The sequence below is a fragment of the Larimichthys crocea genome, chromosome XIV (assembly GCF_000972845.2).
Source record: "Larimichthys crocea isolate SSNF chromosome XIV, L_crocea_2.0, whole genome shotgun sequence".
Taxonomy (NCBI): domain Eukaryota; kingdom Metazoa; phylum Chordata; class Actinopteri; family Sciaenidae; genus Larimichthys; species Larimichthys crocea.
In genome coordinates, this window is record NC_040024.1 from 2926447 (window position 1) to 2998261 (window position 71815).

Consider the following 71815-nt stretch of genomic DNA (forward strand, 5'->3'; position numbering starts at 1 on the left):
ACGCAGTTCATGTAGCTTTTCACAACTTCACACCAACGTTACGTCATGACCGTGGCACCAGGTGATCAAAGATCAATCAAAGGTCTCAACATGAACGACGAGAGACTAATTGTTGAAAGTGGAACAACACAAATAATTTATAACAACACAGATGCTTTTTATAATCTCCTCCACATCAGAGAAGCCAAGCAGCTGTGTTGTTGTTGTTTCTTTATACACAGTTATCGCGGGGTCTCGCGTACGTCCAGGATTTTGCGTGATCTACGTGTGAATACGGCCAGCCGCTCCGCAACGCGGCTGACACGCATCCGGTGTGAGTTGAACACCAGGGCAAAGTACGCAGCTAAAACAGGCGCAGCCGTCCAGCTGCGGTAGCCCTCCTGTGTGAGTTCTGTGTTAGAGTGAGTTCAGAAAAACTGTTACAAGATATACAACATATAAGTATTAAGTCAGCAATTTTACTTCTTGCTTTTAATTTTTTTTTTTTTTGGTTTGTTTTGAGGTGTTATTTTTTGGATCTTTTTTTTTTCTTTTTTGTATTATGTTCTGTAAAACACAGAGGGACACAATCTTTTTTTTATTTTTATTTTTTTTTATTGATTGTTTTTTGTTGTTTTTTGTATATTTGTATGTACTGCAGGGGGAAAACCGAAGCACTCGGTGGAAACCCCTACAGACATGTTAAGGGACAAACTGTGAAAAACTGAACTTGAAGATGTAGAAAGAACACAGTTGCCATCCTGCGCAACCTTTTACAGTCACTCAAAATGGAGAAGTCCAGTCAGGTGTTAGTTTTAGTTGTGGACTCCTGTTGCCTGTGCTTCCCAAGCCAAGGATTGGAATGTTTCTGGTCAAACACAGAATGACCTTTTTTTTTTTTTTATAGCATTTTCTCTGACTGTGTGGAGAAACCGAAGCACTCGGAGAAAAAACAACAGACAGGGGGAGGGGCAATTAAAGTGTGGTAGCGTTGGATGTGAGCCCGTGCCCTTCCAGAAAGAATGGTGTTTTTTTTCTTTACAGCCTCTCCTCACCGACTTCAGCCGTCACTTCTTGGTCTTGTAAAACACAGGGGGACTCCATTTGCTGGTGCACATTTTGTACATTCTTTTTCCTTCTCAAGCCGAGTAAGTGGCGGGTCCTTTTCCAGAAAGAAGGCTTCTTGGTTGTTACGACAGCAGTTCTCTCCCTCAGACGCCATTACCTGTGGGCATTCTGATTTGTGTCCCGAGAAGCAAGGGAGAATCGTCATCCACCAGTTCTGGGTTTTGTGAAGTACACCGGTCTCTTCTCCACGTTTTTGAGTCCTGTGGAACTAAATTGGACTCTTCAGCCACTTGCTCAGGGTTCTGTGAAACACTGAGGAGGACTCTTCCAGAGGCTCGGGTCCTGTTTTCTCCTCTCTCTAACATCCTGTTGGCATTGTCCTTTTGCATCATCTTGAGTTTTTCCTCAAGGATGGCATTCCTTTCTTTTTTCTAGTCAATCCATGTAGATATTTTGCTGGAGTTTCATCGATGCACGTAGAGGCTGTTGTATTTTCGTGAGGTTCTCAGTTGTCTTTTTGCTCAGTGTTCTTTCTTCTACTTGTTGGAAAACCCTCATCTTGCATTCTTTCTTGACTGAAGTTTACGGGTTAAAATCTTTAATCTGGTCAGAGAGAGTCTTGTTTTTGCAGTCTCTGATTCCAGGTTTTCTTCTGAACCTTCAAGCTGGGTTTTCAACTCTTTGAACCGGCTGGCATATCCTCCTTCTTTACCCATCCTAAGTTTTTCTCAACCCTGGGCAGTCATTTGTTGTTCTGCACAGACATCCATTTCATATTTTTCTGGAAATCACTGTGTTCCTGACAGAGTTCATTGTATGAGACTGAGGAGCTGTTGTAATCTTCTGGTGATGTTCTTAAGTTGTCCTGGCTCGTTCTTAATTTCTTCACTTGTTGGGTAAATCTTCATATGGCATTCTCTCTCTGGCTGATTTGAATGGTTAAATTTCCAACACTGCAGAGAGAGTCTTGTTTTTAGCAATCTCTAGGTCTAGGTTTTCGTAGACTTCATCATATACGACTGAGGAGGTCATTTGTATTCTTCGTTGAGGGATTCAAGTTCTTTTGTGTTGTATTTGCATGAGAGAGCATGCACCTGTGTTGGTTCTGCATTTCTGTCCACTTGTTGGAGAAGCTGCGTCTTCATAGTGTTCAGTCCTGGGTCTTCAGAATTCTTGTCGGTAACATATCCTGGTGTCTTTTTCTGCATTCCCTCTCTTGACCAAGTTGATTGGGTTTAGAATTCAATGTTGGTCCCAGAGAGCCTGTTCTGCAGTGCTCTCCTGTTCCCAATTTATAGAGAAGTTATTACCCGCCCTCCTGTAAGGACCCTGTCCTCCTTTGCTCTTTGGAGTTCGGTTTCCTTGTCTTTCAACTGTCTGGCAGGTCCTCCATTTCGTTTGGAACCACTTTCCTGCCGAGAACGCTGGAAATTGCAGACCTACTCCAGTTGTAGGGGGCTGCAGAGCTGCATGAAGAAAGTTTTGAAAGCAATGTATCACTGTATTGTCTGTTTCTCACGATGATAATCCCCTGTAAAGAAGACTTTAGTGAAATAATGAGATGAGTTTAGACACTTAGAGTATTGTTCTATAGTCCCGTCTCACAATAATATATCACGTGCAAGAAGTGGAATAATAATGAGAAGAGTGTAAACACTTTACTCTAACCGGCAGGTACTAACTGATTGACAGCAAGGAATTCCGTGCCCTTGATGTTCAAAGGGCAGTCCTAGTTTTACTGTTGCTATGTGATGTCATGTGATGTCATGACCTTATGGCTGTTGTTTTTTTAATATGGCTACTGTACTGGCATGGTGTCATAAGAAATGAAGAGCTAGATAGAACTTTTAATTTTTCACACATTTCAGGGCCACTCAGTTGCCCGACCAACCCCTGATAGTTTTAAGTGATTAGATTCATTAAGAAAAATATAGTGTATATTATAAGTAAATAATCATAAAAAAAACAAAAATAAATAAAAAAAAGGTAGCAACAATAATAAAAGTATAAACAGTTATCAAGTGGTGAAATACACATTATGCAACTCCCATAATCAATTTGGGGAGGCCTGAAATATGTATTAATTACCCGAAAAAAACAACTTCTTACATCGTTTTGAATGAAATGTTTGAATTTCTTTTAAACATTTTTAATTCGGTTAGAGGAACACAATTTCTGGAACAATATTTGAGATTAAGCTCAGGCAGATTTAACAATACTAAACCGTCAAAAAAATACAAATCAAAAATATTTTTCAGTAGTTTACTACGAAAAGGTTTAATTTAGGGCAACCAAAAAGCAAATAAACAGAACTGAAGAGATGTAGAAACAGGGCTAATCTCACACCGAAGAAAGAGACCGAGCTATACATAGGGCTGTGTGTTGTGTGTGGGTGTGTGTGGTGTGTGTGTGTGTGTGTGTGTGGTGTGGTGTGGCACTTTCTGCCACGAGCCACATGCCCGCACGCACACACACACACACACACATAAACACATACATACAAAGAGAGAGAGAGGCAGGACAACAGGGAGAATAGAGGAGAGGTTTGTACAGCAATAATGAAGGAACAGAGATGTGACAAAGACCAATTCTACACCGAAGTTCAACCAAAACGCACACAAACACACCAAAACAAACACACACACACACACACACAACAGTGGCCTGTCATTGTATACCTCCTGGGTTTTAGTTGATTATATTCATTAAAGACAAATATAGTGAATTAAATAATCATAAAAAAACAAAAACAAAATTTTAAAAAAAGGTAGCAACAATAATAAAGTATAACAGTTATCACAGTGGTGAAATTAAGGAAGAGGTTGTACAGCATAATGAAGGAACAGAGATGTGACAAAGACCAATTCTGCACAATTTCAACCAAACAACAACACACACACACACACACAGTGGGCCTGTCATTGTACACCTCTGGGTTTTTTTTAAAACTACAAAACTAAAATAGTAAAGTTGGTTTTAAGGTCTTTTACAATTATATTACTTAAAATGTCATCTACCTATCAAAGAGGTGAACCCCATATACTACAGTGTAAAACATCACAAAAGAGGAAACTCGATGCCCATGAGTGATGATTATGTTCATTTGTCCAATTATATTTTATTTATAACCTTTATTTAACCAGATAAAAAACCTATTGAGATCAAGACCTCTTTCACAAGGGTGACCTGGCCAAGAAAGGCAGCAGCACACGTCATAGTGGTAAAAAAACAGACAAACAACAGTAACACACAGTTAATACATTTTTTTGTTTTGTTTTGAGGTGTTAGTTTTGGATGTTTTTTTTCTTTTTTGTATTATTTGTTCTCTGAGTTCTGTAAAACACAGAGGGACACTTCTTTTTTTTAAATTTGGTTTGTTTGTTTTTTTTTTAATTGTATGAACTCCGAGTTCTGTAAACACAAAGGGACACACTTTTTTTTTTTTTTTTTTTTAATTGAATTATTATTATTTTTTTTTGTATTATTTGTATGTACTGCAGGGGGAAAACCGAAGCACTCGGTGGAAACCCCTACAGACATGTTAAGGGACAAACTGTGAAAAACTGAACTTGAAGATGTAGAAAGAACACAGTTGCCATCCTGCGCAACCTTTACAGTCACTCAAAATGGAGATGTCCATCAGGTGTTAGTTAGTGTGGACTCCTGTTGCCTGTGCTTCCTCAAGCCAAGGATTGATGTTTCTGTCAAACACAGAATGACTCTTTTTTTTTTTTATAGCATTTTCTCTGACTGTGTGGAGAAACCGAAGCACTCGGAGAAAACCACACAGACAGGGGGAGGGGCAATTAAAGTGTGGTAGCGTTGGATGTGGAGCCCTCTTGCCCTTTCCAGAAAGAATGGTGTTTTTTCTTTACAGCCTTCTCCTCACGGACTTCAGCCGTCACTTCTTGGTCTTGTGAAACACAGGGGGACTCCATTTGCTGGTGCACATTTTGTACATTCTTTTTCCTTCTCAAGCCGAGTAATCGTTGTTTTTGGTCCTTCCAGAAAGAAGGCTTCTTGGTTGTTACTACAGCATTCTCCTCACAGCCATTACCCTGAGCATTCTGATTTGTGTCCCGAGAAGCAGAGGGAGAATCTTCATCCACCAGTTCTGGGTTTTGTGAAGTACAGCCGGTCTCTTCATCCACTTGTTTTGAGTCCTGTGGAACATAATTGGACTCTTCAGCCACTTGCTCAGGGTTCTGTGAAACACTGAAGGAGGACTCTTCCAGAGGTTCGGGCTCCTGTTTCTCCTTCTCTAACATCCTGTTGGCATTGTCCTTTTGCATCATCTTGAGTTTTTCCTCAAGGATGGCATTCCTTTCTTTTTCTCTAGTCAAATCCATGTCATATTTTTGCTGGAGTTCATCGTATGCACTGTAGAGGCTGTTGTAATTTTCGGTGAGGTTCTCAAGTTGTCTTTGCTTGTTCTCAGTTTCTTCTACTTGTTGGAAAACCCTCATCTTGCATTCTCTTTCTTGACTGAGTTTACTGGTTAAATCTTTAATCTGGTCATAGAGAGTCTTGTTTTTAGCAGTCTCTGATCCAGGTTTTCTTCTGCACTTCAAGCTGGGTTTTCAACTCTTTGAACCTGCTGGCATACCTCCTTCTTACCATCCTAAGTTTTTTCTCAACCCTGGCAGTCGTTTGTTGTTCTGCACAGATATCCATTTCATATTTTTTCTGGAAATCACTGTGTTCCTGACAGAGTTCATTGTATGAACTCAGGAGGCTGTTGTAATTCTCTGGTGATGTTCTTAAGTTGTCCTTGCTCGTTCTTAATTTCTTCTACTTGTTGGGTAATCTTCATATTGCATTCTCTCTCTTGGCTGATTTGAATGGTTAAATTTCCAACACGGTCAGAGAGAGTCTTGTTTTTAGCAATCTCTGAGTCTAGGTTTTCGTAGATTTCATCATACGAACTGAGGAGGTCATTGTATTCTTCGTTGAGGGATTCAAGTTCTCTTTGTGTTGTATTTGCATGAGAGAGCATGCACCTGTGTTGGTTCTGCATTTCTTCCACTTGTTGGAGAAGCTGCATCTTCATAGTGTTCAGTTCCTGGTTCTTCAGAATTTCTTGTCGGTACATATCCTGGTGTCTTTTTCTGCATTCCCTCTCTTGACCAAGTTGATTGGTTAGATATTCAATTTGGTCCCAGAGAGCTCTGTTCTCAGTGCTCTCCTGTTCCAAATTTATAGAGAGTTCATTTACCCTTGCCTCCTGTAAGGACCCGTCCTCCTTTGCTCTTTGGAGTTCGGTTTCCTTGTCTTTCAACTGTCTGGCAAGGGCCTCCATTTCTGTTGAACCACTTTCCCTGCCGAGAACGCTGGAAATTGCAGACCTACTCCAGTTGTAGGGGGCTGCAGCTGCATAAGACAGTTTTGAAAGCATATTGTATCACTGTATTGTCTGTTTCACGATGATAAATCACCTGTAAGAAGACTTTAGTGAAATAATGAGATGAGTTTAGACACTTAGAGTATTGTTCTATAGTCCGTCTCACAATAATATATCACGTGCAAGAAGTGAAATAATAATGAGAAGAGTGTAAACACTTACTCTAACCTGCAGGTACTAACTGATGACATCATAAGGAATTCCGTGCCCTTGATGTTCAAAGGGCAGTCCCTAGTTACTGTTGCTATGTAAAGTCATGTGATGTCATGACCCTTATATGGCTTGTTGTTTTTTGAATATGGCTACTGTATCTGGCATGGTTTCATAAGAATGAAGAGCTAGATAGAACTTTTAACTTTTAACTTTTTTCACACATTTCAGGGCCACTCAGTTCCCGGCCAACCCCTTATAGTTTAAGTTGATTATATTCATTAAAGACAAATATAGTGAATTAAATAATCATAAAAAAACAAAAACAAAATTTAAAAAAAAGGTAGCAACAATAATAAAGTATAACAGTTATCACAGTGGTGAAATTACACATTTATGCAACTTCCATAATCTAATTTAGGCCTGTAATATGTATTTAATTACCCTAATAAAACAACTTCTTACATCTTTTTTGAATGAAATGTTTTGAATGTCATTTTTAAACATTTTATAATTCTGTATAGGACACAATTTCTGGAACAATATTTGAGATCTAAAGCTTCAGGGCAGTATCTTAACAATACTAAACCTGAAAATACAAATTCAAAAATATTTTTCAGTATTTACTACTAAAATGTTTAATTTAGGGCAACCAAAAAGCAAATAAACAGAACTGAAGAGATGTAGAAACAGGCTAATCTTCACACCTAAGAAAGAGACCGAGCTTATACAGAGGGCTGTGTGTGTGTGTGTGTCTTGAAAGCTCAGTATGGGATCCTGCCTTTCTTTATTACCCCTCCAACACAGAGCTCAATCTCTGCCTCTATCTCTGTGACATCGACAGTCAAGCAGTCGGTAAAGAGAGCATTTTTATGTTGATCACATCCAGACTTTTGAAGGTCAAGGGCTCCCTCCTGCAGGTAGTATGTACATCACACACTAACGTGCACACACACACTCACATTCACACAGAGATGCAGCGGATACAGCAAACTAATGACAACCGCAACAGAAAAAGTGCTTATGTGAAGAACAGCAGGGGAAACACTCAGCATGAGGAGTACGTACTTAGCCAGAAACTCTGTGTTGTTTTGTTTTTTTCCTCTCTCCTGAGTCTTGAGATGAGAAAACTTGAGGCTGGAGGCTTTTCTTTTTTTCTGGCCAAGCCACAAAGTCAACAGTATCGACTGTAGTGTCAAAAATCAATGAGCACAAAAATCATTTTGGCATCCCTGCTTCAGGTTAGAGCCAAACATATGGTGCCTCATTTGTATAAGGCATTGATACCTTACACAATGGAGGAGATTAGTTTTAGCTTAACACACACGTACTAGGTGAAACTGTGACCCAGTGATATTTAAGAGCGTTAAATCAGAGCTGCATGCTCCGATGTGGCACAACATTGGCTGACGCCCCAGGTGTCCGAAAGAATTTAAACCAGAGCTGACCTTTGATAGGAGCTGTAGCTTCCTGGCTGTGATTCCTGTCCAAATGTTGTTGATCGTCTGTATTAGCTGTGCCCTTCGTCCACACTGTAAGCAACAGAAAAAGCCATTCACAGGTATTGCAATTATTGCAACTCTGAATAAGGTCACACTTTTATCATCCAAATAAATGTAAAGAGGTTAAGGCTAGAATATCATACTAAGATTTAGACATGGATTTGGATAGGGTGTAGTGGGAGCTCACAGACATACATTTCAAAAGGAATTTAGAATTGTTCTTTTATGATTATATGTGTAGCCAGGTGAACATAGCATAGATTTTTTTGCCCTGTTTAGATAGTTATGTGTGTTAGTCAGTGACAGTATAAAGAGCCTGAGTGACGTCAGCTGTAAGTTTCTGAAGCGCTGTTTTGAAACTGAAAATATGTGATACTGGACAGCGCCATGTTGGCTGTCCTGTTTCTTGACTCTGAAAGATAAATGCACAGGGTGTTGCCACCCTGCTGCTCTGTGTACTTTGTTAGCAAGTAAGTAACTTGTAGATATGACAGTGCTGCCATGTTCAGTGGAACAGATTTCGAAGTAGGTTATTGTTCAGATAAACTACAGAGACAATGGACCTGGATGTAAAACACCTTTAAGGTGGAGATTCAGCATTTTTTGTCATGTCCTACAAATTTGGACCTTTGGAACTTTTTAGCTCAGATTCAAGCTGGAAGTAGGTTAACAATCACTTGGACCCAAACTCTTTTTCTAAGTTATGATGCAGAAATTAGTTTGAAGGCTTTCTTGTGCATCAAATGATCATTGTAGCTCTGAACTATCAGACCTGTTTCATCTCTGCTGCTTCACCCCCGTCATCACCATAATGCCAGCAGTGTAAGTCTCTTTTTTTAAATGTGTCTTCATGGATTTATATTTCTAGCAAAACTTGCAGATCTGGGGGGACAACATTTTCCACAAGTACAGCAATTAAGGTGAAGTTTACTTAAGCAAGCTATGTTTTAGGGTGATTTTAGAACAGCTGTGCCATTGCAAACCTAAAAACGTGCTGGAGAATACATAGTAGATACAAAACACTAGCTACACAAGCGGTTACATGGTCGAAAGAGTGCGTTAATCAGGAATTTTACAACAGCTTTAATGTGCGTCAGTCGATGTGAACTGCGAACTATCAGCTTAATGATGTGGGATTTACAGTCAGCTATGACGGGCGCCGTTATAAGGACGTGTGGTTTTGCAGCTCAGGGCCAGCTGAAGCCGGACAAGGGTAAAAAGGTGGGGAGACACCCGCAATGTGTGATCTGCATGCTGAGATAGATGCATAGCTCTCTCCTGGTTGTCCTCCCTTTTCTCTCCCCCTCCAAACTCTTAATACACGTGATTCCGTAATGGAGATTAATGCACACTGGCACGGGAACAAGTTTAACACACACACACACACAGGGTAGGATGGCGAGAGAGGCAGAGTGAATATAAAACAATAGAGTGTGTGTTGAGGTGTGTCCTAGACGGGAAGAAACGAGGACAGAGATGAACGACAGATTGGATTCAGATACAGGAAGTGCTGCATTGACCAGCCACCAGAAACTAACAGGGATTACACCACTGTGCCTCACATGCACACACACACACACCTACAGATTGTGTGTGAACTCCATCAGGTAAGTGAGGCGGTAAGGAGGTTGCCTGGCTTGCCTGCTTAAACGCTTCTAGGTCGAGGTTATGGGTTTATGATAGCTCCGCTGAGCATTGTTTTGGGATTCTTTTTTTTTTTTTTTCCCTGACTCGGGGCACGAACACACACACACACACACGATGGCAGAGAGACACACACCTCTTCATTTATGCAGGATGTAACTAGGATGACAGGATGAGCTTACAATGGCCCACTGGCACTGACTACTGTTACGGCTGTGTGTGTCAGGTGAACACATGTCCCCGTTAAGCCCCAGTTTCTCGGTGACAGACAGCGCAGCGCTATAGCGTTACAGCCTGGCCTCATTCACACAACTTCATACCAACAAACACACACAAAGTGGCAAGGCTGCCTGAGGGCTGAGGTTACGATGGCCTATTTATGAGGGAGAATTGGTCACAATTACTAGAGAGAAAGAGAGAGAGAGATACACTGATGAGGACACATGCAGGTAGGATGAGGACACGTGAATGCAATGGAGAAAGCAGTACAGATACATTTTTCTGGAGGTTGAATTTGATATATAAATGTAAAAACATATGTAGTATGTAGTTCCATTTCTAACTTTAGTTATAGGTTGCAGTTCTTAAGAAGTCCACCTCGTGTATTACTACTGTGATGTCACCTCATGGTTGGTGGACAACCGTTTTGAAAGCTTGAGTTTGGTGTCAGATTCTTGTTTCATACTTGTTTCATTTTTAGTTTGACAGTCTGATCTGAGTTCCGTGAGCCTGGCGCTGGACGGACTCGATCAAGGTAGCCACACCGTAACGCATACCCTGTTCTATCACATATTGTACAATACAAACTGCCCCCTACTCGCCATTAAGAGGTTTCAGACACTTGCATGTTGGCTTCCCTTGATTGTCACGGAAGCTGATTGCGTAGGTCCTCTTTTTGCAGATCACTTTTCCAAAACAGCTCTGACCCGTCGAGCTCCACTAGACCTCGGAAGGTGTGCTGTGGTATCTGTGACCAAGGTGTTCGCAACAGACCCTTTAAGTCCTGCAAGTTGCGAGGTGGAGCCTTCATGAACTCAGACTGCAGCTGCTCAATTGGATTGAGATTTTCTAACCCCAATCCTTCTTTGGACCACATTTGATAGGTGATGACCACTGCAGAACATAAAAACTCCACAAGAGCTGCAGTTTTGGAGATGCTCTTATCCAGTCGGCTAGACATCCGAAATTTGGCCTTTGTCAGAGTTGGTCAAATCCTTAAGCCTAAATGCTAACACAGGCTAACATGCTCAAAATGATAACATTGGTGTAGTTTGGCATTAAGTTTACCACGTCCACCATCCTAAATTAAGCCGTAAACAAAAAGGAAAGTCAACGGTATTGCAAGGATTTGGTAAATAAATCAGATAATGGCACAAAATAAAAGAGTTAAACCTGCAATCGTTTCTTTTTTGGCCTCATTGGTGCAGTTGACACATCATAATTTGGCAAACTTATTAGGAAAAAGCTCATTTGCACAGTTTAGAAGTTATTGAATATCTGGCTTTTTAGCTGTTAAATGCTCCCCTAAGTTCAACAGCCAGCTGCTAACTGTGTGTATTTCTGCTGCTTGGTGCTGAGCAGGTTGTGCACAGTGTCTTTTTACTTATTTTTCGCAGCCTGTCCAGTCACTAAAGAGACTCATTTACATCAGTATTTAGCATAAAATGTTCAGGAAATGGATAGTATTTAAAAAAAAAACACTCGCGGAGAGTTTGAGAAGAAAAATACAGGCAGGTTCAAGTTTAAACCGGGGTTAATATGAGGGCTGTGAGACGGTACATATTTAATCTTCTCGCTCACTCGCGAGGTCACATCTGTAACTCACACAATCCAGTGAATTCCTCGCTTCATAATCCGCTTAATAGACAGCAACAGATTGCAGCTGTCAGTGCGTGCATGTGGTTCTGGGGTATTAATAAAAAATGATATGATGTGTGTTTGTGCCAAAAACATCTGTGCCATCATCACATAACTGATGACAGACAATGGCTGAATATTTCTAAATGTCAGGGATCGTCTGGGGACACACAGAAATATGATGTTATGTCCTGAGCATATGCACAGGTTTTGATTACTAGTTAATGAAAGATTAAACTTAGAAAGGACTTTAATTGTTGCAACGTGTAGATTTGTCCAAGGTTCTTGAAAGAACTTTCAGAATGACACTTTTAGTAGTTCATCTTTGTAAACGGCTGTCTGTGTGGACATGGTAAATGTATTATTTAGTATTTTAACCTCTTGAATTACTATGCAAAAAGCAGAAACAACATGCCTGTTTTATAGAATATGAAGAAGCAATGAACGTGGCTCATCCCAAAGGACAGGCAGGTTCAGGTACAAAGATACACACCACAACATTACGACCTCGACCCGTCAAGTATGGATTCTACTCGACCTCTGAAGGTGTGCTGTGGTTTCTGTTACCAAGGCGTTAGCAGCAGATCCTTTAAGTCCTATAAGGTGCGAGGTGGAGCCTCCATGGATTGGACTTGTTGGTCCGGCATATCCCACAGATGCTCGATTGGATTGAGATCTGCTTCTCCTTTCTTAGACGACTTTTAACAGACACTGACCACTGCAGACCGAGAACACCCCACAAAGAGTTGCAGTTCTGTTGAGATACTGTGACCCAGTCTGTCAAAGACGCTCAAATCCTTACATGTGTAAACGTTTGCTGCTTCTAACACACGTATTCTCAAACTGTGGTATGTGTACCACTGCTGTTTTTCATTTCATGTCCTAGTGAGTGTGAATGATTATCTATGTGCCCTGGCGACTTGAACTGGAGACTTGTCCAGGTCGTACCCCACCTCTCGCCCTAAGTCAGCTGGGATTGGCTCCAGCCCCCCCTGTGACTCTGATGGGGATAAGCGGTTACATAAAACGCAGATCAACCTGCTACGTAGTCACAATCATTCAGGTTGCGCCCAGGTTAGCTCACATGAAGGCTTTTTGCAGCTGAATCAATAACACTTTTTAAGTAATAGATGCAGCTTTGCATCTTTTAGAGTGCCACAGTGTACGGAGTCCTGTAATATACTAGAAGTGAAAGAAACCGTTATGTAATATTTTATCAGGGGAGAGTGTCCATGTAGCTCATCAGCAAGAATCTGTGCTGCTTAAGCATAAAATGTAAATTCTGACCATGATCTTTGGTCTGCCCACGAACAATGGAAGAGAGAATTCACTGACTCATACCAATAACGCGTTACATTATGATTATTCTGTTTTGTGCTGCATACTGACCCTATGAGCGGGATAAATGAGATTTATCTGAGTGGTGGTGTAGAGATAAAAGTTTGGTCCCCAAAATAACCGAGAATACAGAATTTCCTGTATAATCTTTCATTCTGCTCGACTGTCTTAGTGGCAGTAAAAGCAAGTCGTGCACTAACATTCGCTGAGTCTGTGCTTTGGTAATGACAGCATGTGTGTGTGTGTGTGTGTGTGTGTTCTGTCGGGCCTGGAGCATCCCTCTCACTCTCCTAACACAGTGTGACAGAGCAGAACCAGACTCACAGGTGAAGCGGCCCTGAGCGCAAACACTGTGTTAGAGCGCTCTCTGTTGGACTGAGCAGGTGTTGCAGCTCAGATGAAATCCTGAAGGTGAAACCGTACAGGCAACAAAAAAAATAAACATACAGCACGCATCGTCAATGTGATTTGAAATGTAGAGATTTATTTCATGCTAAAGCTTGATCCATATAAACTGCCAGAAATTAACAGTAATAAATACAGCAAATCAGTCGTGATATCATCATACAGAGAAAATAATTTGCACTTGTTTATTTTTTTTTAAAAAAAGAAAAGAAAAAAGAAGTAGTCATAAAACAGATATGAAATTCAATTTCTCAAACTGTGGAGTGGTTCGGTACAGATTTTTATCTCGGCGCTCGAGCACGGAGCAGACAGAGTACATCTGTTCAGATAAGGGTGAGAAATTAGATTTGATGTGTTCGCGAGTAGGGGACAGATTCCAGAGATATGCTGGATACATTCATTGTTTTTGGTCAGACGTTTATCCACGGGAGTCGTATGAATCTTTCAGAAGTTTCAGCACAAACAAAACAAGCAAACAACAAAAAGAAAAAAAATAAACAGCAGTGAGGAGCACAGAGCGGAGATTTGGGATCTGTGTTCGCCGTGCAATCCCACCGGACAGCAGACTGCGATTTCCTCCGCCCACTACAGTAAATCTACACTGGAGTACAATTAGAGCAAGCGTGGTAAACCTTTCCACACGGGGCTGGATTGCATATCTAGAAACTGACACTATTGTAAAAACACAGGTTTGTTTTTCTCCACAAAGATTTCGTGTGTACAATTCAGGACAAACATTGATTGTTTCCAGTGTCTAGTAATCTCTAACTAGGCCCGTTAAGGTACAAAGTGACACGCTTTACACTTCCAACACTCTCAGCGAGCAGTGAGAGAGTACCTTTACATTAAACTACATTTCCCAATAAATAAACGCTGCGTTTTCTTTGTGACTGTTCGGAACTTTCTGAGCTCGTCTTGGATAAAAAAGTGCTGAAAACACACACCGACGCAGCTGAATATGCACCTTTCACTTAGACATTCTGTACCACCCCGACAACGCGCTTTGGTTTCCTCAGCTCACACACACACACACACACACACACACCATCATCAGTACAGACGGATGCTGTAAAACATTCATTCAGTAGTAAGCACGACATTTGTAGTCTTATAGAACAGATATACATACGCCAGTGTGAAGCGAAAAACAATCCACGAGCAGCTTAAATCTCACCGCGATGATGATCATGATATTTACGTAAACTTGTAACCGATCGTGTGCTTGTAGCCTTTTGTACCCTGCCTGTCCACTAACATTGAAAGCAGCATTTTAGTGCTTCAGCTTATCCGTCACACTTCGAAGTGTTCAGTCTCAAATTCATGAAAACAAACTAACATGGAAGGTGGAGTGTTAATGCTTGTCAGGTTAAACTTCCGCTGCACCGTTTTCTACCTGTGCTGTGCGGCTCGTGATCAAATTAGTGTCAATAAGTTTGGACTTTTACCAAGTTTTAGGAGGTTTGGACCTTCAGGTACTAAAAGAAAAGAAAGATGCCAACCCGATGTGAGGAAATCTAGATGAAAGGAGGGTGGAAGATGGAATAAAAGGAACGTTAGAGCCGTAAGAGAGAGAAAAAAACAAAAAGACTGAAACCAGCAGAGGAAAAAAAACAACAAATTAGGCAGAGAAAGACGGCGACAGTTCCAGAGAGAGGCGGCTGTCCACGCCTCACAAGACCCATCTTCCCTCTTCTAAAAACACCAGAGGCAGGACAGTCCTCCCTCCCTTTACCATCCATCCTCTATTGATCCCTCGCCCCCCCTCGGGCGGACGGACTCCCCGTCTGGTGAGAAACGATAGGGCCCGGTGACTAACACGCACCCACTGAGGGTGTAATTCAATGGGCAGCATCTGGGTGTCTGTCTGTGTCCTGCTGCGTGGTTCGTCTCTTGATGAACACACCACATACACACACACACACACAAAGCTCATTAAAAAAGACCAACCAAGCAGAGGAGACGGGGGACAATTATCAGAATCAGTCAAGTCAGAACCGGCCTCCAAAAAAAAAGAAGAAATCGAATGAGAGACACGCACAACTGTAAGTTTCTTCAAGGAAAAGTTAATAGACGAGCTTACATGATGCAACAGGACGTGCTGGGCCCGTGGTGAAGTACCTCGATGTAGTCGGTGGTAGATAAATAACCTAAGTCCTGACATCACCTGTCTTTTTCTTACTTGATCAATACGGTGAATCCTCACATCTCCACACACTGGGTTATATTTTCTAAATCCCTTATAAAGGGTCTATCTTAACACTCCAAACAGCAGGGACAAAATGTCTGCTCAGACAGGAAACCTCATGAAGTTTCAAGGACTTATGAGCTGCAACAAAGACTATATCTTACATTAAGAGAACCACAGTATTACAAAGTAATGAACCACTTCATTTCACATCCTCGTCAGTCTAGACAAAAGTTCTGGTCACATCACAAAGTGCAACAGGGAAATGAGCCTACGTCTGTGTGTAAAATATGTTCATCTAGAAGCTTGGCGACGCAGTGAAACTGAAAATGTTCAAGAACCCAAAGTGACTAACAGCCTAAACCTCAAATATATTCAATTTATGATCATATATGGCAAGAAAAGCATCAAATTATCTGAATTTGGGAGGTAAAATAAATAAATAAATTGAATTTATTCTAAATAAAGGTTTGAAACGAGGGTGGTTGGTAGCTCTGGTAGTGATAACTCACAGGACACGTTGATAAACTGTGACTGCCGAGCTAACCGCTAAAATGCTAGCCAACTGGGACATGCTAGCACTAGTCATTCAGCTTAATTCCATGTTTTCTGTACGTGGCTGTTTACTCCCCCTCACATGTTGTTCTCCAGATATTTCCATTCAATGAACAGAAGAGGGAGAAATAAACTAAACAAAAAAACACATAGCTAACTCATTAGCCTGGGTGCTAACTGGAAAATAAGTTCACTCAGTACTTTGAAGCCATTTTTGTACCGTCAACTGCCATCTCATAACTTCACAACCCAGAGCTTGTGAAGCAGTTTAAACTCCCTCAGAGGTTCTATAAACTTTGACGGTGCAACGCCACTAGATATCTAATAGCTTCCTCCATTTTGGACTTCTCTTTTTACGTGCCGCGACGATTCCATTGGAATTCATTGACTCTGACGCAAATGCTTTAACTTCTGGTGCGACCAGACCTTCAGGAGGAGAAACGGTGACTTGACATTCTGACCACGACTCATCAAGTTGGACCATAATTTGATGTTTAGGGATATGTAAGACTGATGCAATATTTCTCTCCGCTAAACCGCTCAACTGCAGTTCTTTGGTACACCCCGTTACCACTCTTAATGAAATGTACGCGTCCGCTGATAAATAGCTGAAGACCTTAAAAGTGAATCATATATATATAAAAAAGGAGAAGTGTTATGAATACCTGAGAGATTTTTTTTTTTTTTAAACGAAAAACGTGACATAGATGGAGGCGTTGGGATCAGAAAAAAAAGAAGAAAAAGAAGAGGGCTAAAAAAACGTAATTGACAGAGAAAAGAGATTCTCGGTTCTCCTCACAACATTACATTCAGTTACATCAGCCACACCTTGTTTTTCTTTTCTAATTCCGCCATCGCGCTCTCATCTGAAATAAAAAGCGGAGAAATGCAGCAATCACGGAGCTTTTCTCCCTCTGTCTTTAGAAGTGTAAGTAACATGTGAAAACCCTTAGGCGTACACACACACACGCACACACACTGTTGATTTCCACTGGACTTATTTCACACATCTAAAGCCGTCTTTGTAGCCCTGGCTGATAAGTCTCGTTAAGGCCAGCTCATTAGGAGAGGGGCGGTCTCCGTGGAAACAGTTCTGTGACATCAGGTCTGTTGTGCGACGGTCCGCCAAATTGGACGTCATTTGTCAGTAGTAGGACATTGTGTGTTTTTTGGTTTAAAGAGTCGGTGGAGCAGCAAGGCTTTGTTGCATTGTTCAGCCTCAGGATGGTGAACAGGACAGGAGGAGTGTGTTCAGTTCCAGGCCTCCGGTGTTACGAAGAAAAACACCAGCCTGATTTTCAGTCCCCGTTCCCTCTGATGTGACGTCTCAGAGCATTTTTTCAGAGTGTGTTTGTGAGCCTGACACACACACTTTCCACGCGTCTTCTCTGCAGCATGTCTGCATCAGTAGAACTTGTCGTCGATGCGGAAGTGCGGCCTGGTGACATCGTCTGGGTTGAGGAAGACGGATATGGATTTCCCAGGGTTCTCAGTGACCAGCTGCTGCAGCCGCTGCGCCAACTTGTCATCCGAAGGCGAGATGATGCCGTTGGCCGGGTGGTGCCCGGGGGAGCCGTGGCCGTTGGTGCTACCGGTTAGCTCCTTCTTCAGCTGGCCCGCCTGCTGGGCTTGGTCCAGAGCCGCACGGAGGTGCTCGCTGGGATCAGAGCGCACGTGGGCGAGTTTCCTCGCGACGAGCAGTGCCTGGCTGTCTGTCAGGTGCTCCAACATGTTGCACTGTGGCAGGAAGTAATTTGGGCAGTTTTTACCCAGGATGCAATGCGCCAGATCATCTAGGAGACCCAGGAGGAGGCGACCGGGGGTGTCGGCGTCAGTGCTGGACAGGTAGGCGCCAGGGAGTCGGTCACAGGCCCAGAAAAGAAGGGTGCGCAGGTGATAGAGGCTGAGGCCTGCACGTGGACGGGCCAGGATACGGGACAGCACGGCTTTGGCTGCTTGGAAAGCCTGAGCCATCGGGTACGGGATGCACTTCTTCAACTGAACCTGTTTAGAAGAGAAACAAACTTAACACGAATATTCAGTAGCCAGAAAACTGGCACAGAAACAAAACCAGATGGAAACGTTGTTTAAGGCTAACACAAGGTGTCACCAAGCATGACACCGAAACAAAAGTTCCATTAACAATCCCCCTCACCTCGCTGCGTGAGAATGCCAGCCTCCACTCCCTGTCGGGCCGACCACCCAGCGGAGAGCAGCAGGGCAGCAGATAGAAGCCAGATATGGCCTCCTCCTCTGTGATTTTACCGTCCCAGAAGTGGTTGGCGGTCAGCCAGCCTTGGGCCACAGCAGGCCAACCCCGAAACGACACCACAGGCAGCAGGTCGTACAACACCCGGCTGGAGCCCGCCTGCATGGAGGACAGTGCCGGAATGTTAGAACAGCATCTGTCCTGAATTTTTATTCCTCTTACAAACATTGTTTAATGTTTGGTTACAATCTGTGTCACTCCACGAAAACAAGCATTTATAGAGTCTGACTCAATAGATAGAGGCACCCTGTGGATATTTTGACCTCTAGTTGCACTATGTTGCTACACAGATGTAAACAATGCTCCATTTAAAAATCCAATATGTACCTGGAGGATGATAGTGGTAAGAGGTCCATTCCTCTCCAGTCTATCCGGGGTCGGAATGCCTCTCTGGGGGCTGCGCCTCAGCTCCTCCACAGCCTCGCTCACCACCCCCCAGAACCAGTCTATCACCAGGCTGGGAGAGAAGTAACACCCATCCAGAGACTGAGGAGAGCCCAGAGAGGGGATAGAGCCTTTACCTGAGCAAGGAGAGAGAGGGGGGAGATGAATGCTGGCTTTCTGCATAAAGACCAGATTTACCAAACTCACCAGGCAATGAAAATAACAGCAGGGAGATTGTTATTTTGTAAACCAGAGAGCACACATTCACGGCTGACGTCCAGCAGGTGGAGCCTGATGGGACCTGAGAGGGTTGCTGTTCCATTCCTGACGCACTTGTTTATTTTTACTCGAGCTGCTTCACTCTCTCGCCTGGTACAATACAATAGTTTTACACACAATCCAGAATTCCAAAACAAAACAAAAAAAATCAATAACATCTATTTATTGCACCAGTGTTTTAATGAAAACAGATCCACACAGCACGAAGCACCTCAGACATCAAATTATAAAAATATGCCATTGATTTTTTCAAAGCTGGATTTGAGCCTTTTTTTTATGTTTTGGTTCAAACTTGAACAAAAATCTGTCAGTGTTGGTATTTGTTTGATAATTTAGCCCTGTGTGCAACGTTCGATCAATAATTCTAAAACTCCCGAAGGAACAATCATTTTGAAATGTCTGTGATTTCCAGTTTACTTTTCCATAATCGTTAAATGTGAGAGAGCTGATCCCTTCAAACTTTTTGTGACTGTCTTAGGGCCTGTTGCAGTCCCAAATCAAACCTTTGGGTACCTTATGCAGAATTCAAATCTGATCTGAACTCATGTCACGTTACTGGTGCGATACTGTCAACGCTATCACTCCATCCTGCCTCCAGTAAATCCAGCAACCAAAGATTCTGCTGGAAATGTTATGATACGTCCACGAAATAAACCGAATGCGTTTCCCAAATAGCTGAAAATTAAAGAGATCCATATCAATAAACGTCATTACTTTTTCTCATCTTGGCAGTTTCACACTCGCCAGCACTGCGACAGATTGATGTCGCGGTGCAATCTGGAAGCCGCTGTGTAATCTTGAACTTTTTTTTCCCCCCCCTTTTCGATTGTGGAGTTATACTCATAAATGTTTCAGCGTGTATTTTCCCGGGGAAGGCATTTTCTCGTTTCACCTATCTGAGGAAGTCATAAGAGCGGAGGCCCTCTGCCACAGCTTTGGGCGGGCAAAATTGCATCACAACATCATGCATCAAATCATCTCAGTGAAACATGAACAAAATTCAATCAGCTCCCATTCCTTCCACTCTGCACCGCTACAGTATCTTCATTGTTGTCTATTCCACTCCTGCTCTCTCTCTTCACTTAGCTCTTCATCTTTCTCTTACACTTGTTTACCCATCCTCCCTCCTCTGCAGCCTTTTCTTACATTCCATCCACGTTCCCTTCTTTCCTGTGCAGTTCTTCCTCTGCCTTTGCAGTGATTATCACACTTTTCCTACTCACCCATCTCCCCTTCCTCCTCCTCATCCTCAGCGGGAAGTCCATTCTCCTCCTGGCAGCAGATATTCCAGCGGGACAGGATGTTGGAGTCGCAGAGGCGTAGGCTGAGCCACGAGTGGCATGGCGGGGAGTGCCTCATGTCCAGGGTGACGGGTTGGTTGCGGTCATGGAGCTTGAGGGCAGGCACCAGCAGGGTGAAGTCCAGGTCAAAGTCCGCCCCTTTGGCGTAGTCACCCAGGTCTTCAGGGTTTAGGTCCAAGACTCCTTCCCGGGCTCCACCTGACAGCAGCAGGTACTCATTGGCCACCGGGAGGCGCTGGTCTACCTTCTGGACTAAGCCTGGAAAACATGTTGAGAAAGATGCACACACATTAAAGTGCGTTTCATATTCAGACACACGGAGAAAAAACTAAAAACAGACAGAAAACGGCAGTCAGTGGGTGAAATTTTTGGCTCGGTTTGTTTTGAGAAGGTGTTGCATATATTTATGAGTCGATATTGACACAGGAAGGAGTGTGAAACGAGCAGCCTCAGCTGACCACTAAACACTATTCCATGTGTGCTCAGCCAAGCCCTTCATTTTGTCTTGCATAAACGATGTACTCTCTACACTTTGCTCCTGTTAGAGATCAGCAGGAAACGACTTAAAGGATAATTCTGGTTTGGTTAGTTAATTGCCGAGGTCTGGGAACACGGCAATATCACTAAAAGGAAGTCTAGTGGGGCCAGAAATATGAGCAATCGGACGATCATCTTATTATGTTCTTGTTAGATTTTAGGCCCGACTGCACCATCATTTTCCTGAGTGCTAAAAAGCATTCCTCACTCCCCTTTCTGGACAGTTTAGGAGAGAAACTCGAGCCTCCAAATCCCTTTATGGCTACTTAGCTCTGTAGTAAACTTCCCAGGCTTTGGGCCCACGGGAGTCGCAGTACTGGAGTCAAATAAATTACGTTTTTTACCAGCTTCAAAGAGCGACCGAGAAAGGTTTGATCATACAGACAAACCTGCGCTGACTGTTACTGTACTTATGACAGGTCAAAGGTAAAGCATGAACACTTGCAAAGCCTCCGCAGCAAGAGATTGTGAGAGCTTGAGCCAAAGTGTTGATCCCCTGCAGGGCAGTTAAGTGGCTGCAGAAAGCTGAAACGGGGGCATCAGACCAAGCCGGCAGGCCATGGCTGGGGGCACAAAGCTCCTAACATGATTCCTGTGATCCAATTACATGGACACACAAGCATAGTGACATGTTTTCATGTCGAGGCATGTGAAAAAATAAGAATGCCCGATCAAGAAAGTGTTTGGGAACTAAAAGTAATAAAACTATGGTCTGACTGAGGAGAGCATCACACCCACAGAATCCCACGTGCTACAGTTCATCAAAAAGTGTGAAACAGTTTAATGGAATATAAAAAATAGGTGGGAAATAGGAGGAAAAACATCCAGAGAGTGCAAATGAAAGAGCGCTTAAAGTGGGAGTCAAAGTCAAATGTGCTGACGAGCCTCTCTCCGGTGCTTTGCTCTGAAACAAAATGAAAGTGGCTCGTTTGACGCCAGCACCGGGGGAGCAAAAAGAGTATGTGACGGCTCATCTTCGGATGTTCATATTTCTCCACAGAATCAGATCATCTCCCTCCCTGAGCTCCATTCATCTCATGCAGCTCGGTCTTTAACCAGACCGCTAAAGTTCCTCGGGATCCTCAGCCTCTGAACTCTTTCATGACATCTGCACGAGTTCCCTCAAGGCATGAAACATTCAAATGTGTTCCACTTGGTGCAAGTGTTACTAATTTTGAGCACATACCTCAGTTGAGATCAGAATTGGTATGTAGAAGATTAGTTTGTGTGCTGTTAATCATGATGGGGTGTAACAGAGGATGGAGTGGCAACTTGTGATGATAGGCTCTATGTTTTTTTGAAATATTCGGAACATAGAGGCTTGTTCGGACTGTACACAGCTCAGCAGGAAGCTCAGCAGATTTTACATCTCAAGAGACTTCCCACTCTTCTCTGAATGTTTTTCACAGAGAAAAATCACTAAATCATGTTATGTTTGGAGGTATGACCACAGCATTGTTCACATCTTTTTCAGTTCTCCATTAATGAACCTATATATAGTTTTCAGTGTTTTGCGGGTTAGGTTTATTGATTATCGCGTTGACTCTCCCTGTGCTGTTGGACGACTCACACGGTAAAGAGCCAAAGGTAATGCACAGGTCATCAAAATCAACACACCGAGTGCACCAGTCACCACATTCCCCTCACTGTGAAGAGAAAGAGTGGGGAAGAGAAGAAGAGAAGAGGGGGAAAATACGGTGTATTAAATCCTTGGCGTTGTTGTACAAAACATGGTTGTTAAGTATTCTTAGTAGAGATTTGCTTTGGGAGGTTCAGGTTGAACCGTTGGGTGTTTGGGTCCAGGTGGTAAAGATGGTTTTGGAACCACAGAGGTAAACATGGGGTAGGAAGTTGTAGAAATCGTTGCAGAAGATCTAAACGGTTATGGTAAGACAAGGGGTTCAAGTGGTTAGGGACGGGGAAGACGCATGTCTGAAGTAAGGCATTGGATCAGAGATGAGGGTTCAAGTGGTTAGGGTTAGGCAATGGCTCGGGATGGTTGGGGTTAGGGTTGATAACAGAGAAAGTTACGTTTTTGTTTGGTGAAAGAACCCCTACATCCCCAAGATATTTTTGGCCTTTTTCAAGCTTTTTATGTATAGATACAGCTGAAGAGTGACAGGAATGTGGGGAGAGAGATGGGGGGAATAATGTGCAGCAAAGGGCTGCAGGTCGGATTCCAACCCTGGGCCGCTGCAGAAAGGACTGAGCCTTTGTACGTGGGGTGGCTGCTCTACCAACTGAGCTAAACAACCCCCCCGACAAATCTACAGTCTTTAACAGCCAAGTTTACAGCAGGCTTAGAACGTTTCATTGTAATGTGATTACAGACAGCCTACCTCGATTGCTCCAAGTCAAGATTTCTTCTTCAAGTCAGCCATGTCTACACCAGATCTAAAATTCAGCCGACATGCTCTGATATTGTCTGGGAAAGCGTTTCACTTCCTTGCTGTCTTTACTAAATAAAGATGTCTGAATAAACTTTGCAGACCAAACTTTCATGTCATGGTCTCTTCAGCACATTCCAAGCTTGAGGCTTACTTATCTAATCTCTCCTCTGTTCTGAGGTGAGTGTTTGGTCATGCCACTTGCGAATCAAATTATGACTAATCAATGATCAGAATTTGAAAAGAGGAGGAGAAAGAGAAGAGCAAGACTGGACATGCGGATCAAAGAGAACAGTGTCAGAGGCAGGAACAGATCAGACGGCAGCTAAAGGGCATCGAGTTTGAAGCTGCAACTCCTCTGATTTGTTTGGTTTTTATCTGCCACTGATAAATTGGGTCAAATGGGCGAGGAGGAGGAGGAAAGGGGTGATGAAAAAAGAGAATAAAGAGCATCTTATCTCTCCGGCAGGGGCCTCGGTTCGAGATGGGAGCACTGAAGAAAAACTGTATCAATTAGCGAGGCTTCTTCAGTCTCCACGCTGGCTGCGGGAAGTTTGACGTTGTTCCAAGGGACACAATCTACTTTTTAATCCAAACTCTCAAATCGACAGTCGCACGCCGCTTTACTGGGCGTCCGCCAGCAATGAGGCGCACGCGCAGGGACGATGCCTGTAGACACACACAGGCTGAGAATAGAGCTGGAATGGAGACAGTCTGGGCTGGTTTCACAGCCACGGATTAAAACTAATCCTCAAAGAAATGTCTTTGAATGTAGATTTCCATTAGAGGGAAGTTTCCTGATAAGAGCTATTTTCAGATGAGACCCAAATCCATGTGCGTGAATTGACTATTGGATGGTTATGGGTTACTCCATCAGTCGCAGAGTATGGTGGATTAATTCCACTCACCTACACCTTCCTACCCGAAATCAGAGAAGGTTTTAAACTTCCATCCAGCTACAGCAAAGTCACAAGTCAAACTTTAAAGGTTACAATTCATGTCTGTGCTGAAATCAGGGAGTCTTTGAAATGACCCCCCTCTGGAGATGGAAAAAAAAAAAATGTAATATCTGATTTTAACATCAATAAGTCATCACAACTTTAATCCGGAGAGATAACTATGATTGCTGTAAACAAACAGCAGGAGGATCTGCTGCCTTTACTGCAAGAAATGTACAGGACTTTCACAGGTCATGAAAAATAAACAGTAATTCTGTTTCTGTTTTCATACTTCTTACTGCTATCATGCATTTTCAGTGTGGACAAAGGATGCTGCAAGCTATTTGGTAGATAAGGCAAGGGAGGATAGGTTAAAAACTGGCTTTTTGACAAAGAAGTCTGTGCCCAGTCTCAAAGTATGAAAACATATAGAATGAAAAGATTATTTAAAAACTAATTTACCAGGATTTCAAAATCAATACATCATTTGTCTGCACAAGAGTTCCATTCGGTCACCTGTCTTGGGAGTTTAACAATGCTGTCTCTGTGCATCACTGTGCCGTTCCACACTGATGTATTGAACTGCATCAATACAGCGTGGCGCCGTGTATCAAACAAGCTGTCTGACTGCGATTTGCTTCGTTTTTATCACAACGCTTTTAAGGTTTAACAAAGGTATAGATATTGCACGCCTAAACTGCATACAAACTATATGATACCCTCATGGGGGCATTCACGCATGCCGGCTTTCAAAATGAAGCTACAGTGACACTGCTGAGAAATCCCCCTGGAGCGGAGCAGCGGCATCATGGGAAAGACGTCCTTTCTCATCACAGTGGGAGCAGAGAGAAAATATTCTGCCATACACCTCCAGTTTGATAGAGTCCCAAAATAGCTCTGTAAATCTCTCTGGAAAATGGGATTCCTCTAAATAAGCCAATACCTTCTATATACTGCTGCTGGAGAGACCGGGTGAGGAGGGGGGGTGGTGGTGGTGGTGGTCTGAAACTGGGGCTGTGTTCAAACAACTAGGCTACACTAACAACTAAGATGTAAGCAAAGCTAGAGGTCACGTTGTTTTGCATTTATTTTTTACATTTATGTGTCTGCAGACAGTTGATCGTACCCTTGACACTTGCTGCTAAATGTGCATGAGACTTTTATGAAGCAGATGAGCTGTGCCTTCATTCATAATGTGTCTTTATCCACTTGTAACAGCTACAGTGCTGAAAGAGTGAAGGTTGTAGAACAGAGGAAAAGAAACACACACGTGGCGACGGCTGACATTTAACCTTTTACCACCCACTGCTCGGCCTCCAGGACACTACCAGTACAACTCTGACTGGCTGCTAGAGGTGAGACTTGTTGTAAAACAGTCATAAAGAGTTAAATGAATGATTTAACACTGGAGAAGTACATTTGTTCGCTTACTTACTGGGAGTTACATGAAAACATCAATCCCACTCTCATATCTCTGTGTTACATATGAAGCTACAATCGGCAGTCAGTTAGCTTAGCTCAGTATGAAGACTGGGAACATGGGGAAGTAGCTCGCCTGACTCAATGTAGAAAGCAAAAAAAGAAAATCTGATTACCAGCTCCTCAAAAGTGCACACATTAAGCTATTAATAAGTTATATTTCATTTGTTTAATATGTACAAAAAAATAGTTTAAATATATATGATATCCAGAATCTCATCTAACTTTCGCTCGACAGAAAATAAAGTGTTGAACAACGGTTTATTTCAAGGGTCGAACAATTCAAGTTGTCCAATTTTTATTTTAGACGAACCACCCTGAAAAGACTGTATCCCTGGTGCATCATCTAGCTAAATGTTGTCTTGGTGGTCCCTCAATGCCTTCTTATGAACTGTGTTTACAAAAGTCTGAACATGTTTCAATTAAATTCCTGCGACAAAAGTCACCCGAACATGGTTCAAGAGAAGAAAGAACTTTCATTTTAAACGTACATGAACGATGTTGAGAGCTTATCTACCGAGTAGCTCAGGACAAAGGTTCGTCTCACACATCTTCTACCTCTGTGTGACCTCTCTGTCGTTTTAGACAATAAAACTGGAAAACAGCCGCAGAGCACTCCATAACAATAATCTTAAAAAGCAGCCTCATCCCCAAAAGGAGCAATTCAGTCCATTACAGACGTCTCCTGCCTGCTATAGTCTCAACCGGATGTTATCAGTGCTGTTCAACTGACACTTCTCGCAGCCTCACCTCGCACGCTAATAGCAGGATTAATCCCAGAAACCCTGTGCTGCTGAAAGGTGAGCCATTCCGCCTGCTCGCTGTTTATGAATTCATATCGAGGCAGGAGATTACCTCAAAAATAGGCCTTTTTGGAGAGGGGGGAAGGAGAAGCTCCAATTTAATCTGATCGGGGAAAGGGCACTGAGCTAGGTGTGTGTTAAATACAACAAACAGAGCTCAGAGTGATGGCAGGCGTAGTGTGTCTAAACCTCCTGCAGAGAGAGACAGATAGACAGACAGAAGGCAGGAAGCCGTCAAGAGTCTTCCAGCTCTTCGCTGCTGCTTTGATGCCGGCTACGCCGCGATACCACGTCCCGTTAAATGACAGGCAATTATCACTGAAAGAGGAAGGTGTCACTGCAGGTTTACTTTTACATTTTAGGGCAGCCTGGTCGTCTGAGAAACCATGTGAAACTGATCCCGACCTTTAAGAGTCCCATTAGGAGATGAATCACGTCTCAAATTGGGGTGCTCACCTGGAAGAGTGTGAGTCCTATGCACCACGGCGGCTCGGGTGCTGCATGTCGCCCCGTCTATTAGTAAAAATGTTGCTATTTGAAGAAAGAATTCAGAGATGAAATGATTAGAAAGGAAGTCTGCGCCCTTCAACATACATCATGTAAGAAGGTTTTTATGAGCTGAAACATGTCGGTGTGAGAATGGCGAGGTGTGTGCGGCAAACATTCAGTCTTTATGTAAGGCAGCTAAAGTCTGTACGGAAGATACTGTTATCAGCTGACAGCTGCAACCCAAACAATTCTTCCCTCCCTCCCTCCTCGCCCCAGGAATACTTGAAGTGTGATTATGAAAGAGCGAAAATCAGAATGTCAGCCTCGGTTATTAAATTGAGCAGCGTGGCAGAAAATGTCATGCAATGTCAAAACACTTCATAGCGAACATGCCGCGTTCCTTAAGTCCTATTTAATTAGACACCATGAAATAGACTTAATGGAAGGCGTGACGTGTGTCTGTGGCCACTGTTTAAATCACACAGTTTGTTGGTTGATCTGTCACAGAGCCAGGTTGTCAATTAGCATGGGCTAAATGGTGTTTTGCGTTGCTTTCCACTGATGCGCCAGTTTTCAAACAATTAAGATTTAACGCTGCTAAAGTGCTGAAACAAAAGTTGTCAGCGAGCGACAACAAGCGTCATTTATTCCAGGCGTCTCATCTGTGCTGCTTGGCACTGGTGTGTCTACACCGATGAAAACCGAACAAAGCCTCCGCTAATCAAATGCAAATATTTCATTCGTTTACTGTTGCTGGTGCCACCGATCGGGCTGCGGCTGCCACATGAAGACAGGCCGTCAAATCCGAGATGGCATTAAGAAAGAATTAGTCAGCCAGAGCGGCCTCCAATGACGCAGCAGAGGCGGCAACCAGCTGCGAGTCAGTCACACGAGTCGACCGGCGTTAATGGGCTGCAGTGCGAGGTCGGCCAGCCACCGTGCCTATTACAGCAGGCCGGCAGCTAGCCTGGCTAAGTGAGCTGCTCTCCCCAAGGGGGGTTGTAAAGTCAGTCACCACTCTGATGGTTATGGAGGGATTTCTGTTTGTCCGCCCCCAAAATAAAATATATGAAAGTGTGTGCAGCCTGAGAGAAGTTAGAACGTGTGGGAGGAGAAATTTAGTGCCATATAAACACATATTTATATATTAAAGCCTGCAGCGCACAGAGAAAACTCTGCCCCGCTCTGACTTCAGACTTTTTTTTTTCTTTTGAAGGATTACAACGAAACAAAGCTCTGCAGGAAGTTTGTGTGTGTTTGCCTAATGAAATATACATAAACACCACAACATGTCGAAGCAGCTGTAGCTTTAAAAAGACCTCTGCACCGCTGCACTGTTTCATATCAGTCTATTTTTACATTAATGTGATGAAGAGCATTGCTTTTCCAGCTGTTTGTTCAATATGTATTGTGTGATGCAAGATTGTATCCATACAGCTGAGACCTTTTAGGCAGGCAGACGTTTTTCTATGGCAAATTTGACCTCTAATGGCACTGTGATGATTTTTGTTGGAGGTCTTGTAGTTTGTAATTATCACAAAGACAGCAGAAAGTTTGGAATCTCTCTTCAAATTTAGTCCTTTTGAGCCACAACAATTGCAGAATGATCTCTGGTGACACTGATAAATACGCAGGCCCTCGTGCAACATCACTCATACCCACACACACACGCGCACACACACGTGAACACACACAGGTGTTCGGTCTGGTTTTGTTTTTCATTTTTCATCACAGCTCAAGGTGAACTTCGGACTCCTGCCTCTCCCCAGACTTGGAGGAGACACTCTCAGGTGCTGATCACCATCTAAACGCCTCCACTTATCACCGTTCGAACCCAAATGCGCATCGGGCTAAGTGGACTAAGTGTGAAGAATAGCGGAAAACAAACAGGTTGATAGAAAGAAGTCCTAAACAAGAAGGCGAGGAGTGGAGGTCTCTGTGCGCTCTTTACAGAACAACCAGAGCTCTTTATAAACTTGAATGAAAAGAATCTTGCAGACATCACGACTGAGAAACTTTCAGATCTGAAAAGATGGGTTTCGGTCTGGGCCTTAGCACCAGATCCACTCCTTCACCGGCAGCTTTTGGATTTATGCCTTCATCACACTTTTGGTTTTTCAAAAGGATATATACAGTAGCCCCCACCACCCTTGCCTGAAGGCAAACCACTGTGTTTACTCAAACGGAGGGTAAATAAGAGCCTCTTCTTGGATCTGTCAGGCGGTGGGAGCGCTTGTGCGAGTGTGCCAGTTTAATCTCTTTTCTTTTTTCACTTTTTTTTCCTGACAGTCTGCAAAAGGCCCAGTGGGGTTCCCTCTGCAGCTCGAACTTTAGAAAAGCCTTGCAAAAAAAAAGCTAATCGCATTCAGCATCCATCCACACACGCACGTGGCGCACACCTATGCAGCTAAGACGAGGCTCCTTCCACCGGGCCGGCATGCAGGAACAAGGGCCCCCCTCCATCAAAAGGATATTTGCTTTTCAGTGCTTCCTTTTTTCCGCTGCAGGGCCCGGCTCCTAATGCAGCTACCGCCACGTACTTAGCTTTATATTGCTCGGATCCAAACGCAAACCCGTCTGTTCCGTCTGTTGAAAGTGCCAAACTTTTCTTTTTCTTTCTATTTTTCGCCTTCCTTTTCACAGTCAGAGCTGTCACAGCGGGCGGTGAGGCACAGTGTATAAAAAAAAATAAAAAAAACATACCAGCAAACCATTGGTGATTATGCCGGAGAGAGCAGCCTAAAAATTGAAAAAAGGTACAGGGAGATTTTCAACCAAGAGTGAGAAAGAAAGAGAGAGAGAGAGAGAGAGAGAGAGAGAGAGAGAGAGGGTGTGGGAGCAGAGGAAGAGGAAAGACTTTAGAAAAATCTAATCCGAACACTGGAAAAGACAGAGGATCTGAAAAAGAAAGTTGAAAGTTTACGCAGAAAAAGGGAATTTGTATCACAATGAAATGAGGAAAAAACAGGCCTGGGTGCCATTGTGAGTTGGGTTATTTCTTCCTGGGTGCAGTGGCCTGTTTGATGAAGCTATTTTGAAATCTCCAGGAGCTGTCTGTCAGCCGGCATAACGCGACTAATTTGACAGGAACGGTAAAAACTGTGTGTAATGATTTTCCCTGTGCTGAGCGGAGCGCAGACCTCGTGTCAGACTCACAGAGGTGAGGGCGAGCGAGGCGCTCAAAAAGACACAGGCTGGACTCTGAAGACGACGACCAGACATGCTGCGTTTCCAAAGAACATGGACAGGGTGATGGTTACGCGAGAGGATGGCAGGGGGACAGCAGGGAGGGGGGAGAGTGCCACCTATTGGACAAACAAACAAACTTCACTCTTTACCTACAGCTGACAATAAACAAAACATTTGAGACAGCTTAGCAAACTCTCAGCAGTTCAGGTAGGTTACGAGCTTGAATAACGCACAGTGAATACTTTATTCATATACTAGGTATATGTTGTTTAGAACCACATTTGCATGTGTAAGATGCCAAACGTGGAAGTTTCAAGTCATTACATCTCCTCTCATGTCGTGTAGAAAACCAGCTGTGTGGTAATGTATCTGTCAGGGGATTAAATTGAAGATATTTTACCTGGTCCATCATTTCAAAGCAGGCTGCAAGTCTATAGCGGTGATCACGTTCGTCACGCGCGCTTCCTCGCAACCTGAGTCATAGAACGGGTCTGCAAAAGAGAGCCGTGTCTCAATCCTGTCTGAAAGGATCACACGGCCTTTGTGCTCTTCGCCTAAATTGAATTTGGCGTCACATTTTCTGCAGACGCCGCTGCAGAGAAAAATGAAAAGTATCGCTTTAAGAATGAGATGCAAAGCGGCACGTGAGGCCGTCTCCAGAGAAGTCAACACAGGACCGTTAGCATTTAAGTAAAGACTTAGGGCACTGAGTGAAGTTCCTCTCAAACTGCAACCACATTTGATCTCACAGAGAGGAGGATATTCACTGAAAAACAGCATCAGTCCTGCTTTAAATGTACCGTGAGTGCAGGCACAGCTCCCCTGCATGTTAAGGCATGTTCAGTATCAAAACTGCTCAGGCTGTGATTGTTCTTTGCAGCTTCTACGATTAGGTGAGAATGTGTCTGAGAGTGTGTGAGCGCTTGAGTGTAGAGCAGGGCGTTCCTGCTTTAAGTGACTCGGCCTTGGGTAAATAAAGGGGGGGAAAGAATAAAGGGGGTAAAGGATAAGCAGTAGTTTCATCTGTGTTGAGAAAAAACATGTTGCAGAGTCATACGGCAGCCGGCACACTCGCAGAAACACACACGCAAGACGGCGTCATCCGTGCATGCAGTGATACGCTCATATCTTCCGCCAAGTATATTAATAGTTAATTTAACTCCAGGCAATAAATAATTGCTCCCCCAGAGGCTTCTACTTACATTAAAATTACATTTCTATTAAAATTATGATGAAAAAATATTACATAGCCTAACCTACTGTTACCATCCAATATCTAAAATACACCGTAACATATTCCTGCACATCTGCCACGGCTGGTGATTTTGATTCTAACCCCACACGTACCTAGCATGTTGAAGATAAAGTCCTTGGCAGTGTGGACCTCTAAGGCGGTCTGGTCTCCGAACTCTCCCTGTTCCAGCACCACCAGCTCGGACACCTGGGACGACAGCTGGTCCAGGGTGGCCCCCGACCGGAAGTCCACCTCTGACAGTTTCTTGGCGGGGGCTGGGGAGCGCGGCGCCACCGCACTCATCAGGGACTCCATCTCTACAAACCACCACACGGCACACGGGGGGGGGGGAGAAAGAGGACAGAAAAATCATTGTGGGGAGTCTCCGGATCACAACATCACAACCGTTTTCACAAATAACACGTAATGAGGGATGGATTATGCCGCCGCGGTTCCAATTATAAGCAGCGCACAACAACAAAAAGCACAGGGTTACATTTGACCTGTTTACAGAGCTGTGATAATGCTCGCCTTGTTTGCAGCGGCCTCGTGCGAATCAGGGGACTTGTTGCGGGCTAATTCTGGAGGGAACATATGATATCAGGGAGCGAGGAACATGAAAATTTAATAGCAGAAAACGTGACGCCGATGTGGTAGCAATTACAGCTCTGAGCATTCAACCTGAAGCTATGAAATACTTATAAGACTGAAAGACCAAAAATGAAATACATGGTGAAGGGCATGCGTTATGTTGTTATAAGACATATAACATCCATAAAAACTGTGTACAGCTAAACACCTGACTTCTAATTTACATATTAATCAAAAATTATTATTTATAAATGTGCAGCTTAGCAGCCCAGTTTGTCTCATTTAGTCAGTGTTATTTTGACACTTTAAATCAGCTTTTCATCTAAAATAAACCTGCAAACCTTACAGGTTGTTAAATAAAACTTAAGTACCCGTCTTTATAGACATCTCATCTATCCTGTCGTGTCCTAGAGGTTACGTGTCTTTTAAAAAAACGAGTTTAAAATGTGTTTTAGGGAATATTTTTTGCACTCCAGCTCCGGAGTCTCTGAGGATTTAGCTTTAAGTCCGTTAGTGCTGCCGTATAATGTTAAATACATAAAAAAAAGACGTGTGACTTATGTGTTTTCATGCCTAAACAGTTCGTGTTAAACAGTGTCTCCTCGGAGGAACTCGCCCATAAACTCGCCATGTAAACAAAGTTCAGTGGACGGGAGGACAACATGGCCTCTGCCCCTTCAACCCGGGTCAATTAGCTGCTAAAGCTAACAGCCGAGCTAATTAGCCAGCCTTGCCACTTCACATTAATTAAGTTAATTTGTAATAGATAAACAAATGAGCCGCCCCGGCTGCTTTTGGTAGACTCGTGTGCCCGCTGTGGCGCCGTGTTAGCGGACTATTTTAGAGAGTTGCGGTGACGGGGGGGTCGGCGTCGTGCCTCCGACAAGTCAGCTAATTTATTTTATTAGCTCAAATACTAGCTTTAAGAAATTAGCATGCTAGCTAACACGACAGGTGTGGACAGCGGAGACCAAAGACACACACACACACAGACACACACAGACACACACACATATTCACACCATTAAAAAAAATCTATAGATACACACACACACACACACACACACACACACATGCATGCACTCGGTCCCGTTAGCTTTCGAGTCGCGGACCCAGCAGTGAGATCATTAGCTTCATCAGGCTAAAGCAGCCGCGTACAAACACACACACCCTTTTCACACAGTGATGCGAGCCGCTCTCTTCGCTATCTTCTACGTTTACTGTTATTGTGATCCCTGTGCTTCAATCCGCCTTCCTTAGCTGTCATTTCCAACAGGTCCCAGGCGCCACCACCTTCCCCCTGGCAACACCGTCCCAGAAATCATGGTCCTTCTCTGAGGATCCAGGGATTAGTGGTATGTGTTGGCACGCACACGCCCCACATTACAGGACTACAGACGGATTTGTGAGGTCAGGTTTATGATTAAAAAAAAAATAAAAATGTGTGCCCGTGTCCTCGCAAAGAAGATAAAGGCTGTGCTACGGGTTTAGAAAGTAGTAGTAGCAGGGCAGGGCGGTTTCACGACTGCACACAGCCCAGCCAGTGTTTTCATGCATGTGAGCCTGTCCTCTGTAAGTCCAGCAGCACAGCAGAGGTGTCCTTGCACCAGTGGAGCAGGGTGCTGCATGTGTGGAGGTGGATACTGATTCTACACCCTCTCTCCCCTTGTCGATCTGCTGATGGATGCCTGTGGTTAGAGGTGGCTACATGCACTGGACTGATGTAGTATAGTATGATAATGATAATAATGGTATTACACAGTGATGTAGTTAAATGTGTTCAGTTAAGGGGCAACTTCTAACTTTGAGAGCGGATCAGTGTGAGGTTCAACAGAGGTCATATAACTAGAATTATTAGTAGCATCACATATGGTTTTTGTATAATGTCTGGGGATTGTTATTAGCCAGCTGGAAGAGGGCAGATGGTGTTGGTGGTTGGAGATGTTGCATAATCTAAATTACATTACACATGGCTTTTGTAATGATGCTGTGAATGACTAAATATGAAACTTTAAAGGTCATGGATAACATTTTCACATTTTAGTAGTCACTCATCACTGTCGGCATCAAAATTAAACCTGATGCATAACTCTTCTCCAACATGTCGTTCTTTCTCTCCAGCTGGGGTGTATGTGAAGTTGTTTTTTTTTACATGACATACAGAACCCATCATGTGAGTCATGTGACTTTACAAGAAATATAAATTGCAATACTGACAAAACATACACAACACAACAGCTGTATTTTCTGATGGTCTGATTGTAGATTGTATTTGGTGTTTTTTATTGCAAAAAAAAGTAAGATCCAAATATTCTTCCATCTGTCTTTTTTCAAATGCACTATAGCCACATTTCTGTTATTTACAGCTAGCCCTGAATGATTTCTAACTAAATGCATAATTGATCACGTACATAAACGTTCATTACAAATTAATGAACTAAACTCGACCGTTCATCATTTAGTCCCTGTCCAACAGACTGTCCACTTTAGAAATCCAAAGTCTCCCCACTGAAGGAGTATTAAAGCATTTCATTTTTACATTTATATAAAGTAAAGAGACGGATTCTAAAACACAATAGTCAAAACTTGCAGCAGATTTTAAAATAGCCTGAGTTTTAGTATGAGTCAAACAATCCCTCCAAAAAACAGATCCTACACCTCCCATAATGGAACCACATCTTTATTAGGTAATAGTTCGGTGAGGGGTCACAAGACAAATCTAAGAGGATTTATTTCCCACCTGGGATCACCTGGATGTTAATGTCTCTGACTTTTCTCCAGTCTTTGCGGTTTCTTGTAAAATAATGTATCATTTTGCTCTTTGGGCTTCAGATATAAAAAGACAGAATCTCATTTAGACTGAACTTGTAACCTGTGACAAAGAGTCACACAGAGATATATCCTTGACTGTTAAGTAGTTTTTTTTAGACTCTAGAGTCTACATGGTTCCTCCAGAAGACGTCACAGGAGATACATAACAAGCTGAATAGTACCTTTCATAACAAGTTAATGTGTATGTTTCAGGATCAATCACTCTCTTTTTATATAAAGAAACTTTCTTAGTTTCTATAAATCTAATAGAAGAGGCTGAATTTTTCTTGCTGAATGAAATAAAACTTCTTGCACTGTGAAACTTTTGGTCATTCTCCTGGGACTCCCAGCATCTCTGGTTGTTCCTCACAATGTGTGAGCTGCTCCCTGTTTAATATACTGTACATGCATAAACCTCCTCGATTACTCCGAGTTATTCATTTCCTGCATCAGTGCTAAACTTCTTTGGATTGATAGCGTCTGGAATAACCTGTCAGACCTCTCTTTTAGCCTGTCGATGGATCATTACGGCCTCACACGCCGCAATCTCACTGACTGTGAGAAGAACTGTCCGTATACTGCCATACAAAGTCTGATTCATCAGCCTATTCTGTGCTGTAAGTGGAACATTTATCAAGATAATGCCGTACCAAACAGCACTTAATGAGCAAGTTGAGGGAGTGACACCACCCGCCTGCCAAATGAGTGGCAAGGGACAACCCTGGCCTTCAGCAGACACAGTGAGACACTTCAAAAAATGAGTGCAGTGTCTCTTAAGCTCACTGCTTTGACTTTAGCCAGAAAGGGCAGAAATAGAAAAACATTACCAGCTCTTCTGACATTCCTTCATACATCACCTTTTTCTAGAAATGGTGCCGCCATGAGAATCCTCCTCTTTGCAAGTCAGATCAGGCTGAAATTGGAGACATGCGGTGGAGGTGTTTCATATCAAGTGATGGTCTGATATTCAACGATTCAATCTCTGACAGCAAGTCAGTGCTTGCTCAGCAGACTTAGTGAAGCAAAAGTGATAAAAGAAAGAGGAGAGGTGTCCTAATGCAGGTGAAATGAAAATAGGGAAAGCAAGATGAAAGAAAAATATAGTCATTTTCCTTATGCACAAACAGGAAGTGAGAAATAAATCAGAAAGCTATCTTCCTCCCATCAGGGTGCTATGTTAGGTGCTAGGTTAGGGTCGTTCCCATATTTTCATCATGTCACGTGACTTCTCATCATCTTTTCAGAATAAGAGTTTACACATAACAATATTTTCTCTTAGCATGTATAAGAGGTTTATAAGAAAAACCTAAACGTCCATAAATACAAGATGTGCAACAGCCCTACAACCAATACCATAATCATCTTAACTCGTCAATGGGCAAACAGGTTGTAGCTCTATTTTTCAATACAAAACATTTTTTTATTCTTCTGCCTAATTTAAAAAATGTATAATATATTCAAATCTCTTCAATCTTTTAAACAGAAAGAAATCAGTTTGGAGCATTCACTGCTAGCATAGAATTGATTTAAATGGAATTTGAATCACTGTGGTGGTCGATGACTTTTTATCGAGAACCATCATCAGGTCCAAATGTTCATTTCCACAATATTTCTATATCAATATGTCTATGACTAAATACCTGCAAAAACTAATCACATTCCCATCACCCTCAGCTGTTATTAGCATTGTGATTGCGTGTTAGTGAGACAGCAGATGGGGTGTGGGGTGTCCGGTAGCTCATCTGGTAGAGAATGCGGCCCATGAATCAAGGTTAAGGTCTTAACTGCAGCGACCCAGATTCACTTCCAACCTGGGTCCTTTGTTGCATCCTCTCTCTATCTCTTCCCTGAATTTCCTGTCTATCTCTCCAGCTGAAAAAAATCAGATATTATGTATGCCAAATATGGTTTTCGATTTCTGAGTGTGCTGTTGGTGCACATACTGTATTCTCTCACGATGCAAGGCACAAAGGAAATGGAGGATGTGCTCAGAGCTGGAAACCATTAAGTACATTGTGGGTGGTAGTGGGGTAAAAAAGACAAATTTACATTTTGATGTCCATTTGTGAAGTTTAATTGGCAGCAGCTTTCCAAAGTCGTAGTTTGGTGTTTGAGAACTGACATCACACATACTGTATCATTCCCATTTCCTTCATTGGGACATAGCTTTAGTCTGTATGTAATATGAAAAGATCACCGTGAGCAGAAAGAAACTGTGTTGGAATAAATTGTTTTAAAAATAGAAATGGGAGATTCTAGGGGAATAAAACATGACATACAGATAAAAAGTTTAATGATTCATTTGGACTTGAAACTCCCATTGCTGTCTGTTCTCAAAGTTAGAAAAAAAAAAGCCTCTTTTCCTAAATAATTAGCCCCGATGAGCGAGTACTTAAATGTTACTGTGTTACGGTCACAGGAGAAAAGGTTATTCATTACTTTTATTCAGCTTTTATTCTCCGCTGTAAAAACTTCACCGTGTCATTACAGACAGTTATCATTTATGCAGCATAACCCCCCGACCACTGCCACCGTCTACCGTCTCCCAGCCGGTTAATAACAGTTCCCAGACATAACATTACTCTTTGAGACGTCTGCTGCTGATAGCAGTGACGGTGATATGATAACAATGCCCCCCCCCCCGGTTTCATCCATTTAGCTCCCCTGATGCATGGCCGTCATCACTGTGCAGCGGATTGAAGTGAAATGATTGGGTATAAAGCCGTGAAAAGGGGGCAGTAGTGATGGGGCCTCGGTGTCCATTGAAGTGAGGGAGTAATCTATCTGAGGGTGTGATAGCGCTGACCATCATTTAAGTGGCTTGAAAAGGTCAGCGGAGGGACTGAGATGTGGGAGCACTCGGGACGGCCATTACAGTCATTCCGCTTCACTGTGTGAGCTGCCGCCGCCTGATTGATGCCTGAGAGAGGATTTGGAGCTGCCGTGGTGTGTATTATACGGCATGCACTTTAATATATTGCCTGTGTGTGTGTGTGTGTGTGTCTGTGGCGAGATATTTGTGTGTCCCCTGGTCCATGTGAATAAGAAGGAGGAAGCTGTGAGTAATCATGTGAGATGGCCGTGGCAGAGAGTTTCATTCCAGGTGTTCAGGAGAGGATCCGGATAAGCATGTCATTCCACAGTCGGCTCCTATAAGCTCTCTATCACCATACTCATTCATGACCAATGACTCTCAAACAACCGCTCTCTTCATCTTTGACCAAAACAGACTCAGACCAAGAAATCAATGGAACAAGGAGCCGTTCGCCCCACAGAAGAAGCTGATGTAATTAAATCCGTCTGCAGGGTAAGAGAGGGAAAAGGAGTGGGAAGCTTGCGAAGTGCGTGAAAAGTCCCTGGAGGTATAATTAACAATATCTACCGTTAGTATCTGTACTTCTTTTTTTCTGACGTTCACAACAGTACAGACAGGCGCAGAGGTACAACCCCAAGAAGGGTTTCTGTCTGGATTTACAGATTAAACAGAAATCTAGAGAAATATGGAGTTTTTTTCATGTTTGATTGTTTTACAACGTTGAATCAAAGGTGAAACCTGAAAAGGCACAATGAAAAGACCACAGCTGCAGACACACAAAACGCTTCAGGTTCACGGTTACTGGGACACCTGAATATAATGGAAGCGTAAAAAAACACCTGTGAAAAAGACCAAGGCCAAAGAAAAATTGTCATGTCATGTCAGCAACACCTGCACCGTGAAGGCAAAGGAACAATCCAGGCAAGTCTGCTACAAAGTGACTGAAAAGTACGTGAGTAAGTGAGGCAGATGGATACAAGACAGTTTCCGAGTCGTTGAGCATCCCTCGCAGGATGTTTAAATCAATCCCAACATGACAAATCTGACTATTTCTTGGCCTGGTATATAAACTTCCCGGAGTGTGTGCAGGTTGCCTGGCAACTGCTTAGAAACAAAGAGCCCAGCCAGCACATAAATTGTTGAATTGTTGTTTTCACACTTCACTTTTTGCACAGATGGAACAAATAAGATACATGGTGCTAATTGGTGAGCTTTAGATGCTCTGATAGGCTTATTTTGTTGCATTGGACGGGCTGTTCACCAGTTTCCAGTGTATATTAAGCTAACTAACCAGCAGAAACAGATAGACAGACAGAGAATTATATCAATCTTCTTATCAAACTCTGCGTGGAAACTATTCCTTGGCACGAGTATGGTTGAACTCCTGAACTGTGACAACTGTGGAAAAAAAACTTGCATGACATCTGGTCTACAGTTTGCCAGAAGGCCGGTGGGAGACTCTGAAATCAGCTGGATGGAGCTTCCATGGTGTGATGAGACCAACACTGAGCTTTTTCAGCCATCAGACTAAACATCATGATGTTGGGCACGTCATAACAAATGTACCATCCCCAGCGTGAAGCTTGAAAGTGGTAGCATTACGCTGTGGGGATGTTTCTGCTGGTTCTGCTGCAGACCCTGGAAGGTCAAAGTTGGCAGGTTTACTTCATGTCACTTGGTTTTTGGTCTTATATCAAAAATATATATTTTAAACTCCTAGCTCAAGGTCCCTACAAGCCTTTTTCTGGAGATTTCAACTGTAACACAGTGTTCTTTGGCAGTCTCCTCAGTTGTCATGGAGATGGATTTGTAGAAATCTGAGCTCAGTAGCTGTTTCTTAACATTTTATTTATCTGAATATGGTTGAAAACACAACAAAAACATCTAGTATGTGGACCTTGAGTTGGTTTTGTCAAAATAGAGTTGCAAGGTCAAGAATGACCTTTCATGCTAAACCAAATTTTGTTTGCCTCGCTGTGCTTGTGTGGTAGTAAGGAGCCCAACAGCAAATATTTGCCCCCACCCCAATAATGCAATAGATGAACCCAGCCGTCCATTTGAGGGTAGATGGTACAATGAATGTAGCAAAATACTCACTTTATAGAGATCTTTCCTCACTTTCACATGCGATTAGTATCAAAGTAACCACAACAAATCTACTTTAAAGGCACTGAGCGGTAGAAAAATGATGTCAAGTTAAGACAAGCACTATTCATATACATAGTGAGAGGACTGAATAGCATTGTCTGAATCACCTGAAAAGTTATGGTAAAGAAGATTGAAGCAGACACGAGTGTCTCCCTTTATCTCACTTTCCATTTCTCCCTCTCTCTCTCTCGGGCGCTCACACATTAAATGCGGTCTGCCAGAGCAGAACATCGTGATCCAGTTGGATTTTAACACAAAGGTGCTGCGCTGGCAGCAGCAGTATCCACACATCTGAATGTCAGCAACGGGGGGGAGAAATAAACAGGTCTAAAATAAGACTCCCTGTGTGAAACTGGTCAAAATTTGTAGCTCACTTCTTGCCAGGGAATCACATGATTTTCCCTCCTCAAGTATTTAACACGTAGGTGAAAATTTGATGATGGCACTCTAAATGTGTGCACCCGACAGCACGGAACACCCTGTAACTTTCAGTCAGGTGTCTCCCATAAACTTTCAACTTGTGAGTCAGAAATGTGTGACTGTGTGTCAGAGTTTTCTGTGCGGAGTGATTGCTTGGTCCTGGAACAGCAGAATGCTTCCCAATAGCTACTTAATTCTAATGAAGGTTTTATGAGTCGTGATCAAGAGCTCATTGGCAACGTGTTCAGTCAATAGCGCTTTCTCTTCTGAGCAGAGCCTCAGCTTATGTGCCGACCCTAGCAAATTGACCTGGAGATTTATACGGCTATTTTCTAAAGGTCCCCATTCGTGGGCCTACAGTCAGCAAGGCGAATTAGTGTTTCAATGGATTTCACTTTCAATTTGAATGTGGAGTGGTTGGAACATGGCCCCAGCAAAGGGGAGGCCATGGGTAATGAACTCTTTTGTGTTCTGCCACTTAGAGGATCAAATGCTTGAGGCTGGGAAGACATTCAGCATTGCAAGAAAAATGATTTCCCTCGGCTGCCATAGGTAGTGAATCCTATGGGTTTATACACCCTTTATGAAAACCACACATGTAGGGCCCCTGTTCGACTGGCACTGGTGTTAGTCCTTTGTGAATGGTTTGCATTTCAGGATTCTTACAGCTCTTAAGTCTAACTGAGATCCATGATACATCAGAATCAGAATCAGAAATACTTTAATAATCCCAGGGGGAAATTATTTAATGCAGGCTCATGCAGCCAAATCAGCACTGGTGGTGGTATGAGGTGATGGAGGAGTACTGTACAGGTGGTACAAACTTTCTTCTGTCCACATACTACAATGGAAGGAATTTAAATAAATAATATAGAAAGAAGTGGGAAACACAAAAGGAGAGACATTTTAAGTCTGGACCCATTCCTAAACTACTCATCATGCAAAATAGCACCTTTCAGGGTGATATATTATGTGTCTTACATTAGTAAATCACTATTATTGATGTATTACTTTGTAAGTAGTGTTTTAATGTTGTAGTTGTCCCTTTTAGCTATTGTACTCTTTTAGGCAGTTTAATATGAAATAATGAATCATATTTTATAAATAGACCATGTTTTGTCTGAAAAATGCTAACCTGCAAACTGTCAAGTAAATATAGTGCAGCAGACAATCTGCAATGAATTCCTGCATATTGAGCAGGTTGTGGGGAAAAAAAAGGCTCTTTTTGTGCATTCGTTTTTCAAGAGTTGATGCTATATATGGTCTTTGGTCCTCACTGACAGAAACAAATGGATGGATGGAGCTGAACGCACACTGCACTTGGAGGGGTAATAAAAATGACCCATGAGAAGAAGTTAGACAACACAACGTCTTAGAAAAAGTACTGATTTTATTTCATTTTAAAGCCTTCATATCCATTTTAGTTTTAGTTTTTTTTGGACATACCTATTCTGTATAAATGTACAGAAATATACACTTTATTTACTGCTGTATGGGAAAATGTAGTAAAAACAATATATACTAGTGTATAATTCACATTCACAATAGCATTGAGGTTTTTATTGGCCAGTGTAAAATTGATATGCCATTGAAAATGTCAGATCAACTAATTGTATATGCATGACACACTATTTTCATTCACTTATCCATTTTAACTCACACCAAATAGTCAAAGGACACCGTTCACAGACAGACACTAATGTTGGAAAAGTGATAATCCTGTTGTGACCTTATCTCCTGCAGACACACACAACCCAGGACAGGGAGCAGTCAGATGGGTGGCATAAACTCAGCACTTTAAACCTCTCAGCCAACTCTCACAAGCTCTCCAGTCTGACAGTTCAGTGACACACAGTTGCCCTGTGGAGGAGATGTGAACTGTTTCTGTTCAGAGAAAAATGGCCAGCCAGCCAGCAATCATAGCTACCCCCCCAATGGGAGCAATCTTGCGCAAAGCAGGATCCTTTGTAAGGGCCTGGTGGTACAGAGAGCCACAGAACATCCCCATGCCTGCTATCAGGAGGGTACCAGCCTGTATAGAGCAGAAGACAAACATTTTTTTAATTTTGGTCATTTTAAACAGTTAACTGACTCACTGTTTTTGTTTCGATACATCTCCACAGTCCGGTCAGATGAGCTGAAGCACCTTTCAATGACACCATGTTCCCAATGTGTGGTGGTCTTTTTTGTTATTATTTATTTTATTTTTTTCCACCTGAATGTTATTTAGTAGTGAGAAGCTTAGGAGTTATGATCAATGACCAACTAACTCTCTGATCATGTTGCCCCGGTTGTTCCGCTTTGTACTTCACATCAGGGGAAAAAAAATAAAATTCAGGCCTTACCTGCTCTTCAGAGAGTTCGACCTCTCCATCACTATCCCTTTCTAGTACCGTCACTTGATTCTATGCAAGTACTTATTGCTGCACTAAAATGTCCTTGTTGCACTGTTCCTTGATTGTTTCCCTTTTTGTAAGTCGCTTTGGACAAAAGCGTCAGCTAAATAACTAAATGAAAATGTAATTTAACATTGTTACAAAAAATCTTTTTTCCATTCAGGACAGTGATGCGTGAATTATCTATCTCTCTTTCCCCGTATATTTGGTCTAGTTTGCATTGCAATACTCCTACCACTTGTGACAGGAACTGGAGGTGTGAACTTTTTCTTTTTGGCTCTCTACTCCTGCTATTTTTCCAAAATGTATCTACTTCGACTCCTCTGCAGCAGATGGTGTTCAGGTGTTACGGCTGACTCGGGTTGGTGGAGGTTTTGTCCTGTATAGTCCGCCTGCTGTAGCTGTTCATTTATTGGTTATTGTTTTTTTTACTAGACCATAAATTCAACTTCTTCAAATTTTAAATTAACCGAGCTACTCCGTAATCTTTGCACGCAGCCCCTTCTGCTACAGCAGAAGTACCCTTAGTTGGAAATGGCTCCAAAAGCTACGAGATGTGACATCCAAGAAATCCTGATTGGATTGGCCACCATATAAATCACACCTAATCTGGCATGCATCTCCTTTTCACGCGGTTTGTTGATTCTCCATCAGATATTTTGTGGTAATGAATTTTTAAATAGCCTTTACACTGAAAACACTTGGCAGTGCAGGTTTTGCATATGTTCAAAATTCTATTAGTCGTAATGTGATAAGACCAGGACACACACAAAACTAAATCTTAACTACATTTCACTGCTCCATTGCCAGCTGTTAGACACAGGTTTGTTCCAAGCAGTATGCTTGATAATTATAGCCTAAAGGAATACTGATGTTCTGAGTGAGGACAGACTGACACTAACACGCTAGCTCAATTTTAAGGAACACTCAAGTGCATCCAGCCCTGAGACACCGTATTAGGCTTCCACACTCACCACAGCGGGTTTGCCAGAGTGGGCAGCACCCAGCAGGGCCAGGCTGTGGTAGAAATGGTACTTGTTGGCGGTTTCAAATAGCTGGAGAGGCAGACAGAGAGAGGGGGAGAGAGGTTTCAGTGAGATTCTTCATTTCAGTGAGTCAGAGATTGTGTGGTAAAGTTCGAAGAGGGCTACTACCAGACTACAAGATAGATATTGAATGAGTCACGAGCACAAAAGGGGATTGGGTTACTATCATGCACCAATTACATCATTTTCCTGTCTTTTGACATTCAGGAAGTTTCCAGATCAATAGTGCCAAGTCAACAAGTGTGAAAAGAAATAAAAACTCAGGCATTTTTTTTTTTAAGCATACTAAGAGTAAAAAACACTGCTACAGTAACTCTAAAACTGAGCACTAAACTAAAGCCAATCTCAAAACTGCATAATCAAAACCACTGAAGTAGAAACTGTTAGGAGACTGCGGCAAGTGGGAAGTTTTAAAAAGGACTTTTAATACAGCACAATTTGCTTATTCACAGCGGTGTTTACGTACCACTCTCTGGTAGTCGTCGGGGTCACTTTCTTTGAAACCTAAAAAACGACAAATGTGGAACAGAAAAAGTACAGAATGAAGTAACTGATATGACATGTTACTTGACACACTGTCAATGATAACTTCCCCTTGAACTACTGTTTCACATTTTGACATGAAATGGTAGGGTCCACTCAGGTGTTTCCAATGTTACTAATTAAGGTTCAGTTCCATTTATGGCGGCAGGGCCATTTCCTGTGCTCCAATAAGCACGGCAGCAGCACCCTGACTCTGTCTGAGCTGAATGGAACACAACCTTAATTAGTATCATTGGAAACACCTGCGTTAACCCTATTCTGAAGTCTCGAGGCTCTGTTTAGATTATTGCAAGTGCTCGTGAGCACTTGGTGTATTATCTCGTGTCGCCAGACGTAATGCAGTGAACATTATAATGTCTTATGTTAGATAGCAGGGTCAGTGCAGCCTTAATGTGAGCCAGCATTGTCTCCAAAGAGCCGTTGTAAAAGTTAACATAAAACATGAAACTACTGGAGCCAGCTTTACGTTCAGCTGTAACTTCTGACTTTACGTGCATTACGTGCTCTTCCACCATGACACACTGTGGAGGCGTGTCACCTTGCATTAATTGTTTATTTGACTAAAGTAACGTGCTTCTATGTGTGTCATCTGTACGCCGAATTAATAATTATCCTATTTAACGTTAGCAGCATGTGCGTGTTACTCTTGTAAAGTTATACAGCTGCGTAGATAAGGAAGCCAACTTTAAATTGGCATATTTTCAAATGGAGGCTGGAGCTAGCATGACGGTCTTTATTCTGGTCTTTTAGCTGAATGAAAAGACTCATGCGTGAGTACAGAGTGTGAGCTAATGTAGAGGCCCTACCGTGAGCCCCGTATGCCCCGAGTGACACCGCCGAAGCCCCGGACAGAGCCGCTAACCTTCGGACAATAACAGAAGCGGTCATGTTTGTAAGCTGCGTGTATCCGACAAGACTGACGGCGGTGCTGCCTTCACGGCCTTTATGTTAGCTCGTATTTTTTAGAGTTCAGGGTTTGAAAGAAATTGTAAGAAAAATGTAAAAGGGTGTTTAAAAAAAACGTTTTCATTTACTCTTTGTTTATTTATTTAATTGCAAAATTAGTTAGATATGCCAAAATAGATATGCAAGAACATTAACGATGATTTTAGCGTTCTCACGTCTTGGGTATTACAGCGATTTTTTTTTTTTAGTGGTACTCCAAATTACGACATTCCTATGTGTCTTTAAAGGCAGCACAGGGCTCCTGACAGCCGAGCACATCCGTTATCTGTTTGTATGCTTGAACCAAAATGGCGCTTGCCATGCTCCAGTTTCAGTCCACGGAGTAATGTCAATGTCATAACTTTCCCAAATAGACGTGATCTGACGCTGGCATGACGGGCATTATGATGCCTTTAGTCTTACATGCATGTGAGTGTGGGGATTTTACACTCCTACAGCTGGACTTTCAAAACTCTAATGCAGCACTGCAGAAATAAGAAATTCTGCAACCGGGGCTAAAGTAAAAAAGGCACTTTATTTGATTATTATTTATCCCATTTTTGTGTGAAATATGGTGCTATCACTGCAAAACTCAGAGGGCATAAAAGGCTCAAACTCACTGTCAAGCACTGACCTCCGCTTCACAAATGGAAAAGAAAATCAAACAGTTTTCATTTTTTTTACCTCCGCTTTGTTTAAGACCTCACATCTAAAATCCATTATTCATGGTGGGGCTAAATTATACTATTGTGCTGCTTTTGTATGAATAATTAATTTCCTTCACAGCTTGCGTTCAGAAAGGGGTTTATGTGGCCCTTTTTTTTTTTTTCTAGCATCACCGTATGCACCAAATTGCCACATAACACTGAATGATAGGCTCGGCAGCGGCGCAGCGGGTGCATTAGTGTGCAGCACTTTGCAATTTATCCATCACTGCAATTTGTGGCAACACTGGCGACTTTTTCTGCTTTAGTGAATTACTCCCAATGTTTTGATGTGTTTTCCTGCCAGCAGTGGTGTGGGAGGACCAGTGCTGTTGTTACCCTTTGATGAAAAGACACTAATCCCTGCAGAGAGGCCACCAAAAGGGGGTGCTGTATTGCTTTCTCATCTGCCAAAGTTTCTCCAGAGAGAGGGTGTATGTGTGCATGTGTGTGTATAAAAGGGGGCAGGGGGACTTCTTCCAATTATCATATTGAAATTACACAGGGTCACACTGCATTACTGGAGAGTCGCTAAACCACAGTTTCCGTCGAGCTCTGTCCTTAGCTGACTTTGACACAGCATTAACACAATGCATACAATTAACACATTTTAATGACCATGTAGCTAATTAAAAATAAGCCTTATGAGTCACAAGGCTTCATCATCAACTGTGAACTGAACCTGTAGCCAGTGTGGGTGTTTGTGCGGAGGCTGCTGAGCTCCGACACACACCCCGCCTCCGTACTGGATCATGTGTGGACTTTAATTTAGCATGATTTGCAGCACCGCCCGCATGCCGGGCTTGTGTGCAGACGGATGCTGCACAGAATCCACTCACTCACTCACGCAAACATAAACACAGGTCATTTTCATTCTGGCCCCATGGCAGATGGGACAGCAAGGACAACAATGAAGTATGGCTTTACATCTTGTTTTCACAGACAAGCAGCAAATTATCTCTAAGTCCCAGCAGCCGTGCGTTGTGAGGTTCCTCCAAGAGCCAACATCCATCTCACTTCAGCCAGCCAGCCCGCCTGCCCCACTTCCCCTCCTTTTTTTTCCCCATCCGGTGACTGCTTTACTCTGTTTAGAGCACAAGCATGTGCATGTATGCGTCTCATCTCCTCAGATTGTTTGTCCCCGGCCTGTGTTGTCGAGATGGAGCTGCCGTCCGAGGAAACAGACAAAGCGCGAGACAAGGAGAACATTACGAGGAAATGGAGGGAAGCACTTCCTGCAAATGGGAACAGGTTGTGCTTGTCTTGCTACCTACACATTTACATGACAGTTGCTGTTGCCTAGCGCTGTATTTCATCCCAATGCAACCTTTGCGCTGGAGTATGACAGTGCAAAGGGGGGAAAAAAACAAAAAAACAAAACAAGGAATGTTGCTTCCTTGACTTCTGTTTCCACATTTAAAAGCAAGTGTATGCACAGCTTTTCATTCGACTTAATGTACTGCCGCGGGTTGTTTTGAAAATCCAATTTCCTATTCTTGTTAGCTATATTGTTAGGTATATCTGTTGGCGATGCATCTTTGTTCTGCAATAGAATTTAAATGCAGTGCAAATAAACACAGTCTGTCTTGTCAAAAGAAAAATAAAGTTGTGCTTTGTTTTTAGTTTGCAGGTAACGATACAGTTGGAAAAAAAAACCCACAGCCAGACCTCAAAGTTGCCATTATTTGAAGTAAAAAAGCGACTCTCCGAATGATGCGTCGTGAAATCTTGCATGCTCATACTGTTGTAAAAGTCACAAGTGTGATTCATCTCCTTCAGTGTCACACACTTGACTTTCTTGTGTCTCGGAGAAAAAATACAGCAAAAATTGAAAACAGGACAGCTCCATCCCGTCAGCAATGAAATCCTTTCTGTGCTGCAAGCTTTGCCGGTTGGGTGGCGTGCCACCCCCAATGCCAAGATTTAGAAAGAACCCAACATTTCTGAAATTCTCCATTAACCTTGATGTGTTTTGACGGTGGCAGCCCTTCACTGTCTTCGGCACGCTTTGAGAAGCCGCAACCGCAGCCAATTATCTATCTGTTAGGGGCGCTTTCATGTCGCCGAGATGTTTAGTCACAAATGTAAGTAGTGTGCCCCGGTGTCACAGCTTTTCATGCTCCTGCTCTGTCACTCGTCCATGTCATTACATACCTTTCAGCGAAAAGGAAGGGAAGGAGGAAGAGAGAGAGAGAGATAGAAGAGACAGGGCCTGTCGTGTGACATTTTGTCTGCGGGTCCGGGGCCATTGTGCGCTAGGGGAGACAACACCAGTCACTGCCATTGCACTGGCTGGCAGAGCAGCACACACACACACACACACACACACACACACACACACACACAATAGTATTTGTCTCCATTCTCATGTCAACACTTAAAAAAATTGTTCCGTGGACATTTTCAGAAAAAAAGGTTCAATTTTCCTTCCTTTGTTGATAGAACGGCAGGTTGTTCCTGAGACTGAGCACGTGCGGCTCCAAACAAAGCAATCAAAGCACATTCACATGTATTAATAATCCACTGAATGGCATTCAAACTAAGTCACTCTGTTCTTAATATCAGGCTGTTTGTCCCCGGTATTTATGCACGTACAAAAACAAACACTCAGGCATGCACAAGCATAAAATTTCAAATATGCACACACGCACGCACACACACACACACACACATACACACACACAGTTGCAGTTACAGCAGGCTCCCCACACAGAGCCAGCATAATTAGCACACTCGTTAAGCTCATCTGCATCTCTCTTCAAAGGAGATCGATGCAAATGGATAGGATTTAGCCACTGGCAGCAATTAGGCCAAAAAAATATCCTAGCTGGAGAAAGTCGGCTACAGGGAGGCAAAGTCGGTTTCGTCGCAGGGAATAAATGCATTTTCTGCCCCTGTACTGAGCGCATAATAGAATGCAAAACGAACGCTTTCATTCACTCTCATGTCAAATCAAGTTCTGTTTAATCACATTTGGGACCGGCTCTCCTGGTTATCACATAATCCCAGGCTTTAAGGGAGAACCAAGTTTCATTAGCGAAATGCGACACCGATCACCAATTTACTCTGCTAACAAGTGTCGGCTGTGTAGCCACATCCCCATGTATCTTATTCCTCTGTGCCACAGAGCCTTATCATTGTCCAAACATTATTGAAAACACAGAAATGTGCCTTCATTACCATGAGAACGCACGCACATTAGTTTATTTTGACTCCACAAACACTGAAGCTTCACAACATGTGTGAATAAATCTGCAGATGAAAATAGCACCCCAACAGATATAGCAATATTTGCTCCTGTTTGAACATTTGCTCGAAACTAGGAAATGACTTAGCTCTTTTTAAGAATGACACTATTTGAGATCAATTTTTATAGATTTGCTTCTTCATTACAAACAAATGGGCCTGTGGCTGAGTGCCACAGACAGGCTATGGAAGTTTTAAAGTATTGGGGAACAGACACATGCATTATTGGTTTTGGTGTTTTCACAGGATTTGTTGATAATATGTCGACACCAAAGTAGTTAGGCATCATCCTCCGGGCTTCATAAAAGTCCAAATTTTACAAAATTTTACAGCAATCCACCCAAATACTTGTTGAGATATTAGTCAGTCTGGACCAAAGAGGTAGCCTTGGTCCAGCCTGATATTACCATCCCTGGAGCTGGATGCAGCTTGGGTGGCTAAAACAATATAGTTGACAAAATAATCCACCATCTTTCTCAGCAAACTGTAACCCCTGTGTTTGGTTAACACTGGCTGTACTTTTTTATTGTTATAGCAGTCCTGCCAACCTTAATGCTGTATGTATGAAACATAATAATTACAAAATCTAAATCAAAGTCGAAGCATTTCGTTCTAACTGGCTAAAGCTCGGTCTATGGTCTATGGATGAAGAAATGTTGTCCTAGTGATACTTATTTCACTTGTTTCAGGTCAATTAGACACCAAACTCCCTAATAGACCTGCAAACAAACTATTAAATACAGAGTTTTCAGAATCATGCTTCTAAGCAGTTCTCCTAAAATGAATGTCTTAGTATCTCCAGGACACCAAACAGCACTTACAAGTACAAAGACACAGCAATACAGAGAAAATGATTCATGACTCACAATGAGTATTTATTTACAGCATTTTAAAAATATCAATGCAGGATGTTTCCTGTGATTTAGTCCTCGGTGGACATACAAACAGAGCACGCATGATCTTCTCTAGAAAAAAACACACAAAAAAAAGACTCGGATGGCTTCACTTTCCCCTCCTCCTGCAGTACCTCCAGCTCATCATCCATGTACACGATCACATACTGTAGCACTGAAGTCTGGTCGGATGACTGATTCTGTGTGACCGTCCTGCTGAACAGCTGTGAAAGCTGCTCTTCCATTTGACCATCTGAGCCAAAAGTCACTCTTTAATTAGTCCCAACAGGAAGATAATGTAGCTGATTAAGACTGTGCTTAATCAAATTATACAGTTAACATTGAAATGTCACTCTGAAGAGCCTCCATATTTTACTTACCAATTCAGCCACAAACAGATGATTAATATCGATATCCTTAGTTATTTCTGTTACGAACAACACAAAACAAAACATGGAACTAATCTTCAAGTTATAGATTATACAACAAGTAGTTCTAACCAAGCAATCTGATGACATTCGAGGGTGTACTTCACCTTATTACTGGCACTTCAGTGACACTTACAGACTTCCACTTCCACTGCTCTGCCAATAATGACGGTAAAGCACACCCTCTCACGTGATATTGCTTAAATCAAACACCAAACTGAGTCTAGCATTGACCTTTAGCAACTATCTTGTATTGTTTTTTGACAGGAAGATGTCCACTGATTGTATTTTTCTTTTGTTAATCGATGTTAGAACAATTTAACTTTAAAGAATCAGGGTGGAGATATCCAATATTTCTTATAAATCCCATGAAACATCTAAAACCAACCAATGAACTAAAAGTAAACTCGGTACTCTGGCCTTAAATACATTGCTGCACCAAATGTGTATTCATTCACAGCTGAAAATAGTCCCAGTAAATGTCCCAAAGACAGCAGTTTTAGAAAATGACTTGTTTATTTGTGACCTGTGTTTAAAGACGTCAGTTGACAAGATTTGATGGTTTGGGGTTTTACACAGGCTTTATGTTGTGTAAAACATTTTTATGTTGTGTGATAAAAGTGCATAATTTTACATAACTTAACATAAGCATTTGACAATGTCATGTGAGTCATTTCCCTTGTTCTTGATTTTTATTTTAAGTTTTTACATTTTTCACAATAGAATTTTCTTTATGCGAATCGCGCCGTCCTTGGTCACATCCTGCTGTCGGCTGCTTCCTCTCCCTTTGTCTGCCATCGCTCCATTTATCCAGTTTATTTTTATGTGAGGTACAGAGAGACAGAGAGAGGGAGTGAATTATCCAGCGAGCATCTTAATCAAAGCTGTCACACAACATGTATACCAGTCACATCCTGGCTTCATCCTAGTGGCTGCTGCAGCTCAGGTCATCCATCTCATTCACTTTACCTTGCCTATTCCTCTCGCCTTTTCTGGATCCATCAGCCTGTTTTCACACCTCTAATGAGTCCCCTTCTGAATGCTTGTTTTTTCCACAACAACACCTGAATTTCCATCCCACTGATGGACGTGCAGACGCCGGGAGCTAAATTCAAAAGCTACGGAGCAGGGAGGAGAGAGATGGATGTTTGTGTCCATAGGTTCAACGTTATGAGGCTTTTAATATTCTGACAAGGCAAATGTTGGTTAAAAAGGTGATCGGCATCCCTCCCAGCCTGAATCCCATCAGAGAAGTTAATTAGTAGAGGACTGTGGCTCCGGCTTCTCTGAGGGTTTTTCTAGAGACATCTGATATGGAAGGAGGAAACAGATTATTGGAGGTTAAGACTTGCTGTGCAGCAGTGGACAACCAGGATTAGCAGTGAAAAATCTACAAGCTGCAACAAAGTTTTCTTTTGTTTTGCATCAGCTTTTCTTATAATTCTGTACTTCATGAAGAGGTGAAAGGGGAAGCAGGATGCTGAACCAAAGAGGAGATGTATTTAATTTGTACTTCACGGCATAATGTAGACTTAATGAGACCTGAAACCAACGCTCAGGTCCATCCATCCAAAGTGCTTAATTTTAACAAACTGTATGCACGTTTTACTCCTGAAGATTGTTTTATTTTCCATCTCTAAACAAATGAGTGCACAAACAGTCTGCCTTAACTATAAAGTTAATCTGTATGCAGCTTTCACAGTAAGGCTATTTTTATTTATTCATTTTTGCTGCTGTTATCTATAATTGCAGAAAGGACATAATTACCTTTTGCCAAGTTTGGCACAGAAGACAGACAAATACTTTGAAAGTAATATTTTCAGAGTTGCACTTATTTTTTAAGGACACAAAGGTGTGTGGGTTTGTAGAATATTTCATTAAAACAGATATTATTATTCTATGTTGCTACAAATACCCAGGGGAGGCTGGTATTGACAATTTCAAGATGAAAATGATTAAGCAATCAATAAGGTAATATTGTAATTCACAGATTTGTTACTATTTTGTCAGTGTTGAAGTAGCTGCATATCATCAGCCTGTGTGTTTTTTTTTTTTAATCTTTATTCAAGAGTTTGCAGAAAATATAAAAACTTTTAGGAAGTGCATACATTTAGGTCGAGACCAGCGGTTCTCAAACTCCTCCTGTCACGTCCTACTTTGTAAGTATAAGTAAATTTCATGGCCCCCTTTCGCCTTGTAAACCAATTTAAAAAGTTGGTTCAGCTAAATTACAGAAATACATTTTTTGCTTCTGAGCTGCAGCGGTATCTAACAACGCAGATATGTTAAGCTTAATTTGTGCAGGTCTGAGATATCTCTGAGATATTTATATCAATACAACAGAGGTACACAGAATTTGTGTTGCTTAAAATTAAATGAATGAAATCGTTTCTGTGCTTTCAACTCAAGATGAACTAGTTCACACTCAAATACAGTCTTTTGAGGTTCACACTTAGGAAGGCTTCAGCTGAAACATGTGCATAGAAAGGAATAAAGATACAGCCAATGTGAATTTGAAAGCCTTTCTTGCTCTGGGTGTGAATCAGTTGACCTTCAGTTGCACCAGGGGAAACAAGGGCAAGTGTGATGATTCTTAAGTACATCACTCTGGATATCCACAGACCACATTGTGATTTTCATTTGACTGAAAATATTACGTCCTTCTGATGCAATAATCTATATGAAAATGACTGGCACTGACGTCTGTGGATTATCCAGCAATCTGCGCACATTAAACCTGTGCGGACACTTTATTACTTACATTTTAGCATATTATGAGGTCATTATGGTTGCCTGGTTATACATCCAGGAGACACAGAGCAAGTTAGCATGAATTTGTAGTTGTGTTTCTGGCCACCTTTAAGAATTTAAGTCCAGTACTGACCCCTTTTTGCTCTGATTTGGTCTCCTCCTTCTCCTCTCTATCTAACTCTTTCCTGGGAAACAAGGAACATGAGAGCTGTGAGACTCAACAACAGAATTCGTGTAGGTCCTGAAACCAAAACAATGAGCTGAAAGAAGCCAAAAAGCTACTTATAACTGAGACGAACTGCACAGTCATAAAAAAAAAAAAGTACAGCTTTAAATGTTTCCACTTTTACTCTGGGAAGGTACTCCCCTCCCAGCTCTACTTTTTTATATCCTTACATCTACACCCTCTTTGATAAACTCGTTACGGCTCCATCCCTCTATGTCTATTACAAATCCACAAAGTAATCTGTCAGCCATTACGCTCTGCTGTACAAATTGCATGTAGTATTATCTTCAGTCCTTTCTATTTGTTTAATTCTTATCCAGATCCTGCTCTCTGCTACAAGCCCAGTCTCCCCCATGGGGACCATTAAGGTTTCATCTAATCACCTAATCTAATAATGCTGGAAAGTTCAAGTGTTCTACAAATTGCAAGCAAACTATTGCTTTAAGCTGAACGTCATCCATCTGGAACGACGACGCTGCTCGTGATAGAGTCGTTGAGATGTCTGTCATTTGGAGACTCTTCCCAGAGGAGCCACTTTCCGCTTTCATTATGTTGATTTAGCTCCACTCCTTATGCCGTCTCCGCATTTCCAAATGCTTTGCTCACAAGCTGCAATGAGAACAAAAGAAATGTGAGTGGTGGATGAATTAAATATTTCAAAAACAATTACAGTCAGCAAAATGTCAGGGCAGGATAAGCCTGCCTAATAACCTGTAAAATGATGCCTCATTCTGCGTATTATTAATAATGAAGTGTGCATGTGGACACAGAAACACTCAAGTATGAGGCAGTGTGTGTGTTAGTCACTGATACAGCATAATGCAAAGCGCTGCTTTATGGGTCCCAGTTTATTACAACTCAGGTTTTATTTTTGTAATTTTGCTTATCCTATTCTATCCACAAGCTACTTGTAATCAGATATTCTTAATGATTACATATAACTCATTGAAAAGGTGTTTACATTCCTTTACATGTTACTAAACAACAAAAGTAATTAGTGACATCACCCATGACAGCACCCAACACCATGGTAATTCATGAATGGAATCTTCCAAGTGACGAGCTAGCCAGATTTAACACATAAATAAAACTTTGGAGTTACCAGGAGAAACATTTCTCATATTTTCACAGAGACTAACTGCCCACAACAAGCTAATGTGTCCTCGACCAGTCTATCCAATGGTCAAAGTGATTGAGCATCACCGGGACTCAAAAATAAAAATCCTGTACACTGCTCAGGAGGTAGAGTGGGTCATCCACTAGTCAGATGATCCCTGGTTCCTCCAGTCTGCATGTCGAAGTGTCCTTGGGCAAGATACTGAACCGCAAATTGCTTTCCATTTTATGAATGTCTGTGTGTATGAGCAGTTGGAACCTTGCATGGCAGCCAGTGGCCATCAGTGTATTAATGTGTGTGTGAATGGGTGAATAAGATAGGTTGGGTAAAAACGCCATGAGTGGTCCATTACAGCCCGTTTACCATATACCTTTGCATTGCAGAAAAAAGTAATCACATTAGTGTGATTCTAAGTCATGCGTTAGTATCCAGCACTGTCTGGTGGTGAAGTGCAAACTGCTGGCTTGTTAATAACCAGTCGGAATGTCTGAACGCTGGTTGGCGATGTTGCCATTTTTTCAGGTCTCAGCACTGACTTTGGTGAGTACAATATATCATAACAGATAGAAATGATGGCAATTAAACTGACATTTTCAATTAAAGGATCAAACAGAGACATGGCTTCTCATCAGAATACCATTTCACCAGTTTGTTGTGTTATTTCTGCAATACTTAAATGTCCTAGAAGAAGAATAGAAGCCAATGATGAAGCAAAGCAAATCTGTTTGTAGTCTTCAATAGGAAGACACAGGAAATTGTTATTTTATATAAAGGACCTAATTAAAGATCAGTGGTGAGAATAGCGTTAGGTTCAGGCTATGATCAGTGAGTCCAACAACATACAGTGCAAATGGATTGTAAGACGTGTGTGACAAGTGTATAAAAGGGAGAGCTCCCTCCATGCTTCAAATAAACACATCTTCACTGTGTGTGAGTTTACTGTCTTCTTCCCATGAATAATACATCAGTCCTGAGCTCCTATCTCAGCAGGATCCCACACATACACATACACACTCACACACACACACACACCACAGGCACAGGCACGAGTACAGACATGGCATGTGAACCTATTAATGTTAATAATGACTACATGTGTATATATGATCAGAAGGCCATAAGCTGAAGTTTCTGGGCCAGGGGAAGTGATAAAAAATGCAGAGTCACACTGTGCAGGTCTATCTTCTCTTTCTTTGTACCTCACTGTGGCAGCCGGTATCGATGGGACATGTGGTGCTGCAATTAGCACTGGCCGATTCATGGATGTGGAGTCTATGCCAGCGCTCAGATGGGTACAATTAAAAGCAGATGCCACTCTAGCTAATGGGGTGTGTATGTGTGTTTGTGTGTGGTAGGAGGACGCTGAGTTATATAGACAGCAAGAGAGGCGGTGGCGTACGATGGGAACCAATGCAAGTGGAGCTACTTAAGCACTAATCTGGTGGGCTCCCTGCTGCTGCACATCAGAGAAGAAGGATACGATCCTCAACCCCGAGGGGCTGAAAGCTTGCTGAGGAGCAGAGATATAAGAAAACAGGGATGGAGGGTGGGTGAGGGATGGAGGAAAGCAGTGGTAATAGTGCAGTGCAGAGGAGTTCTGAGCGAGCCTGGAAAAACAAAGGGGGGGTCGAGAGCAGGTAAAGAAATACAACCAGGTCACGTGCTCACTATAGTCTCACTCACCGGATTGTTGGATATTTGTTTAGCCGTTTTAACGTCAGGTCAAGAATCGCCACCACATGTGAATGTACCACCAGAACAAGTCAACCCTGGCACTATTTTTCAGGGGCATCATGGCTGCATCCCGGGCTTAGCACTGCCCAACAGGACTGTGATTGTGAAGAAACACAAACAAGAATAGATGATAAAACAGACTGCCAGACGTTCCTCCAGCGCTGACACAGCCCTATGAAGATGGTTCTGGCTATGCAGGACTACATGTTTGGTTGCGGTGAGAGTGAAGAAGAAGTAGAAGAAGGAGGGAGGTGAAATTGCAGGCCCACTGCCACAGGGGAGTGGATGTAAGATAAGTGGAGAAGGTGGAAGATGGTGTGGAATCCGCTGGGAGAGATTTGCTTATAGATGAGCTGCAGGCAGTGGACGTGGTAGAGGGGTAGTGTGAGCAGAAGTACTGGAAGTAATGGTTTCACTGAGGAATTATAACAATTATGACTTCCTTTTCTGGTGTTATTCAGGTTTAATCCACTAAACATCACTGTGTCACTGTGCGGAATGAATTTGAATTAAGTACGTTTTCATTCACTGTAAACACTGCTCAATCTATAATTGTCTTTGGAAACATCTGAAAATGCCCATTTTCAAATGTGTCCTAGGGAGGATGTGTAACATCTAATGCAATTTTAACAGAATACATATGACAACCGTAACAGGAATTATCTCATGACACTTTGTGGACAGCGTAACAAGCTCAAATCACATTAAAGGCAAAATGACATGGTAAATGTGTTAACAAACAACTACCTAGTTTGGCATTGATGAAATTACGTAAGGAAACCAAAACAGTAAAGCTGTGAAATAAAAATCAATGAGCTAAAAGACGCTAAAATGTCCCTTAGAGCTTAAATGGACAGCAGAGTTAAGTGAACATTTTCTGTGGGTTCATCATTACACGCAACGGCTTTCACATTACATGTAGTCATTGACCTAACTGGATAAAGATAAAAAAAACATATTGATTGGTGCTGCTTTAAACTAGATACTTTTAAAATGCTAGTCATGTAGAGTGCTGCCTGTACTGCACTTTCTGTGACGTCCTTTTTTGATGCTTATAGCCCAGCGTGAAAAAATCTACGGAAGAAAATGGAGGTGATGAAAAATTAATAGATAAAAATAATGGATTCAAAATGAGACAAACTGCAGTAAAAATGGATGTAAAATAAAAAATGGAGAGATAGATCATCAAGCCATTTGAGTCACCTGACTACAGAAACAGACAGATAGACAAAAAACCTTCCCCTGCTGAGACCAAGTGGGGCGTGTCATTGTCTAGAGGGCAGTAATGCATCATTCTGTTGTCTGCCACTGAACCAAAAGATTCCACTCTTAATGCTCCCCACATATTTTACAACAGGTTCCGTTTGTTTCAGCTTTTCTCTCCATCACAAAGATTTAAAAAAAATTACAAGGTCAAAGTATGACAAGGGGTCACACCTGGCCGTGACTAACAACCACCAGTGTTTACTCCTAAATGTCATCCGTGCTCTGTTGAACTGCATAATGCTTTTAAGCTATCATTCTGTCTCATACCTGACTCGTACAACACCTTCTCAGTGTGCTTTGGCCCATAAAAAAACAATGTTCCAATAAAAAAACACTGTGCTCAAACTAAGCGATAACCTCCATGGTTGTAAAATGGAGCCAGCACAGAAGTGTCAAAAGCTGCAGTTCCTCAAACGGCCACTCGAGGCTGGCTACAGATTGAGTCAATCTCCATAAACCCCTATATTAAAACGGCCAACTTCACAGCAGAAATAAACATGTTTACAACTTGGTACAAAAAACAGATTTGGTCTCTATAGCTAACATCCCCGTTTATGACAACTGTTCTGAGTCTGAATTCTTATGTAACTCGCCCGTTCAAATTATATTGAGGCCATGGGCGGAACCAAAGCCCGCCCCCGCTCCGGCGCGGCCCACATTGCCCATCGTTAAGCCCAAGAGTGTGTTCGGGGTGTGTGATCTACTCGTTAAATATATATATATATCAGGACTTGTCGGCCCAAATACCGCGTCGGCCCACCGGGCAAATGCACGGTATGCCAGATTGCCAGTCCGTCCCTGATTGAGGCTTGAAGTTATGCAAGAGGCTGCTTTGATTGACAGGTGGATGCCACTGCAGGTGGCTGGTTTGAAAGCCTGCAAATCTCTTGCCCATTTCTGGATTAGTGTTGATCCAGTGCCAAGATGGCAGCATCCAGAGCCACCACAGATACTTCCATCCATGTTTTATACAGTCTGTGGTTCAAAGACATAAATCCAACCTTGTTAGTGATAAATGAACATGTGAAAAACACCAGAAGGTAAAGAGTGGGAAAGGAGGTGGGAGTCAAGTTGAAAGAGCACCAGTTTACCAACCTGTAGGAGGCAGGTGCCTCGTGATGCAGCAGGAAGGTGAAAGAAATAATAAACGTGAAGCGACAGGGAAGTCAAAAAAGCTAACCAGTGATGAAGTTATCAGTGAAGAAAGGGTAAATCAGTGTGAGGAATTCAAACAGGGTGAGATGTGTAAAGAGCTTTGAAGGTGTAAGGGCGAGAACGCGCACGACAAGATAAGAGCACGGATGGGAGTAGGAGAAAGGTGATATTTTGAACCTCCATGCTGTACGAGTGTGAAGTGGTTAAAGGATAATCACTCCTGCAGGAACGGGAGGAGTGTGAGCGCATTTCATTCAGTGTATGTGTGCCACGCAGTTCCTCTGCCTCTCCCTGGCAAGCCGGCATCCAACAGTGCTAAAGCACCGGTCTCTTTTCGCCAAAACTGCTTTGTGAATTAAAAGCTCTGGCATCCTGTAGCTGGAGTTGGTTTTCATCTATTTGGAATGGCATCTTTGCAGGCCATTTCCCCCTCTGGGGAATAATAGTCTCTAATTATGCGTATAATGTGTGCGTGTGTGCACAGGTGAGCGCGTACAATGCTACCTCGGAATTAGTCATAAACAAACAAATGCTTCTCTTCTGATCATCTGTTTGAGTCTCGGTGACGGTGCGGGCTCTCGCAGCCTACAAAGTGAAGGATTCGCGGGCATGCTCAATAGGTCAGGTTGCAGGAAAAGTAAATTAGGCGGAGAGAAAATGGGCTTTCTGCATACTCTTAGACAGAAAGGTTAATGGCTTTATGAGATTGCGGTGACATATTACTGCAAACACCTCGGAGCAAACAAATTATTTGATTGTAATATCGCAGAATGTAGCCACTGTTAATGGAATATCAAATCCACGGGCGTGTGTACATGTGTGATAACGGCTCACAGCTGCACGAACATGTGTATGTACATACATGTGACAATGTTTGCTTTTACATGCTTATGTATGTCCTGACATATAGTATTTTCCCCCGTGGGTGTTCTCTTCTGACCTCCTTTGAATGCCGAGAGAAAAAGAGAGCCTGTCTACAGGGGCCCAGGACCCCCGGGGCCTCATCAGAGGGGCCTTTTTACTGGTCATTTCTGTTTAGAACTGGGTTAATCAAGCAAAAGCCACGATAATGGTGTTCTGGAGGCATAAGAATATACATAAACACTGCAAAAGGAATCCTCCACAGACCGCCAGCTCCCCCTGGGGCTCCACGGTGGCAATCTGACCTCTAACACAACGTATATAACGCCTGCGAGTGTGTGTGTGTGTGTGTGTGTGTGTGCTGCAGGGAGGGATGGTGTGTGTTTTTCCTGTGCAAAGGGAGAGCAAAAGGGACAAGTGTGTGTGTCATGATACATGTGTTTGCTACCACTTATCAATGTAGTCCATCAGGGGCAAGGGGTTGTGTGAAACAGGCAGTGAGGTGTGTGTGTGTGTATGTGTGTGTGTAAACAGGAATGTGGGCTCAGCTGTCAGGTCTCCCTGGTGGGCCATTAATGCTGATGCTTGGCTAGGGTCTATCAAGTGTTGGACATCAACATCACCTTAGTGCATGAAGACACACACACACACACACACTGGCCCTCTACCTCCTCACCTTGGCCTGATGGGATATCACTGGGGGAATGTACATCCACCACCACAGACAATCTGTCTTGATAGCTGAGATCGTAGCCCCAAAGCGATCTCCCTCTCCCCTTCCCTCGCTCTCTGCCTCATCTTTGTCCCTCAGGTAGCTCGATGTGTCCGAAGGTAAAAAGCGCGACCGGCTGACACGATGTTTTGGCTGATTGACGACAGGCTGGCTCCCCACATGAGTGGAGAAGCAGCTTGTTTCCCTGCCTGGGGTTTATACGAGGAACCCAATGAATACTGGCACATGGATGTTTAAGCAGTAAATCTTCTCTACAATGAGATCTGGATGCTGCCTGGGAGCACACGGGGCGTCATTTGGATATGACTGGGGGTGGCACTCATTATACTTCGGCTTAAGTGACTGCAGATAAAACAAGCAACGACGGAGCACAATTCAAAGTTGCAGTTTTTTTTCTTTTTTCTCATCCTGCGAGCTGGGAATCCCTGGCAGGCACCAGCCCACCTACCGTGGATACATAACTGTGCAGTGGGAGAGTGAGTGAGGCAGATGTTTGGCTGTGTTATGACCCCAGTAATAAGACAGACATGTGGCTGTCCTGCATCCAGAGGAGCAGGTGCCGCTACCGCACAGCCATTACCATCTGCACTGATGAGATCAGGGACTCGGCCATGCTGGATGTAAGATTGTTATTATCCCTTCAAGGAAAACATAAAATTATAAATGTGCAAGCGGTCGAAGTCAGCAGCCCACCCCCAAAAATCTGAATAATATTCTAACATGGACTTGTTGTGATGAAATGAGTGCAACAGCTAATCTTGCTGTATGTTATATTATTTTTATCTTTGGGGGAATCACTATAAAATTCATTTTCATTCTTATTTGGCACCCCTTCGATATTTCTCCCTCAATGGTTATCACGGCTAACCTCCTATAGGGACCAACCAGGCAGAACTAGAGAATGATGTTCTCTGAAAGGACAAACTACATATGATGGATGGAGAGACAGCGGGGAGCAACTGAGGTAAAGATGGATGCCTAAGGTGGCTGAGTGAATAGTGAAGGGATGGTTGGAAAAAAAGAAAGATGCAGGGTGGATGGATGGATGGATGGATGGAGGGAAAAAAAGAGGCTAGTATCCCTTTAACGTCCTCTGACGTCATGCTGATGCAGATCTTCCCGGCTGGATGCGAGCGGAGGAGAGGAGGAGAGAGGGATGCCGAAAAAAAAAAAATGAAACTCCTCAGCACTAATTTTTCACATCCCTCTGCAGGAGAAGACGGACAGCAGCCTCACCAACACAGCCTCTGTTCAAAGCAGCGGATTAATACATTTTCCCGCCACTGAGTGAATGTGAGTAGGCTGTCACAAACTGCGGTAAACGCAACATATATATTTATATATATATATATATATGTATCTTTTTTTTTTTTTTTTGAGTATAAGAGCGACCATATTGAGGTCAGAGGAAAGCGTTGCCAAGGCGACCAGCTTGCTAGGGAGGACACTGCGGCGCGCGTCACACGCCGGGAACGAGCGTGCCTGCGTGCCTCGAGAGGGGGGGGGGCACGTGCGCGTGCGCGTGCGACAGCTAGCCGAGGCGGTCACACACACACACACACACACACACACAGCAGCAGCAGCAGCAGCGGCGGGAGCAGAGGCAGCATCTTCTAACAAGACTACCCGGACGACCGCGCAGTCTTTTTTTTACCAAGCCGAAGCTTGCACCGTGACTTGGGTACCGGGCGCTTGGCAATGTCGGAGCTCTCTCTTTAGGGGATTTATTGAGGATTTATCGACGAAACGACCGGAGGGGGTTGGAAGAGAGAAAAAAAAAAACTGAGAAGCTGCGACCATTGGTCAACACAGGTGACACTTCCCGGGCTGTCAGACCCCGCAGACACGTCCGAGGTTACTTGGAGGGTTGTTTTGTCGTATTAAGGCGTCGATAAAACTAAACAGACATTTTTTTTTTGAGGCTAACCGGACTGTCAGCCGAGAAATTAATTAATATATCGCCGTGCTGAAGAAGACGAGGACCGAGCCGAGCCGAGCCGAGCCCGCTCGGATGGGGATTCGTACTTTATCCTGCTGTACGTGGTGTTTAACGCAGTAGAGCAGCTTTATTTTGTCAGTGTCTCCAGTCATGAAGTCCCACCTGCCGGCCCGGTTGGATTGAACGAGGTAGAGCAGTGGAGGGCATTTTTACTATTTTTATTTTTTAAATTCTTTTTAATAAACAAGCACTTTTTTTTTGCTCTGCTTGACATTTTGCCGCCGCCTGAGGAAGGTTTAGTGAAAGAGGACAAGGAGGAGGAGGAGGAGGAGGACGAAATCTCAGGAAAAAAAAAAAAAAGCCCATCAGTGGGAATCTGGCAGCCCACCAGCACCAGTGGATCACAAATTAACAGGTAGGCTGATGGTTTACACGGTCACTGTTTCATTTCTACACAGTCAAATATGATGTTTCAATAGATTATTCACATTTTTAATGGTGTGTGTGTGTGCTGGAGGACTGTCTTTGACACCGAAAAGTGAAAAGTGGGTAAAAAAAAAAAGAGCAACGAGGAATTTTCTACTGCAAACACATCTTGTTTTGAACTATCTCCTGCTTTCATGTGCTGTACATTCCAAAAAAAGCATTTGGAGTCGTCTAAATGAATGACATCTTGTTGTGTTTGAACACTTCTTTGCCCAATCTGTCGGATTCTGCAGCATGTGTGTGTGTGTTTGTCTTGTGTGGCCATGTCAGACCTGTTGTTGAACGAGTCCTTGCTTTTTATGCAGACCAGCTGCTGCTCCTTCATAACACAGAAGATGCGTCCTCCGGACCGTAAATGAGGACTTGGACTCCTCGGAGCTCCTCTCGTGGAATGAGAGAAAACAGAGGCAGCTATTCAGCCGGGGCTGAGCTCAATATTTTTCTATTCTTGTAACATGAATTTGTGGTTTATTATATCATAATCAAAGTGCTCAGCTGAGCTAGATCAGTCATCGTGCGCTTCCTTAATCTTGCGTTTGTCTGGAAGTGGAGTGGATGGGACTGGAAAAGGGAATTTGCCAGCAAGACCAGCCTGCGTGTTGCAGACAGATTGCTGAAATGATGCATGCACACTCACAAAAGTCTCCCTTCAGCGGTCAAATCATCCGTCAGCTTAATATGAGCAGGAGTCTTTATACTCAAAAGAGCCAGGAAACGCCATGACCATGAGAACATATTTCCCTAAATGCTCCCATCCACCCAGCACACACACACAAATGGATGCACGCACACACAGCACGAAGAATGGAGCGCATTTATATGCTGTGGCTGGTGTTGTGGGGCATTCGGATCGGCAGGGCCTGCTAGATGATAGAATTCAGCGGGGACAAGAAGACCTCTGTTCTTATCTGCGGTGACAAGAAGGGGAAGGCAGCTCAGCACCGCTCAGCTCAGCTCAGCTCGGCATCTCCTAGGTTTAGGCAGCTAGCCTGTACCCATATAGTAGATAGGGTCATCTCTTGTGGGGAGAAGGAATTTAATGGAGGCGGGGGGTGCAACTGCCCTTGTGCTAAACAGATGTTGTCACAGAGGAGTTGTTATGTATCTCAATGGAGGCTGGCTGGAAACTTTGAAGACCTGTGGAAATGTTTAAGAAGGGATAAAGGTGGCATCGCAGGCATTTGTGTGTGTGCGTGTGTGTGAGAGAAAAAAACGGAGACTCATGCAGCCATGCAATATGTATTCTCTTCAGTCATTTGTGATTTACAAGTTTACAAAAACGCAGGATTGATCGCCTCGTCAAGGTTTGTCGCACGCGAGAACTTGTTTTGCATCTCCGTGTGTGTCCACATTCAACGCCAGGCGAGCAAGGCCCCCCGAAAACACTGCTCAATGCCATCCATCTCCTGCGAGGTGCAGCAAAGCTGGAGGCAGATGGAGCCGAAGCGTTCAAAGCGCGTTGTCGGGTAGATTGATGGCTCCCAACGCGAGTCGCCAAGCAGTCAACGGATGCAGGCTAGTGCTGTGACAGGGTGGGTTGAAATAGCCATCACAATCGCACTTTTCACGTGCGTTAAAATCCCTACCTGTCCGTTAACCGCTGTTAATTTTATCCCTCATGATTTATTTTTACCGTAGATGAATCAGTGACAGCGTGTTTTCTGACTGCGGAGATGACAGCAGCTGCTAATTTTAGGTGAGGGATGTCATCAGTGTAAAAAAAACAAATTCATGGCAGCTGACGTGTTGACTGGAGAACCGGAGACTCGTCTGATGAATGCTGGATGAAATGTTTGTTTAGCAAAGTCGAAATGAATTAGTGAAGCCGGCGCTGGATGAAGTCTTCGGGGAGGCGCTGTTGTTTGAATCTCCAATCTGAGGTTGGAAGCAATGTGTGTCAGTTAATGCTTTGATGAAGGTGCAGAAGTGTGTTATGAGAACTGCTGGCATGATTTCATTCCCCCCAACAGCAAGAATTTGTCTTCCACTTGTCAGCTCACCCAACTTCCAAACGGTACAGATAGTGGTTGTATAATTGACGAAATGCGAGACCCGTTTGAACATCTGAGGTTCTGTTGAGAAAAGGTAACACACACACAGTGCGTGACCTCATCTGTGTTACTACTGAACTCCACCACCACCAAACCCTGTTTGTCTCTGCTCCTGTTGCAGAGAATAAAGCTCATTACACGGAGGATCTCCACAATGGCTGCTCTTTTTGTACAGCAAGATTGGTAATTGACAACAGGCTATTCACAATGGGGATATGCCTGTCCTCCCTTGAGCGTCCCGGTGTAATCACCCATTCTTCTACCCGTGTTTGTTGACACTCCATACCTGTAAAAGAAACCGTTGAGCTACTTCCCTCCTCCGCCGGAGACAATATGCTTTTGTAAGACCATATATACTCCGCATGACTCCTTTATTGCTTTTATTCCTCCTTCGTGTATTCATTTGTTCCTCCTCTCCATCCACTTGTGGCCAAATCATTCATTCAGTTCAAAAAGGGGGAGACCTGTCTGTAGTCTGTGTCGTTGCTATGGCAGCATATTTTGGAAAGGCTAGGCCCGGCAAACCTTTGTTTTGTTTATGTGTGCTCCAGCATGCATCCGTGTGTATAAGGGCCGCAAAATTAATCCGGAAAAAACACCTGACATCTTCGTATCGACTGCTGCAATGTCCAAATTGCTGGAGGCTGCATTTTTCCCCCCCCTTTTATGATGAAGCCCAGCAAACAATGTTCTCTGGGGCTGTGCAGATTCCCGACATGAAATCGTTATGACCAAATATTTTATTGCGTTCAAAATGAGCAAACTAAGCATTAGCATGTCTTATTTACTCCAGCTTTTTGCAGCTGGGGGGGTGGGTCTCGTCCATTTTTTTGTAATCTTAAGCTGTATGTGGTGGTGAATGCTATTGATCTGGCAATTTTCTTTGAGAGTTATTGAACGACTTTAAGGTAAGAGATGATATCTTATTGTTGAGGATTGTTCTCTGAGACAAGTACCTCCATCTTCCATGCTCAGCCTGTTTGTTTTGTTGAGATTCTCTTATAGTGCTGGTCTCCCACAGTCCCCCCACAGTTGGCCCATCTCTCTCCTTTGTCTGAGCACGTTGAATGAGATCTTTGCACTCTGGGGTGCCCGATGGAGACGAAGGGTTAGAACCATTACTTGTCTCAGCTCCACTCTTCCTCTCTCTTTCGCTTTGCCTCAGTCTTCTTCTTTTTTTTTTTTTTAAATCTATATTGCAGTACATTGTTTCTGTCTCTCATGTATTTCCCTCACACTCTCTCTCTCTTTCTAAACACTTCTTCCTTTGTCTCCTCCATTTTCCTTCAAACCCCCATGTCAACCTGAGGCGTACAGTGCTCTAGCGTCCCCATTGGGCTCATTAAGGTTAGATCAAGGTCGAACGCCCTCTGACACATTTTGATCGAGGAAAAAAAAAAAAAAACCCCAATGTTCGCTTCTCCAGTCTCCGGCCAACAATGGCGGCAACCTTCATCACATCAGCAACCCCTCCCATCCCCTGCTAGAACCAGGCTGACCACCAGCCAAGATCAATGAACATTTTCTCCTCTTTTCTTCAAAGAGATAAAAGCCGAAGGAAGTCACAGAAACAGTGAGAAACCACCCAGAACACCCATCGGCCAGCACTGAACTGCCAGCTCCCCTCTCAAGTTTGACAGCGCGGGAGGTTGGGATACAACTGCACATTTCCTCCGATGATAGAAAACTGTAGATTAAAACCACCGTGGAGTGATTTCTGAACAAATAATTCCATTCATAATGGAGGTGCAAGGCTACAATGGGATTTCTTGGTCCCCTGTTGCCATGTCAGGTCCTGAAGAGAGAAGGCATGATACAGATTTGATGGAATCAACACTGCACTGGAGTCAGCAACAGCCGGGATTAAATACATCCTGCTTTCTGGCCAATCAGATTGACTGACAGTTGGAATCCATGCCGCTTTGAGCAGTTCAGCTCATCCCTCTGGCAAACTGAGTGACTTCCCTGTATTTCTCTGGTGCATCCATGGGAATTCTACCTGCATGCTTTGTCTTTGTCCTTAATACCCCTCTGCAATCCTGTTTATCGTCCGGAGATTTTATACACAAACCTCGCTGCAACATAACTTTAGAGATTAATATGTTCTGTTCCCTTGTTATTCATCACAGTCTCTTCTACCTCTCTCACACGCAACGCTGCATGCATGTTGCATTTCCGCCATAGACGGACACGCAGAGAAATTAAGTGAGTTACGGTATTGACAGCATCTCAAGGTCAGGAGTAGCCACATCCTTGCGAGCACTCCAGAGTAAACCCTCAGCATCGCAAACAAGCTCCGGGTCAACGGGTCTGGAGACAGGCAGGTAGGCAGGCCGCCATTCCTGCCCTCTTACCCCAGACACACACACACAGGGAGGAGGAGAGAGAATGTGCTCTGAAAGTCAAGTGGCCACGGATGTCACAAGAAATCGAAGAGGGAGCGGAGGTAGCGAGCTGAAGAGCAAACAGGAGAAAAGCAAGCTATGAAGGAGCATACTGTACAACGGGGAGAGAGAAAGGCAGAGGAATGCCACGTTACAACACCACCATCTCTATTTTGCACTCCTAACATCTGCTGTATGCTACCTCTTCCCTGCTGTTGCACAAACATTAGTATGGGCTGACACACCGCCACACATATTAGTATGAGCTGTCAGCCGGAGCCCTAACAACTAGCAAGAGAAAGACCAGTTGAATGGTAATGTTGGCAAAGGAAGCAGCAGCAGTAGTGGCGGTGTTGGCCAACATGCTGAAGTGTTATCACTGTGGCTGCACTGTATAATGATGAGGGTTGTTATAAAACACACAGTTTTCCCTCTTGCACTGGCACACACACACACACACACACACACACACACACTGAGTGCCGGCCTCAGTCAGTCAAACATAACGAGCCTCCGCGGCGGCACAGCCAGTGGCTGTCCCATAGCACGGGCCAGGCCGTTATCCATTTGATGCCCATCTGTTGACATAAGTGACGGTGGGTCGCGGTGGTTGAGTTTGAGGCACAGCCAGAGCTGCTGGCTAATGGCAGCACTTGAGGATGCGGAGATACCAGTCGCTGCTGTCGGTCTCCCAGGGGTTAGTGCTGCTGTTAAGAGTGCTGCCTGGGGGAGCTCTGGATGAGCTGTTTTCACCAACTTAGTCACTACATCCTCTGCTGCTAAGACATTTATTGGTAAGCAGTGGATGTGTGTGGGTGCATACATGCATGCAGAGTTGCACGTCGCCTCTTCAGCCTTACTCTAAGTATCGAGCCTCAGCCCTTCCACCTCTGAACAAATTGGGCATTACAAGTACTTCCGTGTGCCGTCTGGCTCCGGTTGATGCATTGTTAGGCTGCTGGGCTTTAGCTGTCGTGATGGCGGACGCTAATGAAAAGAATAAGCCTGTTCTTACATAGTGAATTAGGATGTCTCCTCCTTGACAGCCCCTTGCTAGATTCTGGTTGTATTTTTGTGTGTGTGTGTGTGTGTGTGTGCGTGTGTGTGTGTGTGTGTTGGGTAGGAACGAAAGCAGAGGCATGACAGTGATGAATGAGCACCAGAATGGCAGCGTTACACTTTGGCGCTCGATGATGCCCAAGCAGGCAATGATCGTCGCCGTTATTGTCACAATCAGCAAAGAACACTAACCCTGAGGATTAACAGGGACACACACACACAAACACACGTGATGCACACACACACACGCAGCAGTGAAAGGTTCCGCCTTGGTGCACACACTACAGAGCAAATGCCTCAAAACCTTTGGCACGCCTCTCTCCTTTGATTTATTTTAACCAGAGGCACTTTCTTTTGTTTTCTCTTAATATTTAAGGATGCAGCGTGTGTATCCTCCATCCTTCATAGAAAACAATGTGTGTTGGTTAAATCATTCATCTGTGGCTCTTCACACTGTCTCTCAAGGCTGAAGCAATTCCTCTGCTGACAAATGGCAAAAGGAAAGAGGGGCTAAATTCCAATCTGTGCGGATCACTCCTGGGCCAAACACCCTGCATGAGCAGATTTTTGTAGACTTTACTTGCTCAGGTAGCAGCTCACAGCACCAGGAACATAAATGTCAGTGTTCTGACTCGTACCGAACTTTATTGAGCGCACTTATCTGCTACCCTCAGGCTACAGTATCTTAGTGAAAATGACTCATCTTCCCCGTGCAGTGCCCTTCATGCGTCCCCTCTGAATGTCTGGACTTTACCAAAGTTGTAAGGAAGAGGGGGAAAGGTAAAGAAAAGGGATGTAGATTTTATGGTAAAATTTTAGGAGGCGAGAGTGATCGCTTTCAAAATATTGACGATTAGAAATACAAGTATGAGAAGCATGGAATGTATAGGTGGCACGTGGGAATGGCTCGCCATTAGAGGAATAAAAATAAGGTTGTGTCACATTAATTAGCGAAGGTAAGGGAGTGTAACCTTGGTCACATGCTAGTGCTAACAACTAATGAGCGGTGAGATTGGTTTGCTGGGATATATGTTGGCGTGTATTGCTTTTAGATGGTGGAACACGATGGTGTGGGGGGTGTTTCTGTTAAGACGAAGACCTGGGAAGAAAGCAGCCAGAGCTCCCCAGGTGCCGACATGAAACAATCTCTTTCCATTTGGGTTTGAACTCCAGGGACGTGGAAATAAAAAAAGGAATAGGAGAAGGGGGCTGCGATTTAGAAGGCTGCAAGTCAGCAGGATTTCCTGCTGCTGTTTTCTCTCTCTCTCTCTTTTTTTTTTTACTGCCTCCTCTTCTCTTTCCTTTTGTGGGGAATAAACACATTTCAAAGGATGAGCTCCGCCTCTCACTGGTAAACGTGCTTCACATTCTGGAAGACGGAGCAGCCATAATGATGTGTGATGTGTACATACGGTTGCTTGACACGCGTATTCCTCCTTTCGAGATTTTGTTGACAAGTAAATATCTGAATTGATTTTCTAAAGGTCTCTGAAAGACTGCCCCATAGATTGCGCTCTTGACATCTTATTTCGCAAGACTTTGACAAATCTGAAGAGGTGGAGTAGTATTGATTCATATAGGTGAGCCGATAGTTCATAATCATCACTAACATGAAGATATTCCCATCCATGGGTTATTGGATGGTCCCAGTCAATTTCATTAAGCACACAAGGGAATTTGACTACCACAATTGGCTCCACACCCCACCTCTTCTGCTATCACCCTCCTAACCTCAACACCCATTTGCCCTTCCATCCCTACCCCCTTCTTCTTTGCCACTGGCTCAGGCCAGCCCCTGCCCTCTCCATTTTCTCCTCTCTCCACTTAATTAACCCATTGATCAGGATGCCCATAAATTAGTCCTCTGGAGAGGCCCTCATAGAGCACTCTTCCCCTTCTCTCACACCCCTCAGCCACAGCCATTCTTTCTCTTTCATTGGCCACACTGTTACAAATAAGGTCCCAAGGCCTTCCCAAGCCTCAGTTGTGTCGTCGTTTGAGGCTAAAATGTATTTTTCAAAAATTCAGTCGATTCAGCTGGATTCACAACGGGGTAGCAAAAGCTGGAGAGCGTGGAAAGAGGAATTAAGGCAAGTCGGGAGCAGGGAGTTGGGTGGAGGTCAATGCTGCTCTTGTACAAGCCCTCAATTCATTAGGCTCACATAGCTCAACCTTTTCATGGCACCCCCCTTGTGTCTGTAAATGTTTCCCCCTTACTTCCGTCTCTCTCGCTCTACCTCTGACCTGTTCTCCAGCACAGGGTGCCTGGTGCCTACTCTGAGATTTGCCCAATTAGGTCGCTCTCAGAGGTCATTATGAGGGAAGCCCATCTAACACCCCCTCCTCAACATCCCCTTTGTTATTTCTTCCATTTCTGTTCTGCCTGTATACTCTTTTTCTTGTTCTCATTGCCTGTAACCCGTTAGCAAGTCTTATTCTAACATCATCCTTTACCACAACCTCATTCACTGTTTCTCTTTTCCTCTTACTGCACCTTTTTTTCTCCATGAATCGCCTTTTGGCAGCCATTGCCTACCCTCTTCAATTTCACCAATACTGCATTATTTCTGTAATGTTTATCCGTGCCCAGCCCCACGGTGCATCACACCCTTGTCTAGTTTCCATCCTTACGAAACAGAGCGCTCAGGGGTGCTAAATGGATCTGAACCAGGAACATTTGTTAACTATGGTCCAATTCAGGGTGGGTGAATGTTTCGATTTAAAGGCTTGGCTCACTGGTACACCATTCATTCATATCTCCAGGTCTTCTGCTGGACCACAGCCGAGGACTAGGATTTTAACCGAGCCAGAAGCTTGCACTTGTGAAGTTCCGATTAAATATGGAATACTTTGGCAAACAGCAGAAGGGAATGCATATAGAAGAGAAATATTTTCTGTTAACAGTATAGCAACAGGAAGTTTGTCAGAGTGAAGCTCACATCGCGTGGGTGGAACAGAGGAAATATACTTGCCCACCACCACAGTGAACTGGGTGTGCTTTTTGGCTACGCTAGGTGCTTCGTCAACACCTTCAGCAAGTACATCTAGGGAGGAAAGCCAGTCAGGGATTGTATCTTTGCTGCACTATAATAGCAGCTCCAAAAGTGTGTATGTGGAGTGGGATAGGACCTTGTTCCTCAGGTGAAAAGACACATAAAAGCCTGCACCCTCCCTAGGCCAACAGAGGGGAAAGTTCTCATCTAGCCACTCTTGTTTTTGTGGCTACAAACATTTTACATGTTTCTTGTGTTTGATATTCCTTGTAACCTTTGCAAGTGTTCTTTCTGAAAGGATATCTCTTACAATAGTAATAAAAACATACAGGTGCTAGCACCATCCCATGTGGCCTTCTGCAAATAAAATAGAGGCAAAGACAGTGAAGATTCAAAGGTGCAGAATGCCTCCGGGGCCAAGAAGAGCTGAACATGCCCAGGGGTGTGGAGAATGGATTCCTTTCTGCTCTTGTGGTGGCCCTGTATTGCTAAGGTTTTGCAGAAGATGTTATAGCCATGTGTGACTTGAGAAACCAACTCATGGGGTATGCCATGGGGTTATCTGTCTATCTATATATCCATCTTTCCTCCATTTTCTGCTGTTATCACAGAGGCAGGAGCAAATCAAACTGTGTGTGTGCGTATATAGATTTTGAACATATTATGAGGATGAGGCGCACAGCTTTTATGACCTGCTGTTA

General features: G+C 43.2%; 3 protein-coding genes and 1 long non-coding RNA gene across 7 annotated transcripts in view; 2 read left to right on the plus strand and 2 right to left on the minus strand.

Moving 5' to 3' along the window:
- The window catches only part of LOC113747597 (uncharacterized), a 21130-nt gene extending 17325 nt beyond the window's left edge, over positions 1–3805 (plus strand). Inside the window, exon 3 of the long non-coding RNA XR_003463719.1 lies at positions 3740–3805. This is a non-coding gene — a long non-coding RNA (uncharacterized LOC113747597). The remainder of the gene's footprint in view (positions 1–3739) is intronic.
- A 10934-nt stretch (positions 3806–14739) lies between these two features.
- On the minus strand, positions 14740–33661 carry tmem102 (transmembrane protein 102). Of its 2 annotated transcripts, none has more exons than XM_019263427.2 (6): positions 33135–33661; positions 31487–31690; positions 20240–20575; positions 18681–18874; positions 18240–18452; positions 14740–18088 (listed from the first exon to the last, which is right to left on the minus strand). In XM_019263427.2, exons 2-6 carry the CDS (start codon positions 31686–31688, stop codon positions 17489–17491), a joined length of 1545 nt encoding a protein of 514 aa, XP_019118972.1. In that variant the 5' UTR covers positions 31689–31690; positions 33135–33661; the 3' UTR covers positions 14740–17488. The 2 variants fall into 2 exon arrangements, with proteins under 2 accessions (XP_019118972.1, XP_027143712.1); XM_027287911.1 differs by lacking the exon at positions 33135–33661 and adding an exon at positions 31905–33001.
- A 7867-nt stretch (positions 33662–41528) lies between these two features.
- tmem256 (transmembrane protein 256) lies at positions 41529–45098 on the minus strand. Its single transcript, XM_010748266.3, has 4 exons — positions 44950–45098; positions 44067–44104; positions 43529–43609; positions 41529–42190 (listed from the first exon to the last, which is right to left on the minus strand). The coding sequence occupies exons 1-4, from the start codon at positions 45029–45031 to the stop codon at positions 42047–42049; spliced, it is 345 nt and encodes a 114-aa protein (XP_010746568.1). The 5' UTR covers positions 45032–45098; the 3' UTR covers positions 41529–42046.
- A 16495-nt stretch (positions 45099–61593) lies between these two features.
- The window catches only part of nlgn2a (neuroligin 2a), a 173574-nt gene continuing 163352 nt past the window's right edge, over positions 61594–71815 (plus strand). For all 3 annotated transcript variants that reach the window (XM_027287997.1, XM_027287999.1, XM_019269065.2), the window contains exon 1: positions 61594–62556. The gene's annotated coding sequence lies outside the window, so the exon portion shown is untranslated. The remainder of the gene's footprint in view (positions 62557–71815) is intronic.

Excerpts from the sequence above, each read along its gene's own strand:
- tmem102 (XM_019263427.2), bottom strand. The coding sequence starts at position 31,688 with ATGGAGTCCCTGATGAGTGCGGTGGCGCCGCGCTCCCCAGCCCCCGCC. Across the intron at positions 20,576-31,486 it reads CTTTATCTTCAACATGCTAG|GCTTAGTCCAGAAGGTAGAC; the intron begins GTACGTGTGGGG and ends CATGTTTTCCAG. Across the intron at positions 18,453-18,680 it reads TTACCACTATCATCCTCCAG|GCGGGCTCCAGCCGGGTGTT; the intron begins GTACATATTGGA and ends TCCTCCATGCAG.
- tmem256 (XM_010748266.3), bottom strand. The coding sequence starts at position 45,031 with ATGACCGCTTCTGTTATTGTCCGAAGGTTAGCGGCTCTGTCCGGGGCT. Across the intron at positions 43,610-44,066 it reads CCGACGACTACCAGAGAGTG|CTATTTGAAACCGCCAACAA; the intron begins GTACGTAAACAC and ends CTGCCTCTCCAG. Across the intron at positions 42,191-43,528 it reads ACTCTGGCAAACCCGCTGTG|GCTGGTACCCTCCTGATAGC; the intron begins GTGAGTGTGGAA and ends TGCTCTATACAG.